Source organism: Pipistrellus hanaki, assembly GCF_964339955.1.
Source record: "Pipistrellus hanaki genome assembly, chromosome: X".
Classification (NCBI taxonomy): domain Eukaryota; kingdom Metazoa; phylum Chordata; class Mammalia; order Chiroptera; family Vespertilionidae; genus Pipistrellus; species Pipistrellus hanaki.
The window spans coordinates 12,271,949-12,344,037 of record NC_140524.1 but is presented as its reverse complement, the minus strand read 5'-3'; the positions used below and the strand labels follow the sequence as shown (position 1 = coordinate 12,344,037).

General features: G+C 42.2%; 1 protein-coding gene across 1 annotated transcript; it reads right to left on the bottom strand.

Moving 5' to 3' along the window:
* Window positions 1-40,975: 40,975 nt before the first annotated feature.
* On the bottom strand, window positions 40,976-56,935 carry GABRE (gamma-aminobutyric acid type A receptor subunit epsilon). The gene is made up of 9 exons (XM_084870180.1): window positions 56,794-56,935; window positions 52,602-52,822; window positions 52,098-52,165; window positions 50,651-50,871; window positions 49,836-49,918; window positions 48,126-48,263; window positions 43,465-43,617; window positions 43,149-43,348; window positions 40,976-42,876 (listed from the first exon to the last, which is right to left on the bottom strand). Exons 1-9 carry the CDS (start codon window positions 56,847-56,849, stop codon window positions 42,526-42,528), a joined length of 1,491 nt encoding a protein of 496 aa, XP_084726306.1. The 5' UTR covers window positions 56,850-56,935; the 3' UTR covers window positions 40,976-42,525.
* Between the last annotated feature and the right edge of the window lie 15,154 nt (window positions 56,936-72,089).

The following is a 72,089-nucleotide window of genomic DNA, read 5'->3' as shown; positions in this document are numbered from 1 at the left end:
AGAGAGAGGGATAGAGAGTTAGAAACATCGATGAGAGAGAGTCATCGATCAGCTGCCTCTTGCACACCCCCTACTGGGGATATGCCCGCAACCAAGGTACATGCCCTTGACCGGAATCGAACCCGGGACCTTTCAGTCCCCAAGCCGACGCTCTATCCATTGAGCCAAACCGGTTTTGGCCATCAAAGTAAATTTTCAATTAGAGCTTGTCATGAAACTGGCAAAATTTAAGGTGAGGCTCCATTGGCTGGTCTGGATAATTAGAAAAGTTAGGCTAGTTAGGAGAACATCAGATGAAGGGTCAAGATGGTCGGAAGTGTTGGTCACTAGACTTGTTACCATACCTTAAGTACAACCTATGTGCCTGGGTCCATGTCAGGTGCTTTATATCTGTTGTCTACTTCAACAGTCAGGGTTCTCCAGATGAATAGTGCCAACAGTATATTTATCAATGAATAAACACACACAAATAGTCATGTGCTGTATAATAACATTTCAGTCAACAATGAACTGTCTATATAATGCTGGTTCCATAAGGTTATACTGGAACTTAACTTCCTGTCAGAAATAAAAAGATATGTGGTTCAGGATGATTTTTTTTTTCTCTCTTACAGAAGCAATATCTATGGAGCTTGGTAATAGATTCCCTCTCACCCACACCTCACTTTTTTTTTTTTTATTAACCCTCACCTGAGGATATGTTTTCCATTGCTTTTTAAAAATATATATTTTTATTGATTTCACAGAGAGGAAGGTAGAGGGAGAGAAGAATAGCATCAACGATGAGGGAGAATCATTGATTGGCTGCCACTTGCATGCTCCCTACTGCATTCTCCCACAACTCCAGCACGTGCTCTGACTGGGAATCCAACTTCAACCTCCTGGTTCATGTATTGATGCTCAACTACTGAGCCACCCTGGCCAGGCTCCATTGCTTTTTATTAATATTACTAGAGGCCCAGTGCAAGAAATTCATGTATGTGGGGGGGGGCGGGGTTCCCACAGCCCTGCCTGCACCCTCTCCAATCTGGGACCACTGGCTCCTAACAGCTCACCTATCTGCCTGCCTGATCGCCCCTAACCACTCTGCGTGCTGGTCTTCTTGCCCCCAACTGCTCCACCACTACCCTGCTCACCCCCAACTGCTCCCCACTGCTGGCCTGCTTGCCCCCAACTTCCCTCCCCTCCTGGCCTGATCACCCCTAACCACCTCTGTGTTGGCCCCGCCACCATGGCTTTGTCTGGAAGGAAGTCCTGAAGGTCTCTCAGTCTAATTAGCATATTAACCTTTTATTAGTATAGATGATTTTTTTTTTTAATTCTCACCTGAGGATATTTTTTTCCTTTGATTTTCAGAGAGAGTGGAAAGAAGTGGAAGGGGAAGATAGAGAGAAGGGGGGAAGAAAGAAACATCAATGTGAGAGATACATGTTGATTGGTTGACTCCCACATGTACCCCAACTGGGGCCAGGGATCAAACCTGCAACCCAGATATGTGGCCTTGACCAGAATTGAACACATGACCCGTTGGTGTACAGGTCGAAATTCAAACCACTACGCAACTCTGACTAGGACTCCATTACTTTTTAGAGAGTAGAAAAGAGGGAGGGAAAGGGGGACAGAGAGAGAGAGAGAGAGAGAGAGAGAGAGAGAGAGAGAGAGAGAGAGAGAGAGAAGTATCAATGTGAGAAAAACATATCAATTGGTTGCCTCTCACATGAGCCATGGGCCCAGGATTGAACTTGCAACTCAGGTATGTGCCCTTGACCTTGACTGGGACCCTTTTGTGTGGGTGACTGATGCTCTCAGTGAGGGTACCAGCCATGGCCAAACCTCACTTTTGAGTGCAGATTGCCTTTTAATCAGTCGGCCACTGACATGTTTGCACACAGAAAAGCCTACTCCACCATATGACATACTCAGAGGGTGTTACAGCTCTTTCAGATCTAGCTTGATGGTCTTGAAAGTACTTAGCTGTTAATTCTTTTTTTTTTTAAATATATCTTTATTGTTGATAGTATTGCAGATGTCCCCATTTTCCCTTACTTGATCTCCTCTTTCCTGCTCCTATCCACTGAGGAAGTAAGACTCTATACAAGGACACAGTTCCACAGGAGCTAACTTAATAAGTATTACCGGTAAGTGTTGCAGCCATGTTAAGTACAAGTTTCTGTGGTAGGGTGAAGATAACCTATGTCTGTACTTTGGGAATATTTTCATGTTGATGATATAAAGCATAGATAAATTATATTTCTTCCATCAATTCAGTGCCAGAGAGAGACATTTTTGTCAGAGAGTGTCAATGGGACCAAAACCAAATTTCCAAAGTCAAATTGTTGAGTCCTCAGTTCTCACCCTCTCCATGTTAAGCAACCACTTTTCAAAATGAATACCACAAACTTCCTTAATCTAACTACTGCTCCACCATGCAGTAGCCCAAACCACACTCCCATGACAATCCTATGTTCCCTTATCTCTCTATCTTGATTTCTTATTCCTACTGGTCCTCAGGCCACCCTTCAGTCCCTCTTGACAATTATAATTACAGTGATCTACACCTTACCCAGCCAGTTTCTCCTCAATATTTCCAATTAATACAGTCCGCATCCCTGCAAATGAAGCAGCCAGCACTGACAGCTTCCATGTTCTATTTCTGACCTTATAGGAAGGAAACAGGGGGATAACTTGTGGAGCCATGTTTGTAAAATCTAAAGTAGTGGACAGTTATGTCCTAAGCCCTCACAGTCACTCAACACTCACTCACTGACTCACCCAGAGCAGCTTCCAATCCTGCAAGTTCCATTCATGGTAAATGCCCTCTAGAACTGTACCATTTTTTGAATCACTTTACTGTACTTTAACTGTACTTTTTATGTTTATATATGTTTAGATTCATAAATACTAACTGCTATATTACAATTGCCTACAGTAGGCAATATAATAAAATGTTATACAGGTTTGTAGCCTAGGAACAATAGGCTATACCATGTAGCCTAGGTGGGTAGCATTCCATGATGTTCACCCAAATAACAAAATCACTTAAGATACATTTCTCAGAATATATTATTGTTATGTTGGCTCTGTTTCTCTGGAGAACCTTAGCAGGATTGCTATTTTGCAGTTATGAAAGCATAATTCCATCTTTGGGAAACCTCAGGCTTTGCTCTTAGGGCTTTAACTGATTTCATGAGGTTCACCCACATTACAGAAGGTCATCTGCTCTACTCAAAATCTACTGATTATAAATATTTATGACATCTAAAAAACTACATTTTAGCAACATTCAGTCTGGTGTTTGACCAAACAGCTGGACACCACAGCTTAGTCAAGTTGACACATAAAATTAACCACATCTTCCTTAATTTTCACCACTCTGTGATGGTGATATCATTATCCCTACAGTGCAGATGAGAAAACTGAGGCTCAGCAAAGCTAATTAATTTGTCTTAATTCACTCAACTAGTGGGTGGCTAAACCTACGTCTCTAGGACTCCGCGAACTCTCATAAAATGAGAGAGGCCAAAAGTCTATTTCTCTAGTGGTCCTTGATTCTTATATTGTGCTGACCTGAGGAATAGAGGCCCTAGAATTATTTCCCTTTGCTCAGAGGGATGATAGGCTCTCTTTTCTCTCTTCCTTTTGTATGTGCTCCTTCCCATGGTTCTCTGGAGCTAGCTGCTCATTGCCCTTTGTTAACTTGCCTAGGAGATGATCTTTATTCCTAATCCCCATCTGCCTCTTCCACTCCCCTTCCCAGTTAGAAGTTGGCTTTTGCTAACACCTTGAGGGAATAACTTTTATTTGTGGCTGTGGGTTTTGTCTGAGAAGCAGAGAATCAGGTGTCATCCCATCTCTCATCCTTTTCCTCTGATACACTGGTATCTGGTTGGAGGATTGGACATATCTACTCTCCTTTCAAAAGGGCTTTTCCCCTCCTCCTTTTGGGAAGCCTGGGATATAAAGTTGTATCTTTACAATGACTAGACTGGTGTTCCAAGCACCAACTTGCTAGTGCAATGATAAATATTCTAAGGGATTATTGCAAAAAGAAAACAAATCTCCATTTGCAATGAATGGAATACATTTCTCTAACTTTTGCCTCTGGCATACTGGTTTTCTCAATAGATATCTTCTCAGTTATGTGGTGTGAATAATCATTTCTTCATTAGGAGAACTTATTCTCCAATAACAGCCTTTAGGCCATAAAGGATGTCTGAGAGAAGCTGGGGAAAGGTCCAGGAGGCCTGATACCCTGAGCAAGGAAGAGGATGATGGAACATGCTGTTAGAGCTGAGCTATTAATTTTGTTACTTCTCAGAGAAACTGGGGACTTCTTAATTCCTGTTCTATCTGTCCCCAGGGTTTAACTCTTCCAAGCAGTCTTACCATGACCCACAGATGCTATCGGTATCAAAGTATCTCAGCTCAATCAGAAATGTCATTTTGTTTAGCAAACATTCCTTGAATACCCACACAACACTTTGCACAGCATGACTCAGATATGAGCTCTGTCCCTAAGGAATTCATAGGAAAATGACAAATGTTTGCATAAGAGCACAGAGGAGAGGCATAGATGCAGAAAGGGGTAGAAAGGAGTAAAGAGAAAACTGCTTAGGTGGTATGTTTCCTCAACTAAATATTGAAAGAAGGGCCAGTAAAGATCTCAAAAAAGGATATTTATTCCAAGAAAGATCAGTTCAGTTGTGTTCATATAAATGTTTTAAAAAATCAGTTTTCCAGAAAAAAAAATTTCTGGAAATTTTTCTGAAAAAAATTTCTGATTTATGTTTCTTTTTCTTTTTCTTTTTTTTCTGTTTTCATGGTATAAATAATCCCATGATGGTCCATTTTAAGCTACCAGCTTGACATCACTGAAAGTTTAGTGGGGTACACACTGATGCACAGAATAGGGTGCCAGAACTGATCAGCCCCTTCAAAGGCTGAAAGTAGCCCATTTGGGCTGCTTGGTCATCCTAGAGGCTAAAGAAGTAGCTCTTGGGCTGATGGCAGATAATGTTGGAAAAGTCAGCAGGACTAGGTTATGAAGGGTTTGTGAGTTATGCTGCAGGCAGTGAAGAACCACACAAGGGTTTTAAGCAGAAGAGTAATGCAATTAAAATATTTTAGAAATATCTAGATGCTGGCTGGTTTTCATAATCAACATTTTTATTATCCAACCGATCAATAAAACATTTTCAAAAATATCTACCCACAACATATAAACATGTACAAGTTATTTGAACACATTGTGAACACAATACACTGAAATATAAAGGGACATAATAAGATAAAACCTAAAGAAAGATAGATAAAATTTCAAATATTTTCACCCTGTATCCCAATGGATCAGCCTAGAGCAGGTTCCTACAGTACTTAACAAACTAAGGCCTTACAGGAACCACTGGCAACATCAGTACCATTTTAATGGAACTAGCAGAAACTGTGGTCCATTTCTCTAATGTGCTGATTTTTCTGGGTGCTTGGGGAGTATTCCCTGCACCTTTGCCATGTGCTTTTCCAACTGCCAGCAGGCCAGGAAAGTTCCAGCATCACTTGTGTAGAGGATGAGCTTGAGTCTAGAGACTGGACAACCTGTTTGAATTTCAGGTGTGAGATAGTAGACACCTGGACTATGAAGTAGCAATGGGGATGGAGAAAAGTAAGAGCCATTTGAGAAATCTTGAGAGCTTGTTTGGAGGTTCTAGCAGGGGAGCGCAGCTACTCGTATACCCTTGACCGAAAACCGGTCCTCTCCTCTTGGGGGAAAGTCGTCCTCTTCGACCGAGCGCGCAGCTTGGGGAGGGACGCACATGGATGGGTGAGGGAGGAGGGGGACACCCGCCTAGCCAGCCAGATCAGCCGAATCAACCCTGGCGATCAATGGGGTGACAGATGTCGCAGCCAGATGGCCCTCACATCCCGATTTGAGAAATCTTAATGAAGCAGGATGCACTGGGGGTATGGAAGAGGGAGGAGATAAGGGTAACTTCCCTTGGCCAGCTTCATGGGTGAGGTCTAACCCCTGAGATGGGGAATACCAAATGGCCACCAGCGTCTGTGTTTTCGTTTTGTTTTGCAGGAGGTACATGATAATTATCACAGATTGGGTATTTATTAAGTAGACTAGTGTATGCATGGCACTGAACAAGGCACCATGGAGGATGTGGGAGTCAGCAGGTATTTGCTCTGGCAAGAAATAACAGCAGTGTTTGAGATTGGTCCCTTTGCCTCTGACCCCAAGACCTGGCCTGCTCTGTCTTTCCCTGCAGCCTATAGGCCATAAAGTCTGTGGCTGGATGGAGAAGTGAGAGAGGAGATTTAGCAGAGACTATCTTCCATAACCATTTTCAAGGACAGTGAAGACTTTTCTTTCTAGGACAGTTGTGGTGTAGGCAACTGCAACAGACTAAGGCTCCAGGCTGCCTTTTGTTCTTCTCAACTCTTATTTAATGTAACAGCAGCATTATAGCACCATTAAACAACATTACAGGTGAGTTACAAATAAAAACATAGTCCATAATTCTGCCATCCTAGTGCATAAGAGCTTATTTTCTACCCCACATTGCCTCCAAAGCTTTGGCCATGTGTGTATTATTTTTTTCATTGCTGTAATTACAGTGTATTTACAATTTGATACCACTTACCATTAAATTGTAAGTATTTTCCATGTTGCAACATTGTCTTTATATGATCATTTTTAATGGCTGCATAATATTCCTTGGAGGTGATGTATAACATTTTTTTTAACCATGCCCATATTGCCTAACATCCAAATTGTGTTTAATTCCTTGCTATTATTTATAATGAAGCATGGATTATTTGTGTTTGGGTTCTATATTTTTTTGGTAAACCTGACTTGTTTGAAGTAAAGGGCTGCCCTAGTTTTTTCCTTTTAAAAGTGAAACATATACAAGCATAATTTCTAGCTAAGAGGGTCCAGAACACTCTACAAGATCCAAATGCATCTTAGGCTTCCATTTTCTGGTGGTGGAAAATAATTTGTCTTCTTATGTCCAGTGGTGAATGGAAAGGTACTCAAGCAGATGTTGAAATCAGATGAGGTAAGGCAAGGACTAAGACCAAGGTTAGAAAGAGTGTGTGTGTGTGTGTGTGTGTGTGTGTGTGTGTGTGTGTGTGTATTTGTACTACAATGGGTTCTCTTCTCATTTTGTTGATGGTTTCCTTAGCTGTATAAAAATGTTTGTTTTATTTAGTCCCATTTGTTTATTTTTCTTTTGTTTTCTTGCCTGTGGAGATATATCATAAAAATATTGCTTTAAGAAATATCTGATATTTTCTTTTTTAAAAAATATTTTTTAGTTCTGGATGGAAGCTGAGTGGAGACCCCTGTGTAATTACACTTTCTTGCCCCTCCCATGGTCCTCCTGGATGACCAAGGTGTTTGGCATTATTGGTGGCTACATTAGGTGGGGGATCAGCCCATGTAAGGGGTCTTACCTGTGAAGTGTCAAGAGCATAACTCCAAAATACTTCTCCATTTGCCCCAGGTAATATTACCGTACATCTGATGATTGCTAGTATGGCTAGAAAGGCGTTCTCAGGCATTCTTGAGTAGAACTGAAATATCATTACTGACATGTACACATAAGGAACTATTTGACATTAAAATTGGGTCTCAAAAGAACTGGTGGCCCAGAAAGAAACTCGCTACAGACTGATTCATATGCCTTTCAGCATGACAATTATTGCTTGTCTCATTTTTTATTTTTATAAGTATATTTCCAGTAGGACATAATCTCACTCATCTAGGGGAAATGGCGAACAACATAGACTGATGAACAAGAACAGACCCAGAGATAAGGAGCCATGGGTCAGACTGTTGGACCTCAAAGGGAGGGTGGAAATAAAAGGGAGAGATCAACCAAAGGACTTATGTGCACATATATGAGCCTAACCAGTGGTAAAGGACAATAGGGGATGGGGCATGAGTAGGGGGGGGGGAGATTGGAATGGGGGATTGAGGACAAATACGTGATACTTTAATCAATAAAGAAATTAATTAAAAATATTTTTTATTTATTTCAAAGAGGAAGGTAGAGGGAGAGAGAGATAGAAACATCAATGATGAGAGAGAATCTTTGAACGGCTGCCTCCTGCATGCTCCCTACTGGGAGTTGAGCCACAACCTGGGCATGTGTCCTGACCAGGAATCAAACCTGACCTCCTGGTTCATAGGTCAATGCTCAACCATTGAGCAACACCAGCTGGGAGAAATGTCTGAGATTTTATAGCCTATGTTATATTCTCTAACTTGTATGGTTTCTAGCCTAACATTTAAGTCTTTAATCCATTTTGAGTTTATTCTTGTGTAGAGTGTAAGTTGGTGGTATAGCTTCAGTTTTTTGCATGTATTTGTCTAATTTTTCCAGCATCATTTATTGACTAGACTACCTTTACACTTTTGTATATTGTTGCTTATTTTGCCAAATATTGACAATAAAGGTGTGGGTTTATTTCTGTGCTCTCTATTCTGTTCCATGGATCTATATGTCTATTTTATGCCAGCACCAGGCTGTTTTGATTACTTTGGCCTTGTAGTAAATAAATTCCAGGCACCAGAATTAACTTGTTGCTTCTGCTCCCTTTGGTACAAATGAAGCCTAACTTATTAGGCAGATACAATATTTCTTCTTGGGGCTTTACACATCACTTTGGGAAATTACTTTCCATAAACAAAGGAGAGCAGATGACATAGCAGTCAGTCCTCATTCAGAGAATGGAGGGTCTGTGACAGACCCTCTACATTCTTGCGGGCCACTCTGATCCCAAGAAATAAGAGATATGGTGACTGATCCTTGACACAGTCTCTGTCTCTACAAAGAGCCAGAAAGGCCATTGTGATCATGAAGATGACTGGATTTGACTTTATATACCTATATTCCATTCCAGCTCTGTAACAACAACAACAATAATAATAATAATAATACAATTTATTTTTTAAATTAAAGTATTCTTGACATACAATATCATATTAGTTTCAGGTGTATAAAATAGTAATTCAACATTTATATTCCTTATGATGTGATCACCATAGTACATGTGGTAGCCATTTGTCATGATACAAAGTAATTATGATAATATTTATATTTATGATAATATTTATATACTGTGCTGTACAGTATATCCCCATGACATTTATTATAACTGAAGGTTTGTCACTCTGTTTCTCTTCATGCTGTTCACTCATCACCTCCCAATAAAATTTATTGAGCACTTACTATAATATATATCAGTCAATATGCTAAGATCTGATGATACAATAGTCAACAAAAGAGGCCAAAATTCCTGTTCCTATGGATATAGATAAAGAAATAAATTTATTTATTGTCAGATGGTGATAATTGCAATAAGGAAAAGTAAAGCAGAAGGAAGGGATGAGGGGCCATTGAAATTTTAGACAGAGTGGTCAGAGAAGGCTCCACTGAGCAAAAACCTGAAGGAAGTGAGGAAGCAAACTATAGTCAGGGTTCTTCAGAAAAACAGAACAAATATTATATATTTACTTGTTTGTTAATTATGAGGAATCATATTCCATTCTAGGGAAGCTGAGAAGTCCCTGAATCTGCCACCTGCAAACTGGAGACCAGTGGTGTAGTTCTCAAGGCCTAGGTCCCAGTCTGAGGCCAGGAGAAGATGATGTTTTAACTCAACAGTCAGGCAGAGAGAGAAAAGTCTCCCTTCCTCTGCCTTTTTGTTCTATTCATGCCCTCAGTGGATTGGATGATCCCACCAACTCAAATGCTAACCTCTTCTGAAAACATCCTCACAGACATACCCAGAAACAATGTTTAAGCAGTTATTGGCTCCCTGTGGCTCAGTCAAGTTGACAAGTAAAATGAACCATCAGAAGACTCAGGTGGCTATCTTGACAAAGAACACTGAAAATCCAGAGAGCAACATGGGACATACTATGGCTCTGCAGAAGATTAACAAATACCTCTCTATTCATTAGGGTCCTGAGTGTCTCTACTTATTTAATTCAGGTGCACATGAGGAGAAGAAACCTAAATGATTGTGTTTCCCCAATGCATGGTTTAAAGTTTCAAAGGCCCAAGGCATTGCAAATCACTGCTGGAAGAATCCACAAGTAGTTACCAAAAGTATATTATGTTATGCAGCAGTGACTTTCCCCATTCTAGCTCTGTGACCTTAAGACAGTCATTTGATCTTTTGAGGTCTCATGCTTTCATTTGGAAAATATATCATTTCTACCACTGGGGGTTGCTGGGATCCACCTCCTCATAGAATAATCACTGTCAAAGTGCTTTGCACCCAGGTTTTTGAAAATTGCAGGGGTGCAGGGGTTGTTATTACTGTCCTGAAAAATATTCTCCCTGCCAGTGGATCAAGTTAGTTATTAGCCTGTCTCAAGCACCTCAGCAACCAGAGGGCTGCACAGAGGCCTCAGCCAATGAGAGTTTTATGAGAGAAGTTTAGCTCAAGGCTGGGAAGAAGAACAGGGGCCTTGTGTAGGCTCTAAATGTTCTCTATGTCCACTTTGTTTTCATGCAGAGGGTTGAAAAGAAGGCTTGACACTTTGGAGGAACTGGTTAGATGTCCTGTATTAGTTTTCTATGCCTGTGTAACAAATTACCACAAACATAGGAGGTATAAATAACCTGCATTTATTCTCTTATAGTTTCTATGGGATCGGGAGTCTGGGCACAGCTTAACTAAATTCTCTGCTTGGGGTCTCACAAATAAAGTTGTAGGCTGAACTAATCTGTTTTCTGAGTCTCTGGGGAAGAATTTGCTACCAAGCTCATGTAAGTTGCTGGCACAGTACAGTTCTATGCAATAGTAGGATATATCTACTTTATTTTCTAGGTGACACTCAAGAGCTATTTTCAGTTCCCAGAGATCGCTCTTCGATCTTTGCACATAGGCCTCTCCATCTTCAAAGCCAACAAGAGTGCATTGAATTCTTTTTGTGCTTTGAATCCCTTTCACTTCTCCTCTGCCACCAGCCAGAGAAAACTCTGTTTTCAAAGGGCACCTGTGGTTAGATCAGACCAGCCATATATTAAAGTCAACTGACTTGGAATTTTAACTACATTTTCAAAACCCCTTTATGACACTATCTAGATTAGTGTTTAACTTAATAACTTGGGAACAGATGTCTTATGGAACCATATTTAGAATTCTGTCTATCACATCTCCATTGAGTTTTTAGAATCATGTCAACAATTTTCCTTTGAGAGTTACTTCAAGCGCCATTAAGTAACATTGCTTCTTATGAGCCTAAGCACAGAAAGAAAACGTTACTTTCCTCTTCCTATTGTATTTGTGTGTTTTTTCTCTCTACTGGTCTATCTGAGGCAGTACCCTGGGCACAGGTGCCAGGTCTGTCCAGTGGAGTTGCAGTTCCAACTGTCAATCATCATCAATAAGGAATAATCTATTTCTCAGGTAGAAAACTGAATGTACAAGATAGCTCCCAGGCAGGTGGTGAGGAAATATCTGTTGGTACAGTTGAAAAGGAACAAGGGGCAATTGGGTCATGGTCCCTCTGGCAGAATGACAGTATGAGAGTGAAAGGGAAGAGACTTCTCAAAAGTCAAGATTGGGGAGATATTGGTCTGTCTGCCTTTTCTCCATATACTCCCTCCTTTTTCCTCTGGAAGGTAATGTTAATACTACTAAGCTAAAGTGTTTCTAAATAATGATGTCACTCATGGGACAACAACCCAATGTTGGAGGATACTATATGCCCACCTAGAGTGATTACCAGTAGGCAATCCATCTGGATATCTATGGGCAAAACGGTCTGTTGGGGATGGACCATTTTCTTTTTTGGACCTTTCTACTTGGGTTTTGATTAATGATTCAGACCACTATTTCTTTTTATGAGAAGACTGCATTTCCATCTGTATAGTGCATAATGTAAGAAACTTTAATTCCAAACACTGAGACCAAGCAAAGAAAGATATGGCAGAGCCAAAGGTCAAGGAGAAACCTGGAGGGCAAGGTGGGACCTATCAGATAGTGCCACTAGAAAGCCTCAGTCATCTATCACTAACAATCCCCAAGTAATCTGAGGAAAGAAAGCGAGAAGAAACGGATTAAACATACTGGTAAATGACTTTCCGAAGAGCAATTAGAGAAGCAATCTGTGTAATTCAGAGAGAAAAACCCTGAAACTTTCACCTTAGGTCTAAGGCAGAAGGCCAGGAAAACTGGTTCTGTTCTCATGAAACAAACAAACCTGGTTCAGTTCTATTTGCAGCTCTTTTTTCACAGCTATGATTATGCCAAGAGACAAGTCACACACTTCTTCCTCCAGTATAATTACATAAAAAAAGCAAAACCCCTACCGAAACCGGTTTGGCTCAGTGGATGGAGTGTCAGCCTGCGGACTGAAAGGTCCCAGGTTCAATTCTAGTCAGGGGCATGTATCTTGGTTGCAGGCACATCCCCAGTAGGGGGTGTGCAGGAGGCAGCTGATCGATGATTCTCTCTCATTGATGTTTCTAACTCTTTATCCCTCTCTCTTCTCTGTAAAAAAAAATCAATAATATATATATATATATTATTTTTTAAAGCAAAACCTAGTAAAGTCAGCATCAAAGATGGTACAGAGGCAATATGAATGGATGGGTGAAAAAACAGGAGACTGTTAGGTAAGTGAATCTCAAGGGGAAAAGCTTCATCCTGGTAGTGTATCATTATGTGACAAGGTGATATTTTGCCTCATTGGGAAATTATGGCTCCTTTTCTACCTAAACGTGATGGAAAGGTCAGGAAGGGTTTTTTGAAAGGTCTTATTATCAGGTTTGTTCTACCTAAGTCTACAAAGTACAAGACTTAGCAGGCAGAAATCATTTGGCAGCTGTAATTCTCTCCCCTCTTGTTCTTTGTTATCCCTTTTTCATTTTATTTGAATTGAGTCAACTGCTGCTCTGAAGAGACAAGAATCTACAACTAACCTTTGTGTCAAAAGTTTACTATTAGCAAAAAAGTACCATAAGGAGTCCAGTAGCTTCATTCTCTTTAGACAGGCAGGTGGTGAGAGAAATGAGGAAGACTCCCCTAGTCTCAGTTTCATTTGTTCAAAGAATGGCAGGCTAAGGAATGGAACTGAAAACCTAGCTTTTGGTTCTTCAGGGGTGATGTTATAAGAAATCTGGTAGGGAAACAAAAGGCTTAAAATAAGGGATAATAGCCGAAACCGGTTTGGCTCAATGGATAGAGAGTCAGCTTGCAGACTAAAAGGTCCTGGGTTTGGTTCCAGTCAAGGGCATGTATCTTGGTTGCAGGCACATTCCCAGTAGGGGGTGTGCAAGAGGCAGCTGATCGATGATTCTCTCTCATTGATGTTTCTTCTTCTTCTTCTTTTTTGTTTTTTAATATATTTTATTGATTTTTTTTTTACAGAGAGGAAGAGAGAGATAGATAGAGTTAGAGAGAGAAACATCGACCAGCTGCCTCTTGCACACCCCCTACCGGGGATGTGCCTGCAACCAAGGTACATGCCCTTGACTGGAATCGAACCGGAGACCTTTCACCACTGAGCCAAACCGGTTTCGGCTCATTGATGTTTCTAACTCTCTATCCCTCTCTCTTCCTCTCTGTAAAAAATCAATAAAATATGTATTTTAAAAAAAATAAGGGGTAATAGATAAATGTCCTGATTTTTTTTTAAATGGGCTTAGGAAAACTAAATAGACCAATGACCATGTAAGATTATAGTGGTAATCAAAAGATAAACTCCTATCAAAAGGACCAGTTTCAGAAAATTGTATAGGTTGATTGTTTTATTAAACTTCACAAGGAAAGATAATACATTGTCTCTACATTTTGTTCCAGAGATCAGAAAAAGTGGGAAGAGCGCCCATTTAATTTAGAATGCTACTATAATTTTGATGTCAAATATGAATAGGGGCAACAAAAGAAAAAAATATTTACAGGAAATGTCACTTGAGAAAATAGATTGCAATTGCTAAGCCAAATATTAACTAAATATTATAGTGTATTGAAAGCAAAATAAAACATAACAAGGAAACAAAAATGATTGCATCATGCCCGGTAAAGTTTATCCCCAGGATGCAAGAATGGTTCTGCATCAGAAAATCTGTAAATATAATTTATCACATTAATACACTCTGGGAAAACAATGAAAAGATACCTTTATAGATGCATAAAACATTTTATAAAGTTTAACACCTATTTGTGATAAAAACATTAAAATTATTAGTCCATGAAGCCCCCTCACCCCTATTAAGACCACCAATTTAAAACCCACATCAAATATCATACTTAATATAGGCAAAACAGAAGCATTCCTTTTAATGTAGAAAGCAAAGAGAAAATGCTGCTATCATATTCCAAATTAACACAAAAGTCCTGGAAAGAAATAATAGTATAAGGATTATTAAGGAAGAAATAAAAATAAGTGTATTTGGAAATGATGTGAACATTTAAACAGAAAGACTGAGAGAGTAGACAAACTGTTAAAACTATTGAGAGAGTCTAGCATGTTTACCAAATTTAAAAAAAAATCAATACTCTAATAGCAATAGTATCTTTTATACCAGCAGTAACAAATTAAAAAAATATATAGAGGCACAATACAGGACTGAGTAAATGAATATGGAAGCTATAAATGATGGAGATACATAGTAGTTAAAAGGAAATAACTTAAGAACATGCATAAATCTCAAGATAGTTGAACAGGGTAGTGGAATATCTGGCCCATGAGCCATGTAAGGTCCACAAAATTATGTGGTCTGGCCCTGCCATGGTATAAGGGGTAAGTTAATTAAATGTTTGACCAAATAGAGCAGGCAACTTTTAAGTTGATAATTTTGTATGGCCTGAGAATCTATATATATAAAAGCCAATTACCGGAACGCCATAATAACCTGAATGGCTGGTCGCTATGATGCCCACTGTGGCCAGTGAACCAGTGATCAGGGGGGAGGGGCTGGCCAGTACAACAACTGGCACCCCCTGATTGGCCTCTTCCACTTTGATGGGGCCTGTGACCATCCTCTCATGGCCCCTCTCCCTGACTGGCCCTGATTGGCCTCTCCCACCCTGATCAAGGGTGGAGTGGCCGGGGGCTGACCTACCCGTGGCCCTTCCCCCTGGCCAGTCCCACCCCTGATAGGCCCACAACCCCTCCCCCCAGGTCTGCCCCACCCTTGATCACTCCCCACATTGGATATTGAACTCTGTGAAGGTAAGACAATGTCTTAGTCCTTTCAGGATCCCTAGGGTCTGGTACAGAATAAATGCTCAGGAAGAAAGCCTGCATGCAGCTTTTCTGCCAGAGTCAAGAGATGCCATTTTGGATTCCTGTAGCAAATATAGGTATTTATTAAAATGCTTATCCAAGTAGACTGCAAGCCTGTCAAGGTTTTGGTCAATATTATCGCTGTTTCTCTGCCTCCTACATAGAGAAAACTCTCAGGATCATATAATAAATAAATTAAAAGCCAGCAAATACTATAAAAGCTCATTATTTTCTTTACACATTGAGATGTATTTGGAGAAAATCTATAAAGCCCTAAGTCATCATGGTGCAATGGATATTATAGAAAATGGGAGATGGATGAAAAAGTGTGTAAGGAAGTGAGAGAGGGGAGAAGAGAAGAAAAAAAAAAGTGTGTTAACTAGCAAGTGAGGAGAAGGAAGGGAAAAATTAATCGAGCCACTGAATATAAGAAGGAGAGAATGAATGAATGATTTACTAAATTGATAAGCTAGTGAATGTGTGATTGAGTAAATAAGCAAATGGGCAAATAAATATCTTATTTTTCCTCTGTATTTGGGAGCCTCATTTAACTTTCTGGATTACCTGGTCCCTTGGCAGAAGTCTCAGGCACAATTTGGAAGGGTCATGCTTCCTCAGGTTCTAAATTGCAGTCCACTTAGGCTGTTCCCAAAGATGATGTACTCTTAAACTTATATACTTAAATTTCCATGAAAGCAGTGCCACTTGAGAGCTAGATCAATTACTAATGTTCTTCATCATTTATCAAGTGCTGGTTGTTGCCTGTACTCTTTAAAGAGAATTAAAGTTTTACAAAACAATTATATCTGGAAAAAAATCATCCTCCCCAAATCTAATCACCTTCTGATGGAGAGCTTCCTGCTGGAGGGAGGGAGAGGGGGCAAAGTGCCCACACACCACTGAAGCTCTGCAACTGGTCTGGGAGGGTGGGGAATGAGCCCTGACCTGAAAGCATGATGTAGGAGAGAGTAGTTCTTTACAAGGGCTCAGGAAGTGGGGCTGTGTCCTACTCGCCTGTCTGGTGAAGCAGAGCTATTGCTTGTGTGGTGCTCCTGTGCCTACCCATACCAGGGGGCCAAGAGTGCCAAGAGGCCCTGTGCTGCAAAGGAATTGAAGACCTCCTCCCATGAATTCCTTCCCCTTATCACTGTGGAGAGAAAGAAGTTTGGTTTGGGGCAGTTGTAAAACAGTAAAAGTTACAGGGAAAATGCCCACTGGGAAGATCACCAGTTGCAAGAGTTACTAGGTAAATATGGAGCTCCACAATTGAGCCAGTTCTCATCTTTTCAGCACACTGCAGGCATTAGATAACTAACATGTAAGATGGTGACTGCTGCCCAGCTTTACTGTCTCCTACTCCAGGACTTGGAAAAGAGGCTTGAATCTCACTATGCCTGGCCTTCACCATGGGAGACCTGTGAGGGTCTGACACCCCTTCTCCCAGGCAGATAACGCAAAGAACTCAGATTAACATAGGGCCCTAATGCTTTCACCTTAAAAAGTTGAAAAGCATTTATTTCCCCACACTTTATAGCTTAGGGGAATCTCTACCTTATTTTCTAGCTTCCACATATGCCACTCTTATTTGTAGTGCCATGAAGATGGTAAGAACTGTAATACTTATATAGTTTACTACATGCCAGTTACTGTTCTCAGTGCTTTACATTACAACATTTAATTGCCACCCTAACTTTAGGAAGTTGATGTGCTTCTATTATTATCTTCATTCTAAATATGAGGAAACTGAAGCATAGAGAGGTCAGCTCACTTTCCTAGGGTCAGAGAGCTAAGAACTTGGGACAATGGTATTCCTAGAAGTCTGGCTAGGGTCATTGCCCTGCAGGGAAAAGGAGCTCAGCAAATAGGATCAAGATCTCAAAGGCAAAAGTGACCCTGGGCTAGGTAGAGGCCTCCTATTATGAAATTTTCCACAGTTTTTTCTGAGTGTCTGTTGTGCTGTCAGTCTCCTGTCTGGGGTTCCCAGTATCTTCTTTGCATAATCACTACAGCCCCCAAATAACTAGGGCTATCTGTTAAAGGTACACCAGGCACTTAAAGTGAGATGTAGTAGTCAGTGCACGCATATAGACATGTGAGCCTGTCAGGTTGGCTGTAAAAGGCTTGATTGAATAATGGCATTTAGAAAATGGCACTTGTCTTTTATTCAAGGACCTTCAAAATGATGAATTGGGGCTCATTTAAATGGTCTTAAATCAAGGCTTCTGTGCACAAGAGCTTGCTCAGATTCATACAAAGCATAAGAATCATTTAGGTGAACTGATGGGTCATAAGCTGACAGGATTGAGGAGATAATGTGAAACAAAGATGAATTAGTGAGTCAAATCTTTGTAGTTGTTTGGTTCTGTATGGGTTAAGAGAAAGGTGGTAGTTGGAGGAATATGAAGCTCAAGATTTGTGAATTTTAAAAAATATATATTATTTATTTCATAGAGGCAAGGAGAGAGAGAGAGAAAAAAAAATCAATGATGAGAGAGAATCACTGATCAGCTGCCTTCTGCATGCCCCCTTACTGGGGATCAAGCCCACATCCAGGACATGTGTCCTGACCTGGAATCAAGCTGTGACCTCCTGATTAATATGTCAACATTCAATCACTAAGCCACACTGGCCAGGCAAGATTTAGGTATTTTGAAGATAAGAGATAAATGGCATACTTGCATGTTGATGGAGATGATCTAATAGAGAAGAACAACTTTATGATGCAGATAGAAGAAATTACTGGGATAGTGTCCTTGAATAGGTGAAATGGCACCAGATGAAGGAAAGAATGAGTTTATGGACATGTGTGTAGGAAGGTTAATGAATACATGTGCAAAGGAAGGGAAGCAAGACATTGTTTTGAAAACGATTCATATTTTGGGAGGTGCTCTATATTGAAGTCTTTAGTAAGTATCTAGAAGCCAGGAGATACAATAAAGGTCAAGGTTACAGATGCACTTGAAGGTTACTGGTGAAACCTCTGCTGAGTAAAGGGAAGGAACTTATGTGAAGTTCTACTCAGGCCTATTTGATTCCAGAACTTGTGCTCTTTCTCTGCAATGTTCCACCTCTGGGTAGAGGTTGACTTGTGGATTTCAGTGCCCCGAAAACATTATTTATATAGTAATGTTTATAACTGCTGGCCATTTGGCTTTAACATAGAGCTGAAATGTGTGTTTGCAGAGGTGGGAGGCTGGCTAGGTGACCTCTGGCCTTTCCCCTGTCGAAGCTCCCTGGCCTGAAAGGTCAGAGCTTGATGCACGTTTTAGCCTCATAAATTGTTCATAAACTCTAATGGCAAGCTACAGATTTGTCACTCCTCAATAGCTGGCTGACTTCCAGCTCTGGGGAGCAATGCAGTAAATAATTTTCCCTTTTGTGCAAGAAGAAAAAATAGAAAATTACATTCTTTTCAGATTTCACTTTTGAATGTGCTGGTACCTCTGTCAAGAACTCCCTCTTGCAAGCCAAAAAGCAACATGACCCCAGAGAGCCTGCTTTCTAATAGGCAATATCTCGGTCATCACAGACAGAGATCAGAGTACAGTGAGCAGAGCTTTGTCACATCAACTCATGGTGTGCACCTCTTAACAGTAGAGATCTGCTTTATCATTCTGCAAGTTTGGAACTGAGACTCAGAAAGGCTGGGAGTTTACTTAAGTCATCTAACTCATTTGGTAGGAGGCAGAGCTGGGCCTCAAAAATGAGATCAAATTCACAGTCCTAAACCATTTTTAGTGCCCCATTTGACCTCGGTGTGTCAGGACTGGGGACCTGCCAAACAAAATGGGGGAAAAACTCAACTAAGTGATAAAAGAGAAAAATAATAAGTGATAATTATAATGATCCTACCTAATAAAAGAGAAACATTAAAATTGACCTCACCTTCACTAAGCCCACAAGCTCCACACACCAGCCAATAAGGGTAAGTATGTAAATTAACCCAACCAAGCCCGAGGTTAATTTGCATATCCAGGCCAGAGTGAAGACTGAAGACAACATAGAAAGAAGCCAAGTGCTGCAGAAGGGAGTGAAGCTGAGGAGAAGCAAGCAAGCAGGGCAGCGGAGAAGGAAGGGAAGCAGGCAGCGTGGGAAGAAGAGAGGAAAGCAGGCGGGGCAGGGAGAAGAGGGAGGAAAGCAGTTGGGGCAGCAACCACAGTAGGAAGCCCTATTGTAGGAATCTTGCTGCAACGGGCCACTAGTATAATAATATTCACTTATTCACCGACTCCTCTAGAAATCAGAGAAGGAAGTTATAGATTCAGGGAAACTCCAGTTACACTCATACTTCATAACCTGTGGTCAAGGCCAGATCGAGTAGTCTGGATTCCACTAAATATCACCTTTTCCAGTCCAGCACCTCTTCTCTTCACCTTTTCCTGACCTTTAAGCAGCAGCAGGAAATCCATTCTCCTCCTTTCTTCCGCTTTTCTTCCTGAATGGCTGTGTGGGATCCTTAGGGCACATACCCTCTCTGGGCCTTAGTGTCTCCAATTGAGACAAAGGAGTTGAATCAAATGGCCTCTGAGGCCTCAGGGGTCCTCAAACTTTTTAAAGTGGGGGCCAGATCACGGTCCCTCAGAGAGCTGGAGGGCTGGACTATATGAACTACTAATTCCTACTGTAACACCTTGGCTGCGCTCACTGCCCAAAAAACCTGGCGGGCCGGATCAGACTCCCCTGGGGGCTGCATGTGGCCTGCGGGCCGTAGTTTGAAGACCCCTGCAAGTTATATTGTCTAGGATTCATTCACACACTGTCTCTTTATTACTCTCTCTGTTTATCTCTCTCTTGCTCTCTTTTGCACATTCTCTCTCTCTCTCTCTCTCTCTCTCTCTCTCTCTCTCTCTCACACACACACACACACACACACACACACACACACACACACACACTCCTTACTCTCTGTCATTTGGGTTGTCTGCCAAACTCCCTTTGGCTTACTATAAAAGTATAACTGGTTTTGTAAAAAGTATTATACACTGTATCCAGCCAGTGTTTGCTTCATATGACTCCCCTATAGTGGCAAGGGCTTATTACAACAATGCAGAATCATGGCCTTTGTCAGCATTTATTTTTCTAGTCACAGCCACTAGAATCAGTTAACAAAGTACAAGATGAGCCACATTTCTTATTTAACAAAAATGAGCTTTTTAACATGAGGACTTGTGTAGGGCACTGGTAGGTCAATGGATTTTGATTTGGACTTGGAGTTGGTGTCCAGAATCAGGGCAAAAAAATCAACAGCCTCACATTCTCATAAAAATGTGTGAGAGAAAAGAATGGAATTATGCTCTGGCCATCAAAAGTCAGAGCCCATTTTCAAGCACATGATGAGTAGAAAATCTGGGAATAGTCCTTCAGGTTTCCAGTCTCAAGTCTAATCAATCCCCATGGCCTTATTCATCTCCCTCAATGAGGGACCCTGTAATACTGGGAGAAAAATTAAATTTCTGTTTTTGTTAACTTCTAATTGACATTTCTCATTTCATTCCATTTTGTGGGCAATGAACCACAACAACATTGGTAATGCATTAATCTTTGTCTCCAAGAGAAGTCACAGATATTTTTATATCACATCATGGTATGTACCTCTGGATAGCCTTTGTAGCTGACCTTACTTTGGAATTCCAGTAGTTTTTATACTCACCACTAAGTATTTTATTCCATACATCATTAAGGAAGCATTTATGTTAGTATATCATACAAGTTTTGATATAATAATTTTCCCTTTGTAATGTTATGCATTGAAAGTATTATTATGACAAGGGGTCAACACCATAAATGTTAACACAGCTGTCTAAGGCAAACTGGTGTCTGTAATGTATGAAGTTTAGAGTCTGATGCAGCTTGTATTCTCACTAAATTCTACTCCAGAAACCTACTCTCTCCCCATGTAGGACACAAGCCTGGAAAATACCTATTCACTATCCAACATCAAGGCAGCTTGTTTTCACAAGGGCTGATCTGAGGTCTTATTTTGATCTCACTGTAGTTTGTTTGCCCTCAATATCCACTATTCAATCTAGGCTCTGCTAAAATGCCTGCATCTCATGACCTCTTCCCTCTCCTTTCCTCATTTTTCTTTGCCTTGGGTTTATTATTATCTTCTCTCACACCTGTTTCCCCTGGCTGCTACCAGCACTTTTATATCCCCTTTTATTTTCCCCAAGTCTCACAGCATACTAGTAGCCCAAGATGGTTCACAATGCCACATATGCTCTGCCTCTTTTGACAGGACTCCAAGAGTGCTCAAACAGAGCAAGCTGGCTTGGGGCTCCCAGAAGGTGCTAGGGTTGTTGTTGCTGTGACTACTGCTGATACGGTGGGACAGCAATGATGATGGCAAGTGGGGAAATTGAAGCAGGCTGGCTCTGAATCAGGGCTTTTTACTCCATGACTTTCCTACCTATTCTAATTAATCCCTCTAGTCATACCACATCTGTTCAGAATTTTGGCTCCCTTAATAGTCCCTTGAATCCAGGGCTGTTATGGACATCGCATGAGACACTTCTTATTGGGATTCCATGGTGAATGTGGCCAGAAGGCAGCATTGGAGTAAGGCCGGCAGGAGGGTTGGCTGCTTTGACAGGCTACCTGATGTGGAATCACTTATCAGTCATATGACCTTGGATAAATTGCTTAAACTGTCTGCCTCAGTTTCCTTTTTTGTAAAATAGAGGTAATAACATCACCACTCACCTCATGTGATTATTGTGAGGATAAAATGAATTAATTTCCTTAAAGTACATAGTATGGTGTAGACACTTGATAAGATCAATGATAGTATTATTGTTTTTGCTAAGCAGGTGCGTGTTTGCGAGAAGTGAACAAAAAGAAATTCTGGGTGTAAGATGTTTCTGGATTGTAAGAAGCACAGGTTGATATCTGCTACCTCTGCTCCTTCCCAAAGTGCTTGCATTGGAATAGAAGGGAGATGGCTGTCCAAACTACTCTGATATCCCCACTCAGCCTATGTCTGTTTGGATTCTGTTTTTTTATTTTATTTTATTTTATTTTATTTTATTTTATTTTATTTTATTTTATTTTATTTTATTGTTTAAAGTTTTACAAATAGTAGTACATATGTCTCCTTTTTCCTCCCATTGCCCTGTCCCCATCCTCCCCTATCCCCCCCCCCCTGCACATGCCATCTCCCCCCCTCATTGTCTTGAGTCCATTGGTTATGCTTATATGAATGCATACAAATCTTATAATACCTTCCTCCTAGGGATGTCACAGGAATTGAATGAGACATTGCCTATACAAAGATGGGAACTCCTTGAAAGATAGAGCTGTGCTTCAGACTCTCAGGAATTCACCTTTGAAAATGAATTTTTATGGAGTCTATATTAATCTGTCCACAGCTGCTATTTAGTTTCTGAAAAGCCTAATAGATCAGAGACATTGAACCTGGATTCTATGGCTCCTCTCCCCAGTAGCCAGCTATATGAGAACCCTGATTCACTATACAACCCATCCCACTCTTGTTAGAGCCAAATCTCCTGCTCTTGGTTCTAATTCCAATCTGCCTCCTTGCTTTTGTTCCACCATTTCCTGTGCCTTGATCCATAGCTCCCTCCCCTCCACAAAGTCCAGTCAACAAACCCACCCTCTGAGGTCCAGTGGCAGTCCCATCTTCTCCAGGAAATCTGTGCTGACTAGAACAATAGATTCTCAGACATCAGAACTCCAGCTGCCCACTCATTACTCAGCCTTCATTGACTACACCTGCTTTAGCTTCCTGCAGCACTTAAGACTCATGCCAGACAATTTAGCACTTAATTATAGACTGTCATCAATCGTGCCTCAATTTTTTCCTGTGAATTACAGACATATCTCCAACTCTATCAACAGCTTTCAGAGGACAGATAGAAGTAGGACCAATATTTCTTCCTGACACTGATACAGAAAGATAACTGTTGTGGCATCTATAGAGTTAAAAATGATACATAATTCTTATCCTAGATATTCTTTCTGTTCCCAAATCTGGTTGGGAGCCTCCTCTTATGGCACAGGGCAGTGGAAATGAACAACTTGCCCAGCTTGCCAAGGAAAGGTTTTGTGTGCCAATATACTCAGCAACTCCACCTCCAGGACATCCCCATCCCATCTGAGCTGTGGCCAGAGTATTTAAACATTTGAATTCTCCTCCTAAGAGCCAGCTAACTCAGGCTAGTGCCACTTAATACTAAGACCAGTGGTGGAGCCAAGTGTCCTGGGTGAATGGTTGTTACACATGGGAACATGACTCTTCAGGTTGTCTGCAGAAATATTTGCTGTGATAAGGTAGTGCTTGTTCCAATCTGCCTGGAGCAGAAAATTGTGATATGAGAGAAAGTCTGCCTGGTGGGCTCTTTACACATACAAATTTGGGCACAGACTATCTCTATGTTACTCATACATAGGGCTTGTTCTGCAGTGATACCTCAGCATGCTTTCCCAAACTACCTTGACTGAGCCAGTAATGTGAGGCAACAAAGAAAGGCAAGGGCAGTAGCTAGACAGTTTTTCACGTGCTTATTCAAACGTATTTATTGAACAGTTATTATGTATCATGTCTGTGTTGAATGCTGGGGTCACAAAGAGAACAAAGAGAAAATCCTTGTGCTCCAGAAGCTCATAGTGTGGTGGTAAAGGCAATTTATACAGCCAACTAAATTTTGTGGTAGGGGAGCCACAGAAGCTGTGGGGGCTTCTACAACCAATCCAGTTTCCCAAATTAAAACAAAACTAGGTCTTCCCAAGTTCCATACTGATGGTGTCCCCTCCCAACTACTTATCCATTGCCCCACATAAATTACACTCCTTCCTCCACTGAAGCTGCCAGGGTAGCTCTATACTAAGATTAGTTAATGTGACAGGCAGAGAGGAAGTTTCCTGTAAGAGGATGGAGGATGGGGATGTTGTGGGTCATAATTTTGCTAAGAGAGTCCCACTGGCTGCATCACTTAAACTCCGAAGTCCCATTGTGTAAGTCCCTAGGTACTTACACAATGGGAGCTATAATTATTATCCTAGTGTGTTTCTTGACTTTATATAGTTTCCACTGATACTACATGGGGCAAATATGTCAAATAGAAAAAAAGCCGGCACTTGGGGGTCAGGGATTTATTTGCCTTCTAATTCCCAATGAGCTATTTATAAGCTTTGTAACCTTGGGTAATTTACATGACCTCTTTGCCTCAGTTTCCTTATCTGTCAAATGAGGTTAATGGTATTTTAGTCCAAATAAAATGATTTCTTTGTTTGTTTTATACTTTTTATCTTTCCAGCCTGCCCCTGCCCCTCACCCCTGGCCTTCATCCCCCTCATTGTATGTGTCCATTGGTTGTGCTTATATGTATACAAGCCCTTTGATTGATCTCTTATCCCCCAGCCTCCTCCCATTATCCCTTGTCTTCCCTCTGAGGTTTGATGGTCTGTTCAATGGAGATTATATGTTTTAAAATTCCTTCATGAAGGTGGACATAAGAGTACTATGTAATCCACAACTGGTGACTAGTTATTGTTATTAAGAACCATGATCCTCTGCTTCAGCAATTGCAACAGAAGCAGCAGTCAGTCAGTAGCATGTTTGTACCAATTTATCTCCCCCCGCCCTCCCACCCCACCCCCACCCACACCCACACCTCCACCCCCACCCCCGTTTCTGGTCTTTCGCTTTCTCAGCTAGCTGAATCCTTGAGCAAGTGGGCAGCAAAGAACCTGACAGTATGAACTGAAATGTCCTCAGGTAAATCCAGGCAGCTTCCTAGCAAAGAATTAACTGTTGCTGCCAGATGGTTTTTAGGATAGAGGTAGAGGAGAAGGCTGAGTTCATGTACTCTGATTACTGTCTCCCTCTGAGGAAGTTAACTTGCTCATTTCATCTGATGGGTGTATTAAAGCAGTAATCACGTTCATGCGGTCCTTTTTTCTTTCTTTCTTTCTTTCTGGGAATTAATGACTGGGGAAACAGTATGATCCTTTTTGCAGCCATTAGTGCTGGGTTATTACTAATTCCAAGAAGGACCACATTAGTGCTCTAATGAGAGTGTGGGGCCAATGTTGTTTTAGATTGGCTGATTGTCTGTGGGGATGCACTTGGCACTCTGAGCCTTAATGTCAACCCCATTAGCAATTCATCTGCCTATACCATTTCATATCTGTGCCATGCTTGTACTATAATGTTTGTATGTTTGGGAAGATTTTAAACAATGAGATGGCCAATGTAATTGTCAGCCGCCAAATTAAAGAGTACCTTGCAAGTGGAAGGCACTTAGCTTGGATATAAAACATCATTTTAGAGAGAATAGATGATGGTTTTAATTGCCTTTGGTTACCTCTCTCCAACCTAAAAGGTTGTGAATCACTACGTCTGGGTTTTGTTCTCTCTCTCTCTCTCTCTCTCTCTCTCTCTCTCTCTCTCTCTCTCAAAAGACATTGAACAGTAGATATATTCTCTCAACAAGTTTTTAAGTGCACAACACCATATTGTTGACTAGATACTTTTTCATATAGCAAATCTCTAGACATTATCTTGTAGAACTGTAACTTTAACAGTATATATTTTATTGATTTTAGAGAGAGAGAAAGGGAGAGGGAGATAGAGAAACATTAATATGAAAGACATTGATTGGTAGCTTCTTGTGTGCACCCCAACTGGGGATTGATAGAATTCACAATCTGGGTATGTGCCATGACCTGAAATCAAACTGGCAACCTTTCAGTGCACAGGACAACCAATGCTCAACCAACTGAGCCACACCAGCCAGGGAAGAACTGTAACTTTATACTCATTGAGCAACAACCCCCTATTGCCCCTAATACCAATCCTGGCAACCACCATTTGACTTCTTCTTTTATGAATTTGACTATTTTTAGATTCCTCATATAAGTGAAATCATGATGTATTTGTCCTTCTATAACTACCTTATTTTACTTAGCATAATGTCCTAAAGGTTCATCCATGTTGTCACAAATGACAGAATTTCCTTATTTTTTTAAGGCTGGAAAACATATATACATATACATATTTTCTTCTATTAATTCATCTGTTGATGAAAATTATTTCCATAAATGGCTATTGTGAATAGTGCTTCTAAAAGTATTGAAGTGCAGGCATCTCTTTGATTTCCTAATTTCAATTCTTTTGGATAATGCCAAGAAATGGGATTGCTAGTTCATAGAGTAGTACTATCACAGATGTATGCATATTTCCAAACTCATCAAGATGTGTATATTAAATGTATACAATTTTTTTGTATCAATTATAACTCAATGAAGTTTTTTTTAATATATTTTATTGATTTTTTACAGAGAGGAAGGGAGAGGGATAGAGAGCTAGAAACATCGATGAGAGAGAAACATCGACCAGCTGCCTCCTGCACACCTCCTACTGGGGATGTGCCCGCAACCAATGTACATGCCCTTGACCGGAATCAGACCTGGGACCTTTCAGTCCGCAGACCGACGCTCTATCCACTGAACCAAATCGGTTTTGGCTCAATGGAGTTTTTAAAACAGATTTTTCCTTCTCAAATTTGCTGCAGCCATAAAAAGCTGCCAACCTTACCTGTCCCCAGAGGCTGCTTTGCCTTACTCCCCCATGCAGGGCCATTAAAGTACCTCCTGGCATTGTTGTTAGCCTCAAGAGCACATGAAACTCATGGAGGAGGAAGGAAGGAGCCACAGGCAATTGTTTCCATTGTACGGTAAAGAAATAGAGTTTAAGTGACTGATGCATGGTTACCTTGCAAGTCAGTGGCAGAACTAAAATGAATATTAGTTTCTGTCTTAAAGCTCAGAGCCATTTCCTCTCTCTAGTTACACTAGGGAGGTCTATTAGTGTTCGGAAGAAGTGCTACTGAAAGTACTCATTGGATATAAAATGAGAAGTTTGCTGCAGGATGTAAATCAATGCACTACTTCATTCATTGAGGAAATCTTGTGAGGAAATAAATGTCAATTGTATGAAACTGTGTTTAGTTTACATTCTGGTACAACTTCCATCAAGGATGGGTCTGGGGACTGAGAGGGCAGGGCTGGGTGAGAGGGCAGGGCAGGGTGAGAAGGCAGCGCGGGGCGGGGCCAGCTCCCGGTAACTGGATCCTAATCTTAACCCAACCAATCAGGTCAGCCAAGGTAGTGGCACCACCCTCCCTATAAAACCCATTGATATGTTAAGTTCTTTCTCTTTCTCGCCATGCCCTGGCTGGTGTAAGTGGGACTGAGCTCCGACTAGTCCGAAATAAATACAGGCTTTCTGCAATTGCATCAGATTCGGCTCCCTGGTAGTCTTTGGGGTTTATGACACTTGGGCATTACAGGGACCACACTTTGAGTAGTACTGGCCTAGATTATCAGAATTTACAGTTCTGCAGATGGAAGAGACCATTTATGTCTTAATAAGCATAATAACTAGCCACCATTAATGTATCTGAGCTTTCTTGGTGTCAGATATTGCACCAAGCTATAAATCTTCTCTATAATTTTATAAGGTTGGCACTATTGTCATTACCTTTTTATACATGAGGAAATTGAGGAATAGAAAAGTTAGCTTTCTATGGTCATACATTTTATCAGTAGTGGAGCTGAGTTTCTAAGTCAGTCCACTTGGCTTAAGAGAATACACTACTTGCAACATTATTTCATATCTCCCATGCCACTGTGGTATTTCAAGAGTGAAGTTTAGAAATACTATACATTCCTTGTGGGGATATAAAATCATACACACAGCAACTTTGGAAAATAGTTTGGCAAGTTTTTAACCAAAAACTAAATGTGACTACCATATGATCCATACATTCCTGGGCATTTTCCCTGAGAAATTAAAAAAAACACACCTTATTTTCATCCAGAACCTGTACATGAACATTCAGAAGTTTCATTACAAACTACCAAAATTCACAATTAAAAAAATACCAGAAACAATTTAGATGTCCTTCAATAAAGCAATGGTCAAACAAATTGTGGTGTATATATATAGCATGAAATACTGCTCAGCAACAAAACGTGAACTATTAATATATACAATAATGACCTGGATGAATCTGTAGAGAATAATGTTTAGTAGAAAAAAGCCAATCCCAAATACTTACATACTGTACAAGTCAATTTATATAATATTCTTGAAGTGACAACAGTATATAAATGGAGAACAGATGAATGGTTACCAGAGGTTAAGAGGGGGGAGGTAGAGAAGGAAGGAAAGAGGAAGTGTCCCTAAAAGGGACACTGAGAGATTCTTGAAATGATGAAGTTGGTCTATATCTCCAATATGTCCATATTAATATACCAGTTGTGATATTACACTACTATAGTTTTATAGTATTATTACCATTAAGGGGAGCTGGCTAAAGGGCACAAGTCTCTTTGAATTATATCTTACCACTGCATGTGATTCTACACTTATTCCAAAGTTAAAAGTTTAATAATAAAACAATTAAAACCTGCCCTGGTCGAGTGACTCAGTTGGTTGGAACATTGTTGCATAAACCAAAAAATCCAGCAATCTAGGTATGTGTCCCATGCAGGATACATAGCTAGATTGCTGGATCTATCCACACAATCAGGACACATACTAGTACTTAAGGCAACAAATTGATGTTTCTTTCTCACCTCTCTCTCTCTCTCCCTTCTTCTCCTAAAATCAATAAAAATATTGTCTTTGAGTGAGGATTAAACATTTTTTAAAATTAAAATCTGAAACAATATATGCATGCCTATATTACTTCCAATGCTATTTATAATAGCCAACATTTGGAAGCAGTCCAAGTGCCCACCATTATATGGATGGATCCAGAAAGTGTGGCACAATGGAAGACTACTCATCCATAAAAAAAGAAAAAATCTTGCCTTTGTGGCAGGATGGATGGATCTAGAAGGTATTAAACTAAGTTAAATAAGCCAGAGAAATACAACTACCATATGCTTTCACTTATGAAATCTAATGAACAAAATATACAAAAACAAAATAGAAACAGAGAACAGATTGACACCTCTCAGAATGGAGGGCTTTCAGGTGCTGAGTAGTGATTAAGGACAAAAAAAAAAATCATATAACCACAGACAACAATATGGTGATTACCAGAGGAATAGGGGGGAGGAGACATGTAGAGGAGGATAAAGGGGGGATAGTTACTGAAGGTGAATACACAATACAGTACCAGAGTCAAGGTGAAAACCCCGAGGAAACAATAATGGGACTCTGGACGCCACAACAGAGGGGACCCCACCAAAGCCCTCCCCCTCTGTAAGCCCTGGGAGTCCCCAGGGTGGGATGACCAAACAGAATTTCCTGACTTCCACATCCTGTTCTGAGAGACTCTGAGAATTCATTTTAAGGAATATGGCCTCAGGTCAGCAGAGGGAAGGCCCAGTACTTGCCAAAGTTATCATGAGGATGTAGCGACCCTGGATCCCATAACAGAGGGAACCCCACATCAACCCAGCCTTGCTGTCAGCCCTGGGAGTCCCCAGCACATGATGACCATACGCAATGTTTTCTGACTTCCACATATGAGTCTGAGAGATCCTGGGAATATGATATCAGGAAAAGGATCTCAAGTCCACAGAGGAGAGGGCCCAGGTCCTGCTGGAGTCAAGGTGAGTATGCAGAGGGAGGACAGAGGAACCCTGGACCCCAGAAGAGAATCAGGCCTGAAAGTCCCAGAGGGCAGAATTACTATACACAGCTTGTCCTGGCTTTTATATCCTAGTCTGAGAGATACTAGGGAATTACGTATAAAGGAAAGGGCCTAAGTCTGAGAGATACTGGGAAATTGGTATAAAGAAAAGGGCCTATCACTAGCCAGTTTGGCTCAGTGGATAGAACGTCCACCTGCAGACTGAAGGGCTTTGGGTTTGATTCTGGTCAAGATCACATACCTAGGCTGCAGGCTCAATCCCTGGCCCTGGTCAGCACGCAAGCAGGAGGCAGCCAATTGATGTGTCTCTCACACATCAATGTTTCTCTGTTTCTGTCCCTCCCTATCCCTTCCACACTCTCTAAAAATCAATGGAAAAATATCCTCAGGTGAAGTTTAACTAAAATAAATAAATGAAAATTAAAATAATTTTAAAAGGGCCTAAAAAGAAGAAGAAAAGGGCCTCATGTTCACAGAGGGGAGGCTCAGGTCTAGCAGGAAGTGAAAGTGTGGATGCAGAGGGAGGATTAAGTCCCCTTGGATCCAAGAACACTTACTCCTAGGAGCCCATGGTTGGGGAGGAACACAGTTTCCTGACTTTCCCTTTGGGGTCTGAGAGATTTTGGAAGCTTCATGTAAAGAAAAAAAACAGGGCCCCTGTATGGCAGTGGAAAGACTTAGGTTGTGCCAGAACAGAAAGAGAGAATGGAGGGAACCTGGACTCTGGAGTAGAGTAAGCCTGGGATGCTGCAGTGCAGGATGACCATAGGGGAATTTCTCAACTTTTGCATCTTGGGCTAAATGAGATTGAGGGTTTGGTATGACCAGAGAATCTCAGGTCAGCAGAAAAGGGGCCAAGGTCCTGCTGTGAGTCATGGTGAGAACACAGAGGGAGGACTCTGGACCCCAGAACAAAGGGGATCCCACAGAAACAGTCCCCTGCTGTCAATGCAGGGCCATTTCAACTGCAGGTGGGAGAGGGGCTGAGAATGTGATGTTTCATGACTTCCTGCTTGAGTATCTAAGAAAAGTGAGGTTTAACTATAGAGGGCTGTACTCAGGGAGGCAGAGGGAAGAGGCCCAGGCCTTTTGAGGAGTCAAAGGTAAGGATTGTGAGAGAAGACTGAGTGAACCTACAAGAGAATGCATAAAAGCCTAGCTCTTCCTGTTCCTTCTGTCAGCCATGAGAGGACCTCCTCTTCCTCTTCCTCCTCCTATTCTTCTCCCCTTTCCTGCAGTCCTCAGACAACAAGAATCATGAAGGTACATGATGCTGCTGCTTGGGCAACATGTCCCCTCCAGCTTTCTCAGAAAGCCTACTTCTTTCCAACTGTCATGGCTGTCACTTCATCAATCATATCATATCAGGGTTCCAGCAGCCAGGAAAAGGAGGGGCCAAGCACTCCTCAGGCTCTGCTAGACACCGCGTCTTTGTTTAGAGATGCCATAGAAGATAAGGTGGCTGATCTGATGGAGATCCTGCTCCTCAAGTATAGAACAAAGGACAAATCACAAAAGCAGAAATGTTGAGTAGTGTCATTAAAGAGTACAAGGACCACTTCCCTGTGATCTTTGACCAAGTATCAGAGTGCATGCAGCTGGTCTTTGGCATTGATGTGAAGGAAGTAATCCTACTAGCTACTCCTATGTCCTGATCAACACTTTGGGCCTCACCTGCAATGGGATGTTGAATGATGAGCAGAGCGTGCCCAAGACTGTCTTCTTGATAAATATTCTGGGTGTGATCTTCATGAATGGCAACTGTGCTCCTGAGGAGGTTACCTGAGAAATTCTGAGTTATAGGGGTGTATGATGGGATGGAGCACTCTATCTGTGGGGAGCCCAGGGAGCTCCTCACAAAAGTTTGGGTGCAGGAATAGTACCTGGTGTTCCAACAGGTGCCTAATAGCCATCCAGCATAGTACAGGTTCCTGTGGGGTCCTAGGGCCCATGCTGAGACCACCAAGTTGAAAGTCCTCAAGCTTTTTGAGCAAGATCAATGATACTATCCCCATGACCTTCCCTCATTTCTATGAGGAGGCTTTAAAAGATGAGGAAGAGAGATCCCAAGCCAGAGTAGTTGTCAGTGAGATTGGGGCAGTCAAGAACAGGGTCTGGGCCTATTCTAGAGCCACATCCAGCAGCTTCTCTTGCCCTAAGTGAAATTTGAGACATATTTTTCACTCTGGTTTTGAAGTGAGCAGTCAAAATGTTCTAAGTAATGGATAGGCTGAATAGGGGTTGGGGGACTCAGTATATGACAGCTTTGTGTTCTTGTTCTATAAGGGTGGTTTGGAAATATTTTGTTTGGGGAATTTTTCTGATGTTGTTCTTATTAATGGAAAGTTTAATTAACACAAAGTTCTAAGTTTACAAATGATATAGGTCCACAAATGTGTTGCAGTTTATCCAGTTTAAGAAGTGTTTTGCACTCTGGGGAGGGAGGGGATGTGTGGGAGGGAGGGAGGGAGGCAAAAAAAAAAAATCAATAAAATATATTTTTTAAAAAAAGAAGTGTTTTGCCTATTTTGTATTTATAGTCATTCACTACTGTTATCTTTTAACTTTCATACTAGCTTTATAAGTGATTAATCTGCTACATTTACTGTATATTTACCTTTACTACTGAAAATTTATACTTTCATATGTTTTCTTGTCACTAATGAACACAATTTCTTTTCAGTTTAAAATAAGTAATTTTATTTTCTCTTGTAAAGCCAGTTTAGTGGTAATGGACTAGTTTAGCTTTTGCTTGGCTTGAAAACATGCTCTCTCCACAAATTCTGAATAACTTTTCTTGGAAGAGTATTCAAGGTTTAATCTTTCATTACTTTAAATATATTGTGTCATGCCCTTCTGGCCTGAAAAGATTCTGTTGAAAAATCTGCTGATAGTCTTATGGGACTGGGTGGAGGTTCATTTGTATATGGTAAGTTATTTTTCTCTTGCTGCTTTTAAGGTTTCCTGCATTTTAGTATTTTGTAAAACAAATTGGGAAACATTCCATCTTATTTTGTGATCTGGAACAAGATAGCATGGCTTTGAAAACAAAAAGTTTCTTTGGAAATGTGAAAGAAGTCAGCAGTAAAATTGATGGGGTCAAGAAATACAGGAGAAGTTTTAAAATATTAGGATTTAAAAGGGGATTCTGGCTAATCCCTTTTATCATATCCTATATAATAAAGTTGTAATATGCAAATTGACCCTCACACCCTCACACAAGATGGCCACCCCCATGTGGTCAAAGATGGCTACCACAAGATGGCCAGCAGGGGAGGGCAATTGAGTGTGACTGGGCCGGCAGGGGAGAACAGTTAGGGGAGACCAGACTGGCAGAGGACGGCCATTGTGGGGAACTAGGCCTGTAGGGGAGGGAAGTTGGGGGGGACCAGGCTGGCAGGGGAGGGCAGTTGGGGGCAACCAGGCATGTAGGGGAGGGCAGTTAGGGGCAATTGGGCTGGCAGGGGAGCAGTTAGGCATTGATCAGGCTGGAAGAGGAGTGGTTAGGGAGTGATCAGGGTGGCAGGCAGGCGAGTGGTTAGGATCCAGCAGTTTCCAGATTATGAAAGGGATGTCTGACCACCATTTAGGCCCTATCCCACAGGAGTCCCATATTGGAAATAATATAGGTGGGGCTGAGGGACACCCTCCCAGTGCACAAATTTTGAACACTGGGCCTCTAGTTGTTCTATAAATTAAAAGATGTGTGGCTTATTTAAAAATGTAGAAGAAATTAAATATCCTATATGATATGCAAATTAGCCACCACTCTGCTACACCTACAAGCCACGCCCATAAGCTAATCAGGAGCGAATATGCAAATAAACCAACCAAGATGGCTACAGCCACTGATAGCAGGAGGGAGGCTTGGGTTTCCCTGGCAATGGAGGAAGCCAAGCTTTCCTCATGCTCTTGCCAGCCTAGGCCTCCACTCAAGGCTGCAAAGTTTCAATGATGGAAGATACATAAATCCAAACAGAAATAGCTGCTGCCATGGATCAAGCAGAAGGTTTGGCTCCACTCCAGGCTACAAAGTTTCAATTATAAAAGATAAATAAACCCCAGATACCAGGGCCTCCACTTGGGTTGCCAAGGGGTATGGCCTGCTTGCAAACCACCACAGGCCCCCTCTCCCAGGCAGCCCCAAGCCCCAAGGAAACCCCCACCCTGACCCTGGACACCCTTCAGGGCAAATCAGCTGGTCTCCACCCATGCACCAGGTCTCTATCCTATCTAATAAAAAAGTAATATGCAGATTGACCATCACTCCAACACACAAGATGGCTGCCCCCATGTGGTCAAAGATCCTGACTCTGTGTGGACACAAGATGTCACCACAAGATGGCCAGCAGGGGAGGACAGTTGGGAGGGACCAGGCCTGCAAGGGAGGGAAGTTGGGGGCGATCAAGCCTGCAGGGGAGGGAAGTTAGGGGTGACCAAGCCTGCAGAGGAGGGAAGTTGGGGGCGACCAGGCCTGCAAGAGAGGGCAATTAGGGGCAAACAGGCTGGCAGGGGCGTGGTTAGGGGGTGATCAGGTTGGCAGGCAGAAGCAGTTAGGAGCAATCAGAAAGGCAGGCAGGCAAGCAGTTAGGAGCCAGCAGTCCTGATTTGTGAGAGTAATCTCAGATTGGAGAGGGTGCAGGCTGGGCTGAGGGACACCTCTTCTCTACCCACCCTCCCCTGTGCATGAATTTTGTGTACTGGGCCTCTAGTGATTAAATAAGATCCCTACTCACTGGTTGATTTTTTCAACAATCATTAATTAAACATTGGCTCTCAGGAAGGCCCTGTGTTAGTAGTGAGACATTCATATAAGCAGGACACACCCACCCACAAAATGATAGTCTAGAAACCATAGTCATATAAGGAAGCGGTTGAGGTATCTCATGAGACCTACAGAACAAGTAAAAGAAGGGGAGAAGTGATGGGGTTCCAGGGAACAACACTCAAGTGTAAATAGCCAAATCCAGGACATTTTGGGTTTTGGGGAACTGTGATTCCCTCAGTAGGAGTTGACTGTAAGGAAGCCACTGCCAGACTCCCAGACAGCATGTATTGGGGGATGAGAGAAAAAGCCAGAATGAAAAACTGCACTTAGCAATTATTTTTGGGATAGTGGATAATCCAGAGCTGTCTGCACTTCGGACAGGTAGAGGTGTCCTACACTCTTGTCCCAATACACTTGAATACATTATACAAAGTATATGTTTTATATCCATCATCCACAAGGATTTCTGGATAATCTAGTGATATTCCTTTGAAGGGGTATCCAGAAGCCTCTAAGACTGACACTCTTTTCTCTGGCCATGGTATATCAGATCCACTCTATTAAATATTTTAATTAGATGATCTTGAGTGTAATTTGTACAGCTCTAAGCAAAGACTTGATAGTTGGTAAGTTTGAAATAAATGAAAATTATGGTTTGGTTGTCAGAGCAGCTGGGAGGGAGGGAACAAATTGCTCTTTGACTCATATTCTAGGAGGTTTTAGTTGCTTCTAGGGAAAGCTGGAGAAGACCCTCCACCCCAAATTAAATAATTCATCCTTGCCCAGCCAAGGTGGTTCTGTGATATAGCATTGACCCATGAAGCAGAAGGTCGTGGTTCCATTCCTGGTCAGGGTATATGCCAGGATGTGGGCACAATCCCCAGTAGGGGATCTGTAGGAGTCAACCAATCAATTACTCTCTCTCATCATTGATGTTACTATCCCTCTCTCCATTTCCTTTTCTCTATCTGAAATAAATAAAAACCAATTTATAATAATAATTGACCCTCTAGGAAGAAAACTGTACTGAGTTTTATGTATAAGGCAGTATTTTAGGCTAACTTAATATTCTCTGTCCTGTTGTATTTCATATTCACATATAAAAAGCAAGTATATAAAGAACTCAACAAAAGAAAAACAATCCATTTAAAAAATGGGCGAAAGACCTGAATATACACTTCTCCAAAGAGGGCATAAAGATGGTCAAGAAACATATGAAAAAATGCTCAATGTCACTAATCATGAGAGAGATGCAAATTAAAATGACAATAAGGTATCCCCTCACATCTGCCAGAATTGCAATCATCTATAAATCAACAAACAGCATGTGCTGGTGAGGATGTGGGGAAAAGAGAACCCTAGTACACTGCTGGTGGGAATTCAGACTGGTGCAGACACTATGAAAAACAGTATGTAATTTCCTCAAAATATTAAAAATAGAACTGTCATTTGACTCTACAACCCCTTATAGAATGTATCCTAAGAATCCTGAACACTAATCAGAAAGAACATATGTAAGGTAGATGGGGTCAAAATGGGGGGAAATGGGTTCATCTGTAATACCCTCAACAATAAAAATAAATTTAAAAAAAAACCACAAATTTTCCAGAATGTAGAGTGGTGGGGCTTGGAGATAATATAATAAAAATAACTGGCATTCATCATAGTCTCAATCTCTGTCAGGCACTGCGGGAGGTGCTTTACAAACACTCAGTACTTTCCTGCAGTCCTATGAGGGCTTATCAAACCCACCTACTTCACAGATGAAGAACCTGAGGCTCTCAGGGCCAGCTAATATCACCAGGATCACATAGCTAGAAAGTGACAGGCAGAGATTGGATCCCTGGTCTGAATTCCATCTAAAGTCCATGCTGTTCACACCCATCCCAGACTGTGCCTAACCCTCTGACTCATAAGTCATTTTTCTTCTCAATACTGCATGATGTCTCTAGGGAAATAAAAAGAGCGACCTGGGGCCAAGGCACTAAAAGCAGGCCTAAGGAAGGAAGGTGACAGTGCGAGTCAAACACAGTTTGGGTTCTGTCTGTGGCCTATATTTACCAAGGTTCCGCCTGCCCAAGTCCCAAGGTCCCTTGAGAGCTGATATGTTGGCATTTCTGTCCAGTCCATGCATTTTTCCACATGACAGCACCCTTCCCCTGGGCTTCCCCTGTGTGCCCTCTTGTCCACCCTGGATCCTTGCCCGCTGACCAGCTGCTCACTGCTGCCTCCTCTGAAGGCTGTGGCCACTCACAGTGGAACAGCCCAGAATCTCCTATCCTCCCTACACCCCCACACCACCCCGCCCCCAGCTTAGAACATTTCTACTCCCTGCTGAAGTACTGGTCATCCATCCCTCACCCTGGAACCACTCTGATGGAAAAATATCTTTGAATTTGAACAGTGATCTTTAGATACTTGAACATCCTGGGGATGTATTCAGCACATTCTTAAAATGCTTTCCAAATGAATCAATGAGTACATTATGATTGGGCCCATAATCTACCAATTTGGGGGTGTAGCCCTGAAGTTAGAGGGAAGGTTTGTTAGAATACCTACTGATTACAGCAGGAGTTTAATGGGGTGTCTTATTTGAAGCTGGCCACCCAACACATACACGGATGAATCAGCTTACCTAGCTTGTCACATCCAAGTTCCTCCTTCCTAAGTGGTAGATTTAGAAATACCATGGAAATCACTGTGGAGCAAACATCTACAGAGGCTAAATTCCCCCAAACTTGGATCCCCCTTGTAGGTGAAAAATGGTTTCTTTGTAGACATGCTCATCCTAATTACAAATGAAAAAAATTACCTTTTCCCCCCACTGTTTCATGTCTGTGTGTCTGTACCCCAGGAAAAGAATCATTTTCAGTGTACCTGATGGCACCTGTATAGCTGTTCAGGTATGTAGAGGGTAGCAGAAACTCACAAGATTCTGGTCATGCATCAAAAGGAAAGAGAAAATTCTCAGCCAAATGAGACTATATTGGTTGTCTCAAAAGGGGGGGGGGGTGTACAAAAGTGTTATTGAGTGAAGATGGCAAACCCACTCAACTGATATTTACAGGATCTGATGAAATTTTCATGTGATCCTGTATTTTAAATTAGCTGTCACATATTAGTCACCTGTCACATATTAGTTATTGAAAAAGTTGGAGAACTTAAGGCAAATTTGACTTTTTCAGAAATTCCTCCAAAAAATGAGGGTTATTGATATTGGCATAAAAGCTCTTGTTTTTCCAGGTGCTATGATTGTTGGAGAATGATAGTTGAGGGATTCTCCACACATACACAAGTTTTTGTCCATTCCAAGTTCACACTGGCATTCAGTGACTGGTCAGTGCAAGAGAATACCAGCCCAGCCCCTTTTCCATGATTTATAAAACTCAGATGGCCCAACCCAACCTCACAACTCCCTATGTGTTCAGATGAGGCCCTTATTCTGAATGCATTGCAAGCCAATCTCTTCTCCCATGGCATTGACCCTAAGAGAACTCCCCAGTCAATCCTCTGAATGCTAATCTCAGTCTCAGATACTGCTGCAGAGAAAAACTAACCAGTGACAGTATGTTTTTCTATACATTATTATTATTATTATTTGCTTTTATTATTCATTCTTAAAAGGGACACAATTGCCGAAACCGGTTTGGCTCAGTGGATAGAGCATCGGCCTGCGGACTGAAAGGTCCCAGATTCGATTCAGGTCAAGGGCATGTACCTTGGTTGTGGGCACGTCCCCAGTAGGAGGTGTGCAGGAGGCAGCTGATTGATGTTTCTAACTCTGTTTCTCTCCCTTCCTCTCTGTAAAAAATCAATAAAATATTTTTTAAAAGAGGACACAATTTTCAATATTTGTATAGCTTCTGGTGTTTTATTTTCCATCCCCAAAATATAAACATTTTCATCTATATTGTCTTATGGTTTTCTTTAGAAGTTTGTAAGTTGTTAATTGATCTGTAATTCTGATGTAAAGAGAGTAGAGATAATCTTTATTTATTTTTTTTACATGATTAACTAGCTCTCTCTACACTATTTATTTTTAAAATTAATTTTCCTCAAAACTTTTCTAAGGTATAATCTGCTTTTATCATTTTTTCCAGTTTCTACTTAACTCCAAGTTAATACTTAACTCATTTTCCCCATTGTGTTTAGTAACTGAAATGCTTAAATTATTAATTTTATCTAAGTGCAGTGTTAGCTGCATCTGATGTTTTAATATTTAGATTTTAAAATTAATTTTAGATATTATGCCCCCAATTATGTTTTTAATTCCTTTATTTTTTAAAATTTATCTTTATTGTTAAGAATAATACAGATGTCCCCCATCTTTTCCCTCATTGTCCCCATCCACTGGGGTCATGCCCCACCCCAGGCCTTTACCATCCTATTGTTTGTGTCCATGGGCTATGCATATAAACATACAAGTTATTTGGTTAATCTCTCCCAGCCACCCCCTTTCCTCTGTGATCTGTCCTCTGTCCCATGCTTCCATGTCTCTGGATTTATTTAATTTCTTCATTAAAAAATATTCCATTGAATTTATTGGGGTGACATTGGTTAATAATTTTTTTTCTTGAGAACTTCTTTTTTTTTCTTTATTGATTAAGGTATTACATATGTGTCCTTATCCCCCATTGTCCCCCCCTCCTACACACACACACACACACACACACACACACACACACACACACCAACTCATGCCCTCACCTCCCCTGGCATCTGTGTCCATTGGTTAGGCTTATATGCATTCATACAAGTCCTTTGGTTGATCTCTTTCCCTTAACCCCACCTCCCCTGCCTTCCCTCTGAGGTTTGAAGGTTTGATTGATGCTTCTCTGTCTCTGGATCTGTTTTTGTTTATCCATTTATGTTGTTCATTATATTCCACAAATGAGTGAGATCATGTGATATTTGTCTTTCTCCATTTCTCCATTTTTAAATAACTGTTTGCATACACTTTTTAAAATTCTACAAATGGTGGGAATTTTCTTTGTTCTTAGCTTTATTGAAGTGTGACTAAGGTATCCCATTTGTATTAATTCTTTTTTTCAAAATACATTTGAATATGAATGCTCACAAATTTGCATGTCTTCATTGCTCAAGAGCCAGGCTAACTTTTATTTTCCCCCAGCTTCATTGTAATGTAAGTACAAATGAAGAGCTATTTACCTCCTAAATTGTTACTTATAAGTTGCCATGGGTTAGGACATCCACAATAGGACATGTGGAATTCTTTTTTAAATTAATTTCTTTATTGATTAAGGTATCACATATTTGTCCTCAACCCCCCATTTCAATCCCCCCCCTACTTAATCCTCCCCTCCCTATTGTCCTTGACCACTGGTTAGGCTCATATGTGTGCACATAAGTCCTTTGGTTAATCTCTCCCTTTTATCCCCACCCTCCCTTTGAGCTCCAACAGTCTGACTCATGGCTCCTTATATCTGGATCTTATAGGGAAGGTGTTTCAGCGTTATTTCACAAACTTTATGGCAAAACTGTTGGGTGTTCAGATGCCATTTGTCTCTTCATTTCTCATTATTGGTTTTGAGTTTCTTTAGAGCTGGATGTGTCACAGGATGCTAGGTCTAACACTTCCTAACATACCTCTAGAGACATTTCATTTGAAGAATGTATCAACCAAGATCTCCAAGCTTACTCACAGGGTATTGGGATTTCTGGGGTCTCATCCGTCTCCATTACTCACTGACTATAGACACTCCTCTCTGTGTCTTGGAATCTCCCTCTTCACATGGTGGGGAAAATGTTCTGAGTTTGATTTTCTGTGGGGACATTCTAGGTGAGGCTAGAATGACGGCTGAAACAAAAATGGACATGGAGAGGTATAATGCTTCTATGCAGAGGTATAGAAGCAAGTAAGGAGATCAATAAAAGGGGCCATCTACTTAGTCTCTCTAAGTCTTGCACTGAGAGCAGGTTCATATGCATGCTTTGTAGGTCTGTAGATCATGGATGGGAGAGTGAAATAGTCAAAAGGTTGGATCATTACTTTAAGATTTAAAATCTGAGCTGAGGCCGAAACCGGTTTGGCTCAGTGGATAGAGCATCGGTCTGCGGACTGAAAGGTCCCAGGTTTGATTCCGGTCAAGGGCATGTACCTTGGTTGCGGGCACATCCCCAGTAGGGGGTGTGATGGAGACAGCTGATCGATGATTCTCTTTCATTGATGTTTCTAACTCTCTATCCCTCTCTCTTCCTCTCTGTAAAAAAATCAATAAAATATATATATAAAATTAAAAATAAATAAAACCTGAGCTGAGAACAAACTTGAATCCTTAAGAAACCAGTCACACGTTGTATGCTTTGCTGATATATTTATTGATATATTTCCCCTTTACAGGTGATGGTGACAAAAAGCAGATGGAACCCCTTCCCTATCCCACCCACAATAAAATATAGACACAGATTTCACTGAGCATATACAAGCATTGGGGCATGTCCAAATTTGACCTCACTGGGTTTTCAGAGCCAGGAGAGGTTGGATCTTGGGGGCAGTCTGAGCACCTGAGGCCCAGGAATTGAGCAGACCAAAGCTGAAGAGAAGCTGCTACTCTGGGCCCTGCCACTGGGGTGCCAGCAGAGGCTATAGAATTGAATCATGGTGAACACAGATGCCTAGCCCTGTCATGTAGTCTAGAAACTGACAGTGGGCTCCTGGGTAGTTTCCAGTGAGATCCACAGTCCCATAGAAATCTGTGCCTCAGGGTTCTCATCTGCAAAATGGGGATAAGAATCCTGCCCTGAATCTTTCATAGGGCTATAATAAGGCTATCATAGAATAATTTTTCAAAAGTGTTTTTTTTTTTTTTTTTTTTTTTTTTTTTTTTTGCAAAAGGTAAAGTTCTGTATAAATTTAAGGGAATTCAATTGATTGTGATTGTAAGCATGCCCCAGCGATAAGAGTGGACTGGCTCATGGATCCAGGGGCCAAGGAAGTGGCAGAACGTCTATGCTGTGCCTTAGAGGGCACCAATCAATGCAAACAATGCCCACTGCAAAGCAGAGTTCCCTTCATTTCTTGGCCCTAGGAAGTCACCATGGCCTAGCACCTGGGTCGGGGCTGGGAAAGTCACTGGGGTAGTTACATTAAGAGTCACAGCGGTGAAGGAGGAAGGAGAAGGAGGCATATAAAGCAGGGGGTTATTACTATTATCACACAAAAATATAAACCCACTGTATGAAAGGCATTGAATTGGTAGTGCAGATGAATGACAGAGGCGGGGGTTGGGGAGGGAGCGGAAGGCATCACAGCAGCAGAGGGGGGATACTGTCCCAAAGAAGTTCAAGTGTTGACTCTCCTTTTAAAGGGATAATGTCAATTTCTGTCTATCTGCAGGGAAAGGGTGGGCGGGGAAATAGAACCAATAATATAATAATCTCACCTAAGGATGGGAGATACACACACACCTTATTACACTGCTGCCCAGCATCTTAAGAAAGTGTCAGAAACAGGCAAGCAGGTGGTCTGTGCACTTTGAGGCTGAGGCCAGATCTGGGCCTGGAGCACCACAAAGCCAGAATTAGAATTCTTGAAAAAAGTAGTGTTTGTCAACACTGTTGGGAGATAGCTAATCTGCTTATACTTGGGCATGACATTGGGAGCTGGTTACTGACAGCCTATAATTTTTAAGGTTGAACATCAACATCTCTATTCCCCTTAAGGAATAGAGAGATGAGCCATTTTACTCTAAACGGGCTGCCATGGAGATTTAGTGAATGGGTTGGGGTGGGGGGAGAGGAAAGACGTGTTCTAATTGCTCCTGCTGCTGCTTTCCCCCAATTCCCTTGGCAAGGGGTGAGGGACCTCCTGGGGAACTTGTGGGGTTACCCCATAGGGTACCAGCTGGTACCTACAGGTTAAAGCAAATAACCCAGTAGAGCACATTGACAATGAAGAAGGTCACTGGGAAAATAACTCGTGAGTAGTTATCCAGTTGGTAAATGTGGATGAAAAGGCGTCCCTGATGCCAAATACTGCCATCACGACTGCTCACCACGCACAGGTACCTGCAGAGCCTGCAGCAGTTGCGATGGCGCTGGGTGAGATTCGGGTTGAGGGGCTGTTGAGGTGGAGAAGATGGGCCATCCTCTTCATCATTCTCCGGACCAGTTCCCTCGATGTCCAATACAAAAATACCTTCCTGCTGTTGTTGTTGGGCTTGGATGCGGGGTGGGGTAAGGTCATGGGTTCGGGTAGGAGGCTGAAATGACCGAGAAAGGGGAATAGTAAAGAAAAGATGAACCAAGCCTCAGGGATTTCTAGAGATTCTGTCCTGGGCACACTTTTTTTGCCGCCTCCCCCAATTCCCACCATCACATTAGAAAGTTTATTCAACTCTCCATAATACTTCAGGTTACCTCCCCCCCTCCCCACTCAGGGAGCTGGCTACTCATGTGCCATGAATTCTAGTGCCCTTACTTGCATGCTTCAATACTCCCAAACCATGCTACCACTCCCATACCCAGCTCATACATAGCGAAGTCTCGGAGAAGCACTGGGTCTCATGTGGTTGTGGATCAGGAACTTAAGCACAGCATACTCCACCAGAGCACATAAGCAAAAGAGGAAGCAAATAGCAGTGTAGACATCCAAGGCTGTCGAATAGGATTCACGCGGGAAATCCTTCTGGGTATAGGAACCCAATGTGGTTATGGATAGTACAGAGGTGAGGCCTGTTAAAGCACAGGAGTGGAGGTAGGCTTAGCTATGTATCCATATATCACACTGCTAAAAGGATCAGTGAGAAGGCAATTCTGTACCCAGGTGGATGCCCACCTTACCCACTTACCTATAGAGGTCCTGGCTGGAACAGATTCTTTCTTGATCCAAAAGGAAATCCAGGACAAGATCGTGGTCATAAAAGAAGGGATATAGTTTTGAATAGTACTAAAGCCAAATCGCCTGGTTACATTAAAGAAAAGCGTGAAGACCATGAAATCACCTGGAAAACATAAAAAAAAAATGCCACTTCATTACAGCATTGACATAAGAGTTTTCCCCAGGCAGGACAAGCATATTAAAGGTCCCATTGTTCAGCCCATGGGATCCCCACCACAGTCCTAAGATAGAGGCATATTATTCCAGTGCCACGTACAGAGAATCAGAAGCCCAGAAAAGAGACACCCTGCAAGACCCTTTGTCAGTTAAGAGCTAAGCCAGGAGAAGAACCTTAATTGCTTCTTTCTCAGTTCACTGTTCCACACCCTACATCTGCCTTTCCAGGATGGCAGAAGAGTCAGATGAAAGTGAAAAATCAGCTAGCTTTCTAGATATTAGGACCACACAGCTAATGTCCAGATGTCTGACTGAGGCCTTTACATCCACTTAGTTGCCACATCTACTCTGCAGAATCACAGCTTTACACATGCACCACCGGCCCTTATTATATTTATTCTCAGCAAAAGAGCCAAGGGTGGTCTGTGAGGTAGTGGGAAAAGCACAGAATCTATTAGGCCTCCTTCCCGTACATTCATATGCTGGTGAAATACCTTAGCACTGTTCTATTGATGGCCACAAGAAATCACTAGCCTAATTCCAAAACTCTGGTGGTTTCCTGTTCCAGAAGAGCTACAGAATCAAGTTTATACTATGTACCTGACACCAATGGACTGACTCTGTCATCTTACATGTATATGTACATACCACCATACCCTAAGCTAATCGTATCTATTCTCAGATTCCCTGCAATAGCTTGGAACCCTAGACTCCCTGTTCTTAATCTAGTACCATAACCCAAATTGAGAGTTTTGGAAAAACAGAAGAATTAGCTGAAAGTGAAAAAAATTTATTTAGTCCTCTAGATGTCAGGTATATAGAGTATACACCCACAGGCTGCTGGTGTCTTGACATTCAGTTGGGCATCATGTCCTTGATGTTGGCTCCCTCCCTAGATGGTTGATGACTTCAATAGGACCTAATGACAACCTACTTCTCTAATTAGTATCTTCTATTGTACCATTCATGCTGCCCTCTACTATGACACATTCATCTCAAACACTGCATGCCCACCATGACTTCAGAAATGTGAGGGCTTTTCTGAACCCAAAACATCCCTTTTCTTTGTCAACATCACATTGGATGTATAATAGGTCAAATGTTGGCTCCTTAGTGAAGCTAAGCTCCAACTCCCCCCCCCCCCCTCAGTGATACTATAGAATTCCTCGGCCTTGAAACCCCTTTCAAACCTTTTCAGAGCTCCTTTGTGGCCTGGATCCTGCCATCATCTAAGCCTAGCACAGCCTGGAACTTAGCACACACTCAGAAAGTCTTGCAGCTGCCTCACAATACCTTGTGCAGCAGACCAGAGCACTAACTTGGTCATGTGTCCTCCAATTTTGAAAAGTAGATCACCTGTCCGGTCTGACCGTGTTGGAGCTGAGTGAGAACAACAGCCTTTCCTACTCACCTTGGCAGCACTGACAATGAACAAGATTTCACAGAATATTCTGAAAAAAGGCAAGGACATGTCCTGGGGTTAGTGGAATACTTGTGTCCGGACTAATAGCTTTGGGAATAGAACTCCAGGGTTGTTGCAGGGACCACTCAGACTTGTCTCTGGCCAGAATGTATTTATTTATTTATTTATTTATTTTTAAATATATTTTATTGATTTTGTACAGAGAGGAAGGGAGAGAGATAGAGAGTTAGAAACATCGATGAGAGAGAGTCATCGATCAGCTGCCTCTTGCACACCCCCTACTGGGGATATGCCCGCAACCAAGGTACATGCCCTTGACCGGAATCGAACCCGGGACCCTTCAGTCCCCAAGCCGACGCTCTATCCATTGAGTCAAACCGGTCTTGGCCAGAATGTATTTATTAAGTTCCTAGTTCTGTTGTCCTGGGGTCTTGACTAAAATTTAGCAAAACCCTATTTAGCTATAATCACTCACACAAAAGTTTGCTGAGTGTATATATTCTTATTGCAAGAAGACTTATTATCTTACTGCCTTTTACTCTTTTTATTTTATTTATTCCAGCCAAAGACGAACCTCTACTTGTCAACAGAAATTTATCTTTGAAGGCTGATAGAAAGATACTAATACACAACACTTTGTTATTTCTGAGGAATGCCGGAGCACGAGTAAGTGAAAAACAGAATGGAAATACCTGGGGCTAAGGAGCCAAAGCAAAATAAATAAATAAATAAATAAATAAATAAATAAATAAATAAAATGTAGAGAAGTTTTCTGCTCTTATTTGCTTTGGTCAGACCCCCAGTTGGTCACTGCACTGGCAGGGGAGCAGAATTAAAAAGATGGTGTCCAGAGGACTGGGACTAGAAGGATGAGTGGACCCAAAACTTTTAGTAACAAGGGAAGAAAAAGGAACTAGTGTTCTATAGCCTATACAAGAATACGACCCAAGTCTGCAACCATAATTCTGGCCCTTTAATCTTGACCTTGTGGCAAAGTGACTGGACTTACTGTAAACTCCATAATTTTAGGGGGAAAGAACTAGATCCAATGGGTGGAAGTTCCAGAGACTCTCATTTCAGATGAACAAGGAGAGTTTTTTAATGGACAGAATTGTCTAGAGAAGGAAGAAACTCTTTTTCAAGAAAGTGAGGTCCTAAGACAGGGGTGGGTAGGTGGGTAGGAGGAGATTAACCAGAAAACTTATATGAGTATGTACCTAGTCCATGGACCCAGACAATAGTGTGGTGAAAGCCTAGGAGGGGTGGGTGCCTGGTGGAGAAAAAACAAAAACAAAAGGGACATCTGTAATACTATCAACAATAAAGACAAATTTAAAAGAAGAAAAGAAAGCAAAGTCCTAATCATAGGTAAAATTCCATCAGAGTCTCAACAGTAACTAGTGAGGGCTGGCTTACTCACTGGAGTCAAGGCTGGGATCTCTGAGAACCTTCTGGCTCTACACCAAAGGTAGCCAAAGTAGCAAGGTACCACTGCTTTCTGAACTTTTTGGAGCCTAGTACTTAAGTTTAGTACTACTTATGGAGAGACTGCCCTGGAGGCGACTGGAAGTGGAAGAGTTTAGGATCAGTCCTAAAGATAACTGTGATACTGGAGAAACCATGATTCCAGATCAACTAGTCTTTAGCAGAAGAAAAAGAAGCCCTTTTTTTTTTTCTTCTTTTTTTTTCTTTTTTTTTTCTTCGTAAGAACCCTTCTCTCTCCCAGGGAAGGCTGGTGCTTACCTATTGCCATTGCTTTAGTGATGATGTTGGCTCTGGGGCTTTGTAGTCACTAGGGTACCATTTTGAAACAATGCATAACTATCTACTAAACGGAACCACTAGTGACTTGAAAGCCCCTGGGCCTTGTCTCCTCTGCCACTTTTGATGATGGGTCCTACCTGTTTGGGGAAACTGAGATGCAAAAAGGCAAGAGGCAGGCCCATGGTTAGCTGACAGAAGATCAAGGATTCCAAGTCAAAAGTAGTAAAACTGCTTACCCAGAATTCCCAAGAAAAATGAAAGCATTTATAAGGCAGACCTCTTCCCCTACCTAGTATCGTGCAAGCAAAGCTCTAGCCAGATGAGCATGAGCTATCCCTCACCCAATGACTCAACAAGTAAAGCAAAAGCAGATTTCCTGCCTAGTCTCATGGACACAAAGCAAGATGCCTCCACGGCAAATGGTTGGTTGGTGAATGGCTTCATCCGCATTCTGAAGACGATGAGGGCAGTGCCTCCACTGCCCTGACTTCGTCAGTATGTGTGAAGAGGATTTCCAGGGCTGCTCTGGGAGCAACCCTGAGGAGGTCCCTTGGCTTCTTATTCAGATCACCTAGGAACACAAGCAAAGATGCTCACACCTCGTTGGAAGCTGAAGTATGAGACCCAGGACCCTCCCATCTGGTCCTTTTTAGGAACAAGATCAGAAAACCAGTGGTCACCACATACCCATGTTGAATTTACCATGAAGCCTTTGACAGAAATATGTGCTTGTCAGAGCTGCTCCTTTAAAATAAATGTCGATACAGCAGCCATTGTCGCTGCTGAAACTTCCTCCATACTACCCCAAACCTCACCTGGTTGACATTAGAATTCTAGCTTCTATCTCCTATTAGGAAAGTCTTTGATTCTCACTCAGCTGGCTTGGATTGGTTCTGGTTAAGGAGAACTCACAGGAGCTATATTCCCCATAGTCATTCAAGTAGGTCAGTTGTAACAAAGACTTGAAACTGAATGGTCTGCATGACAAAGCTAGTTGCAAATTCTGACAATATAACTTTACTTACTTACCCTGTGCAGAGCTTGGCAAAGCACTTACTTCTTTGCAGATGAGACTGAGATGTAGTTACAAAGTCTCAGTTTCCTCTGCAAACAGTTGTAAGTGCTTAGCATTAACAAGACAGGAGCCATATTCTACAATATTTCCATGGTATGATTACATAGCATTTATATGTCTGATGGCTACCTCCATTCATCCCTACCACCCTCCTGGGACTCTGCTTAGCCTTTGTTCCAATGGGAACACTTACCGTCCATCATTGAGATAGTTTCAGTCTTATTGCTCACTCCTGTAAAATCAAACTGTAAGAGCTTCCAGGAATTACTCTCATTGATGTCAAGCTTGAAATCTTTCCATTTGTACGTTATCTCATTCTTAGGATAGGAAACTGTAAAGCAATGTGGGAAGAAGGATCATGTGAGACTGGGAAGCCTTGTGGAGGTCCCCATCAGCATGGAGTCTGAACAATGCTTTGGAATCCTGACTCTGGCCTCACCAGTGTGGCACCTTGCCTCTCTTACCTCATTGTTGAAGTCCACTCAATAAGTGCTTTTATTGAGCATTCCTCAGTACCAGGCCTTGTTCTGGAAATGCATAGATGAATAAGGCAGGAACCGTGCCCCTCAAGCATTCTCATTTTATTGAGTCGGACAGTGAGTATACACCTGTAATTCTTAAAATTGTTCTGAGAATCCTCTGCCCTTGGACAGTAGGGAGACACAGGAGGAAAAATCACTTGGGGATAGTTTGGCTCAGTGGATAGAGCATCAGCCTGCGGACTGAAAGGTCCCAGGTTCAATTCCGGTCAAGGGCATGTACATAGTACCTTGGTTGCTGGCACATCCCCAGTAGGGGGTGTGCAAGAGGCAGCTGATCAATGATTCTCTCTCATTGATGTTTCTAACTCTCTATCCCTCTCTCTTCCTCTCTGTAAAGAATCAATAAAATATATATTTTTTTAAATCACTTGGGGATATATCCAGAAAAGACTTCTTAGAGTAGGTCACATTCCCAATAAGTCTTTAAAGTTAAATCAGTTTTTTTTTATATGTATGAGGCTGAAAGGGTGAGGAGAGTAGTCTATTCACAGAGAGATAAACATATCTGATGTATTAGGAAATGCTAAAAGTTCAGGATTGATAGCTAACAGATGTTAAATTAAGTATACAGGGGTAGGTATCAGGGGCCAATTTGTGATGGGCCTTGAGGAACATTATAATGATTTGGAATTGGTACATGAGAGATTAGGAAGTATTTGAAACTAAGAAATGACTTGTTCTAAATGATTCTTCAGCTAGGTCACTCTGGTCATAGTATGAAGATAGCTTGTTGACAGGGATACCAGTTATGGGAGGCCAGTGCAGTAATCCAAGCATAATAAAATGAATGAAGGCAGGATTCAAAGCTCTGTCAGTGAAAATGCAGAGGGACAGACAGGATCAATAGTGATTTGGAAGAGAATATCAACACAATGTAATTGATTAGATGTAACAGGTGAAGAAGAAAGAAGCTTGAACAACTTAGTTGGTGATGATGTCTTTCAATGAGATAGTTGAGAACACAGAAGCACATTTGTTTTGGGGGTAGAGGTTGGGAGTAGGCTATATATTTAGTTTTGGACATCTCCAGCTTCAAAGTGAAGATGTTGCAAAAGTCCAAGTGGAAGATGACAAATACCTATCCATGTCAGTAACAGTGGAGATGGAAAGGAACATACATACATGAGATACACTTCAGTGGTGGATAACAGACTTGAGATGGAGTGAAAGGGAGAGAAAGGAACCCAACATGAGCCACAGGTTGAGCAATGCAGTATTGTCAGCAGGGAAGGAGATGAGCATGGATTGGGTAGTTCTGGGCAATCCTGGCACCAACTTAGGAGAAATATAAAGGGAAAAGATGATAAAAAGGAGGATCCCGGTATGACTCTGGGGCCCCAGAAACCTAAGAAGGTACTCACAGCTAGAAAAAGACAGAGGGCAAGAGTGAGAATCCAGTGGATATTTGAACATATGGAATGAACATCCAGCATCAATGATCATCCTGGAAGGGAGAAAGAAACCTCATTAGGCTGGCTCTGAACACTTACATATACACTCAACTTAGGCCCGAGGACCACCACCAATGAATGGCAACAGGAAGATATGAGTCAAAAAGCTCAAAGGAAAGTCAAAAAGACAGGAAGAACAGCTTGGAAGTATCTGGCTACTCTGGTCTCCATCATCAGAAAATTAAGTACTGAGGTAGATGGGCTTTTGTTTTTTGCTCATCCCAGCTTCCAGAAACTGCCAATACTTTCCCACTCTCTATCATTGCTCCACCCCTTACACCAGCCATTCACAACCTTCCCCTACCAGGCATTCAGGTACCCAACCTGGTCTTTACTATCTTTCTGACCACTGTGTCACTGCCCAACCTAGACAATTCCACCACTATGAATGTGTCTTTACATCCAGTACCCTCTCTGGATGGAATTGTCCAGGCAATGCAGCCATACTGTTACATTCTAGTAGGAGAGCGCTGGACTTGGAGCTAGTAAATGGGTACCAGTTTCAGCTCTGCCAGACACTTGGTGTGGCCTTAAGTACCATCTTTCTATTTTGAAGCTTTAGTGTCCATTATACATGAGGGGGTTGAGTTTGTGGTATCAGAAAGTTTGGAAAGGCCCTTAGAAGTATCATCACGGATGAAACCTCTGTCCATGTTTCTTTAGCAAAAAAGTCTCAAAAGAGGAGGAAGAGTCCCAAGGGATGAGATTCCAGAGGTTTGACATACCTATCTATGAACAACACTTTGCCATCCTTGTAGATGCGGGTCACCCTGCTGTGCGTAGTGATCGAATGTTCATCGATATTCATAGAATTCTTAAAAACTATGTCTGGGATCCATAAATTTTTTGTCATGTTGCCATGCAGAACAAAGCTCTCAAAGCTGGCATTGTACCGAAGGCGTTCATCATACCAGGTCTGTTGTAAGGTGATGTCAATGGAGTACTTCTGATAGAAAAGATAAAATAAAGCCTGTGTCATCCTGTAACAAGCTTATTAAGCAGATAGAAACCCACTTAGGTTTGCATACAGCAGGGATGGGGAACCTTTTTCTTGTCTGCCAAAGGCCATTTGGATATTTATAACATCATTGACGAATCATACAAAATTATCAACTTAAAAATTAGTCTGCTCTATTTGGTCAAACATTTTTTTATTAACTCACCCCTAATGCCTTGGCAGGGCAAGAGCAAATGATTTCTCAGGCCTTTTATGGACTATGGGTTGGATGTTCCCCACCCCTGGCATTAGAGGAAAACAGCATGAGATAGTTTGTGAACACACATAGTCTACTCTGAGTAGAGGAGCTAAAAGAAACAAAACCAGAGTCCTGAGTTGGCTCCAGCCTTGAAGGACTCTAACTGATAGAGTATGGGTTTAAAAGTCATGCTTTAAGCAGGGTCAGAATTGTAGGAGATACATGACTCAGGATTAGGAGGCCAGGTTGATATGTGGATTGGGGTAGGCAGAAACCTTGGATTTTGTGTCCTTCAAGTGGGAAATAATGAAGGCTCACTGGGGACAGAACCAACACTAGAATGATAGCATTAGAAAAGGAGAGAAGGAAAACCAGGGAAAAATTAGAGAAACAATCTTAGAGTGAGAGTTGCTAACTATAGTCTTAAATCCATAAAAATCATTTTCAGCTGAAATCAGTTTGGCTCAGTGGATAGAGCGTCAGCCTGTGTACTGAAAGGTCCCGGGTTCGATTCTGGTCAAGGGCATGTACCTTGGTTGCGAGCACATCCCCAGTAAGGGGTGTGCAAGAGGCAGCTGATCGATGATTCTCTCTCATCAATGTTTCTAACTCTCTATCTCTCTCTCTTCCTCTCTGTAAAAAATCAATAAAATATATTTTAAAAAATCATTTTCAGAAGTAGAAAAAACCCATTCCATTGTGGTATTTCAAGTTGCTTTATTATTTTTATTTTGAATGAAAGACTGGAAGATGTAGTCAGGATTCTGAAGGTTCTCTTCAGGCAGTGAGGGATTTACTTACCTTTCCCAGATTCCTTTTCAAGTCAGTGTTGGTTAAAATCTCTACCTCCAAACCCCCTGCCACCCTAAACTTGCATTACAGATACAAAGAGCAGAAAAAAAGAAGTATGTGAAAGGCCTCATGGATCAACTCCCTAATTTAGGAGATACTGTATGTATTAAAGCTCAGTACTCACCGTGTCTGCAATAGAGATAGGACCAAAGTTGTTGACAAAGAGCTCAACAGTAATCTCAGTGGGTTTCTCTGCAAAGGAAGCAGAAGTAGCAGAGGTAAGTTTCCTACAGGGGTATGTGACAGGGAAGGGTGTGGTCTGAGGGGGGAAAAAAGAGAAGAAGCAGGGTTAAACTAAATGGTTTCAACATCCAATCCTTTTCTTTATTCTTTCATGGCAAGAACCAATTCATACACTGTTAAGAGTTATACATACTTCAAAGATCATATCACCTAGTTCAGTCATCTCATTTTATAGCTGGAAAAACGGGATGAGAGAAGGAAAAAGTCTAGACCAAGATAAATGGCATTGCTGAGCTATAGTTGACCTCTCTTACCTGAAAGGTGAGCAACAGATGTTCCTACCAACATTCTTGGCACCCTCACCAACACCCCAGTCTTATTCTCTATACTTATGCCCTCAAACTCACTCCCCTCTGGGAGGGAAGAACTAAGTTCTATTACTTACCACCTATGCCGGGGCGCAGTTTGAAATCAGAATTCTTCAGGATACTGTCCAGGATTTGAGTGGCTTCTGCCATTTTTCCAAGGTCATCTTGGGTATCAATAGGAGTGGCCTTTATTTTTTTAGAGGGAAGTTTCTTTTGGCGAGCCTGGGGCTTGGGGCCATAGACATTATTAAGGTAAGTACATGGTTCCACCTCTGATTCAACATGAGTTCCTTCAATCCTAGAATACACAAACAAAAAATGAAGCTTTTCCCTTCAATCTGTAGGTGCCCCAGTAGGTACCTCTCTGGACAGAAACAAACCAAAATAACCTGCAACCTAAGGCATAGTTAAAGAGTGACTAGCAATAGTAAATTATGAGCCAGTAACAGATTATACTTATTTATTTCCTCTAAATCTTGCTGCTTTTTGGAAATTTCCCATGCTATCCCTTTTTTATGATCATTATTTTTTCAAAAATCAATATCAAAACTTAGCTCAATATTTTAAAATAATTTTTCAATGTAAAATGGTGAAGGCACTGATGTATGAACTCTAGCTGCAGTTGCTAGGCTTGTCTCCAGTCTGCCTAACCAGCACCACCCAGGAGCAAATGGGCAGGCAGAGGGCCAGGACTTCTGGGGAATGCTCATGAAAGCCAGAGAAACCTCTCCCAGAGAGGGTTGGAACACTGTGGGAATAGTCCACATTTCTTTGCCTTCCTGATACTCATTGCATTGGAGTTGGAGGCTGGGAGTTGGGGGAAACTCTAAGCATTGAGAAAGGGCAGAAGTCCTTCACCCAAAGACTGTCATCCAAGAAATAGATGGCCAGAAGAAATACACCCTGAGAGCCACAACCATGCACCATAGCCAAGAAACTAAGGAGAAGAATAATTAAATTAAAACAAAAAATTTAAAAAGGCACCTGCCAATATATTTATTTTGTCAAGATTGTGCTACCTTGCTAAGGGGCAGTGAGGAAGGGGTTTCCAAGGGTCTTCACCTGATCATTTTCTAGTTCCTAATGTGGGTGTCTTGATGTCAGTGTGGCAATTTTTGAACAACTCATGGGGTGTACACTTACAATTTGAGCACTTTTGTGAATACACGTTCTAATGCAATAAGAAGTTTTGAAAAATAAAAATGCTAATAAAATTGTTAATTTGTGGACCTTATTCAGATCCTGATTTTAAAAGGCAAACTAAAAAAACAAAACAAAAAAATATGACAAGATAGAGGCTATCTGAACACTGATTAGATAGTTTCTTCAGCATGGAGAAATTCTTCTAAGGTTTTTGGTGTAATCGTGGTATTTTATTATGTTTTTGAGGGCCTCATGACTAGAAATACATACTAAAACGATTACATATAAAATGATATAATGACTTAGAAGATTTATTTTTAAAATAATTTAAGCCAAAAATGGAGTTTGTTGGGTACAGAGAAAATAAGAGTGGCCATGAGTTGATAATTAATGAGGCCGATGATGGGTACAAAGAAATTCACTCTACTGTTCCCTTACTTTTACATATCTTGGGAAAAATATATAATAAAAAGCTTTTTGATAAGCTACGAGGAAAACTGATCTGTGATACTAGAAAACAGGAGAGTGGTTTCATTTGGGAGGGGTGATCTGGTGGGGGGGGGCATGTAATGAGGGCTGTAGGGGGAGGGGGTGAAAATTACTGGAATATTCGATTCCCTGGTTTAGTGGGGGTTACAATGGCATATTTACTTTATGAATATGCCCTGAGCTGTTTGCTCAGATTTCTATATTTTCATATTTGTATATTACACCTTCAAGAAAACTTTTTTAAAACTTTAGAAAATTTGTTTCCTATAAAAAGGGGTTAACAGGGCAGACGATGTGGGCATGGCCTCTGTATTGCAGCCCAAGGGACTGCCAATTTGAACACCAAAATGCATTTTCTTATACTATTTCAAGCTCTTAAAATGGCTGAAATGGTGTACAGATGTGCCACATCTATGCCTTTTCTCATGAACAAAGTGGCTAATTCCCATTGTGGGCAAGGGGAGAACTGGGCTTAGGAAAAACAGTTTTCATTTCTAAATACCACATCCAGAGACATCCCTTTTCCCTGAGGTTTTCTCTTAGTCCTCCAAATAGATAACACCAATCACTTTGGGAGGTGAGGAGGGAGAACAGGGGCTTGAGACCCCCTAAAATAAGTGACGTGGCCAGGAATATAGCACAATCAGGATTCGCACTGCCAGCCAAGACTATCCAAGAACCCGCAGCAGCCCCTGTCTGAAGCCAAAACTCAAAGAATCTGAGGTTCAAGAAGCAAATAAGCAAAAGCCGGGGATCACCAACCCCCCCTCCCCTCTTGCTCATTCACTAGTCCAAAATGAAAATGATATCAGTGGAAGTTGATGTTGCTGTATTTTTACAATTATATTTAGCAGTAAAGAAACAAAAACACTCTGATCCTGGGATTCTTAGGGTTAAGGAGCTGCTGACAAGGCATACCTTTCCTCAGCCATTAAACTCGTTTTCAGGGCAAGAAAAAACCAAAAATTTGAAAAGCACTCATGCATTGGATTAGTGCAATCATCCCATGGTGTTTTTCACATCACCCCCCTCTTTTTTTTCCTTCAAAAATCAGCCCTCTTTTTCACCTTACAGATGGAAAAACTGAGGCTCAGATGAGGGGAGGGCTGTGCCTAAAGTCACACAATTAATTTGAGGCTTAGCCTGGACCAGAGCAAGTATTCCTGTTTTGCTGTGGCCCTTGCCAGCATACCCCTCTGCCCCCTCCCCAGCTCTTTGTTGACGTCAGGGGTTGCCATGTTGACAAGGTTTGGACGTCAGTTACTACAGCCCTTCCCCCAGGATAGAAAGGTAGTTTCCATCTCAATAGCTCACCCTCCTGCTTGTTTCCCTCTCTATGTCCCCTCCATCCCTCCATCTTCCTTCCGTGCTCCCACCCCTCTTTTGCCCTAGCCAGTCATCACATCAGCTCTCCCACCCAGTCTATTTCACATTTGGATGGATGTGGATAACTGGAAATTCCTAGCACAAATTCAGAAATATTTTCCAAGCCTCTGCTGCCCTCACCCCCAAGTGAGGGCACCAGTGAGCCATACAGTCAGCCCCTCCCTCGAGGAACCAACGCATTCTAAGGTGAGAAAAGAAGCCATCTTCAATCTCCCCAACACAGACAATCAAGACACAAGCCCAGTGCCATGGAGAATTCGAGAATGCTAGGCAGATCGGAAAGCTTAGGGAAACTTGATAGTACGAAGTCAGCAAGAAACCCTCTAAAAAATATAAAGCACTTATCTTTTACCCTAAAAAGCCAGCAATTCAGGGAACATTCCTAGCAAAGTCCCAGGGGCAAGGCTACCTGCTGATAGCCTTTAGAAAAGTGAGGAGAGACTGAAATCCGGGACCCAAACCATACACCTCAGGGAATAGAATTCCTTGATCTCTGGCTCCAGTCTGTCCAAGGACCAGCAGGGTGTGTGTGTGTGTGTGTGTGTGTTTTGGGGGAAGAGGAAGAAGGAAGAAGGGGAAACTCGTGGTAGAAAGGGTGGAGTGGATAGCTGGGGTGGGACCTTGGAACTAAATTGCTAGTGAGTTCTCTAGCACCATGATTACCACTCTCGGGGGGGGGGGGGGGGAGGAAGATCGAGAAGGGAGACTGGCCAATAATCAACACTCAAACACTTTCTGCAACAGTTTTGCTTCCCCAGCCGCCCACCCTAGTTGTTTTTAGGAGCTATCTTCCCAAAGCTCCCCCCCCCGCCCCCGCTCCCCCGGGACTCCCAGTTCCATTGCCCCTTGTTTTTTAGAGGAGTTGTCTTCCCAAAGCCTCCCCCCCCCTCACCCCCCCCCCCCCCCCCCCGCTCTCTCAGGACTCCCAGTTCCATTGCCAAGACTGCTGTAACTGATAGCCCAATGCTCGCCTCTTCCCACGAAAGACTCTGAGAGCGAAGGCGTGCTGGCTCTCAACCACTTACACTGGTTTGGGGAGGGGGAGTCCAGCCACAGCAGATGAGTGGGGGACAAGCATCCTGCCTTCGTTCCCAGATGCGCCCTTTCAGGGGTCTAAAGCGCCTGTCCTGGAAGATGGTTGCAGAGGCTCAGGCTCAGGAGGGAGGCAAAGTGTGCGCGGCTCACCGGAGCCGGTCCCAGGGAGAGGGAGCTGGGCGCGAAAGGCTCCTGGATTTCGGGTTGGAGACTCACCTAGACGGCAGGAGTATGGGGGTGCTCAGGAGGATCAGGAGCACTTTGATCAACATCTTGCCAGAGACCGGAGCAACCACCTGTGCGGTGGTCGCTGCGCACGGTCTTGCCGCACCAAGGTCTCTCCTCTTGCCTCACTGAGCGAGCGCAGAGTGGTTATGTTGGGCTCCAACTTTCACTCCTCCCACTCGTGCCCGATTGGCTCCGCCTCGGGCCCCGGTGGAAATCTCCTACCACGAGTTCGCTGCGGCTGCAGGGAGTGGAGGGGGGCGGTCTGTGAAGGCTGCAGAAGGAGGAGGAGTGGGGGGGGGGGGCTGTCGCTTAGGGGCCCCGCTCCCTTCTGCCTTCACCACTGCGGCACAGCCAGACAGCCAGGGGCGGGGATGCTGCTGAGCTGGAGACACTGAGGAGCCCCAGGCAGAAGAAAACAGTGGTCTGAGGCTGAGGCTGCGACAAGGACAGCATGGACAGGTTCCTCGGTGGGCTTCTCCTTCTTCCATGAATCTCTCCAGCCCACTTACGCATTGCAGGCTGGAACTATGCCCTCCAGGATTTGGCTTATCCCTACCACCTGTTGCAGCACATCATGCTCAAAGGAAGCCTCTCTTCTGATATTTCATCCTCATTCCACACCTTCCAGTCTTTCAGAGCACATGTCTTGGCAGCCTAGGAGCAATTGGTTATTTTGCACCTTCCTTGACACGGGAAGGAGACTTAGGAATTTCCCTAGCAAGCTCTAGTATGAGCTACTATACACATCAGTTTCTAAGATGTCTAAGAGGTCTTTAAAACAGAAGGATCAGGCATTCACTGGAGGATTTTTGCTACACTCCACAGAGATACTGACACACTAGCTTCTGGTTTAGCCTGGGGGCCTGGGTGTGAGATGGACCACCTGGAGTGGAGGGACTTTGGGAATCCCTTCTGCAAGATCAGCTGAGAGTTGGCTCTAGGTGATGGGGCTCAAATCTTCCTGGAGAGTTGGGTCTAGGTGATGGGGGTCAATGTCGCCATTCAGGGGGCACATCTCAAGAGTCATAAGTATCATTGGGTTTATTTTTCTTGCGTAGATCCTCATGATTCACTTCAGATGGGAAAGAATTGCAGAGATTTGGGCATAAAGCTGATGTCAAATACTAGCAGCATCCTTACCTGTTGTTGCTCTAGAATGGGCTGTGTGCATCCCACTAAACCTGGTGGCTCACTGGAGAGACTTTGCTGTATTATGCTATTTTAATACACCCTTTCTACCTCCCACCTTCATCCCATCACTCTCCTTGTCGTCTTCACAACACTGCTCACTCACTAATAATTTTCTTGGGCAATTCTTTGTGGGCTTGTTTACCCTGGATTTCCCCTATTGGAACAAGCTCAGTAACAAATACAAAACAAAACAAATGTGACTAATTTTCTTCCACATATCTGAAACTTAGATGATTTCTGGGTACACAGTAGGCAGTCGACAAATATTTGGTATGTCCTTTGTGCAGCTGTGCATCGTAGTGCCACTAAGTTCACTGTGATCTGGACTCCCTTCAGACTCTGCAAGAGAGAAGACTTCAGGAAACATTCAGACCTTATGTGTGTATGCTTCCTAGCCTTGTGACAGGTCCAGTTTCATGGGTGTGAGACCTGTGCAATTCCACAGGCTCTTCACACAGAAGGGGCGTATACTTTGTTTAATGCCTTTCTGTTACCCTTTCAAAATTCTTAATATTTTTTGAACAAGTGGTCTTGCATTTTTATTTTTCCCTGTGCCCTGTAAATTCCGTATCCACTCTTGCCCTAGGGAGACATGCTGCAGATCAAAGAACAGGCAAACACAGAACATTCCTGAGTCTCCAAACAAAGAAAACTGTCTGGCCATCTGCCTGCCTTTCTGTCCAGCACCAGACTGCTGCAGAGAGGTACTTACTATAGCTAACCTTGCACTTGAAGTGTCCTATATACATGTCTGTTCTTCCACACATTGGAGCTACAGAAGATGGTTGTTCATCTAATTTACCTGTCTTCTCCTGGGTTGAGTTCAAAACCAGTGTTAGGTATATTTGCTGAATGAGTGACTGAATCACAGGCAGCCAAGAGGCAAGTGGTTACAACTTCTTAATCAGAGGACCCACCCAGGATACTTTTCTCTTAAGGGTTGAGATCATTCATGCTTTCCAGTTCTCCAAGTATTTCACATGTTCTTGTCTGTGCTAGGCCCTGGAATTGGTGATGGAAGAATATACAGCAAGGACTCAGACATGGAATTGGCTCCCACATTTGTGGTACGAGAGGAGAGTGAGCTTCTTTCAGAAAGTATTAACACAAAATAGAAAGTTACTAATGCCCTGCTATTCCCAGAAAGATAGGATTGCCTCTAGCTGGCCAGTCCTGGAATCTGCATACAGGCTGAAGAAGGTTGTACTTCACATGGACTTGAGCTTGGCAGCAATAAGTAGGTTTCACAGGCAGAGTTTCAGAGATGGACATTCCATTCCAAACAGAAAGCCAGCCAAGGTGTTGAAATCAGAAATGTGTGCTGCTTGATAGAGAGCAAGGAGGGGTTTGCAGGGAGCACTTGTGTGAAGAAGTACTATCTTTATATATATATATATATATATATATATATATATATATATATATATATATATATGCCTAATATGTGAAGCGTCCCTCTGAGCATTTGACTGACCAGTTGCTATGATGCACACTTACCACCAGGGGGCAGATGTTCCAACCAGTAGGTTAACTTTCTGCTGGGGTCTGGCCAATTGGGACTGGGCGAGATGGGCAGGACATACTCTGGAGCCCTCCCACAGTCCTTCCCTGGCCCTGATCATGCACTGGTGGGGTCCCTTGGTCTGGCCTGCACCCTCTCATAATCTGTGATTCCTCTGGGGATGTCAGAGAGCCAGTTTTGGCCCAATCCCTGGAAACCAGGCTGAGGGACTCCATCGATTCATGAATCCATGCACTGGGCTCTAGTGGGAAATAAAGCTGGAAATAATCCATCTAGTGGGAGGATGGAAAGGCTAGTGCTGGGCCTTCAATGGCAGTCAAGAACTTGCACTTTATTCTGTAAGCAAAGGGGAAGTCACATAAGAGTGTTTAGCAAGTCAGAACTTATTTTTTTAGAAGACCCCTCTAGTGGAGGCAGGGAAGAATGCTTGCAGGAAAGAAAGACTACAACCTCTTTTCTCCCGAAGAAGTTATACCAATCTGAATTAGAGCAGAGCCACAGGATAGTTGGAAAGGAGGGAGCAATCTGGAGGTGGTTTAATTGATGGCTCATTACATAGAGTGGGGAAGGAGGCAAAGGAAAGAGGTTTGCTGGAGAAGAGGTAACCAGGGTGGCAGAACAAAAATATGGAAGGCAGGATGAGAGGGGAGAGTTTTAGTCACAGCTTATAGAATGATATCCTGCATTTTAGACTTCACTTCTTAATGTTCCAAGAACTTTCACATTTATTGTCTAGGTGTGAGTGTGTGTGTGTGTGTGTGTGTGTGCGCGCGCGTGTGTGTATGTCCACTTCTCAATCCTAGGCTATTTGTACTTCAAATATGTCTTTCTTCAATGTGATATTCAAACTGGATATAAGGGTAAGCCAGAGCTGAAGTGAATGGGGACAGTTAGGTTTCAGGACAGACAGACACACAGTGGAGGCTGAGGCAGCCAGCACAGTAAAGTGATGGGACCTTTGTGCTCCACTACAGGCAAGGCTGAGTTTGAATTACAGATACTCCACTAGATACTGGCAAAATGGTCATGAGAAAACCAGTTAAAGCCCCCCTGAGCACCATGTTTTTCGTGTGTAGAATGGGAGTTATAATGCTTTTCACATGACATTTGTGATTATTCAATGGCATAGTATATGTAAAGCATTTTGCACAATGTCTAGCACATGCTCAATATGTAACAAAACCTATATGCCCTTCTAAGCATTACTTTTATTCAATAACTGATAAATAGCAGTGCTTGCACATCTGACATCCCTGAGATCTTGAATAGCACCTAGGAAGTATCTGACCAAGGAGCAAGAGCCCAGCTCCAGATTTAAACTGTAGAGCAAGGTTTTTATCCCAGAGAAGAATCCATCCAGAAGGTGGAAATGGAGTGGACAAAACAGGACTCTTGACCACAGCGAACTAACCACTAAGCAAGCACCCCAGGCTTGTGGTATTCAGGTCCAGTCTACAAGTGAGAAGAGAGTCATGGCTAGGGATGGAGATTGAGAATCACCAGCACATGGGTGCTACTCAAATCCATGAAACTGGATATGGTCACCTAGGGAGAAAGAAGATTCCTGAGAGGGCTGTCACAGCAACCAATAGAAGAGAGAGACTTTTCTATTAGGATAGCAGGATTAATCAACAACATTCCAGTGAGATGAGAATTAAATGGTGCCCACTGAGCTTATCAACAAGGAAGTCATTGATGAGGTTGGTACCAGCTGTTACAGTGGAGAAGGTGGTTTGGGGGACCAGTTCACAGAAGACTGAGGAGTGCAAGTGTTGGACATTGGGTGCCATTTAGCACCAGAGGTCTTGATCTGGCACCTAGAAGGGTTCTGGAAACCTGGAGAAGGGGCTGTGGGTAAATTAATAAAGAGTCCAGAGATGAAACATAATTTTGAAAGGCATATTGGGAGGAGGGGACAGAGGAGCTTGACTGAAGAAACCAAATTTCCCTTGTCTCAGGACCCCTTGCTTTTTATTAACATAATTTGTCCTAAGGCAAGGTAGAGATATACACATCAAAGGCCAGGGTTAGTCTACAGAGTCCATTGTCTGATTGGGGAATTGCCTTTGGCTGTTCAGATGTTTGGCCAAAAGGAGGCAATAACATGTAGATTGTTTGGCCAAAAGGAGGCAATAACATGTAGATTAAGATGCCCTAAACTGTCTGGCAGCAATCAATCATCCTTTTCAGGTTTGGGGAAATGCTTTAAGCCATTCCCAGCAGGGAATAACATATGTGACTAAGCCCTTGTTGAGTCCCCAAATTCCATCAACCTTTTGATGAAACTCTTGCAATTATGACATGCTGGAGCTGGCTTCCGGCATACAAAAGAAGAGCTGTGAGAGAAAGGAGACTCTGGATATAGACAGCTTATCTGAGAAGTCTGGCTGGAAAGCAGGAAGAACTGTCATTGTCTCCCAGACCAAGTGTGGAGATGGGGGCTTAATTCAGGGGCCATGTCTGATTCTTCTCTGGGAAGTTGGAGGTAGTATATAACAAGAGGTGGGAAGGTGGAGGAATCTGTCTCATAGAGCAATGTGCCAGTGGGTGAGTGGAAGGTTTTGAAGATGTGAAGGCAATGCCAGAGTGGTGGGATTCAATGGAAGTTGCAGAAGCACTGAGTAGTGCAGGGATGGGTGTTCTAGAGAGCAATGAACACAAAAGCTTATAGAACAGGACTGGGGTTTGGGGTATGGTGGGTTTTGTTGGGGTTTGAGGGAAATAATTACATGCAACCTGAGAGGGCAGGGCATGGTGAGGATAAACTCTGGACTCCACTGTGGGGCAGAGTGGAGTTATCCTCCATTTTGTGTAACTGGACCCTAGCCCTCACCCAACCAATCAGGGTCAGCCAAAGCAATGACATCACCACCAGTGTAAAACCCCTGGGCTGGGCAAAGTTCTCGCTCTCTTCCGCCATGCGGTTGGCGTGTGTGGGACAGAGCCCATGTTAACATGGAAGAGGCTCTCTTGTTGATTGCATCGAACTTGGCTCCCTGCTGGTCTTTGGGGATCATGGAATCTCACGGAATCTCAGTGCAACACAACCCTATCTTCTCTCCTCAAAGTTCAGAGTAATATAAAAATAAGATCCAGGGGTCAGCTACTTTCCCACATCCCCTAACAAAGGGACAGAGGATCCAAATTGGTGTCCAGAAATGCTACTCCATCCCTCACTCCTGTCTCAAATTAAACTGAGAACAGGCAGCTGCCAAAGGTAGATGACCCTCTTGGGTACCACAGAAGCCTGGCACAGATAAAACAAGAAACCAGGATCACTGCATTTTCTTTGCTCTGTCTTACCAAATGGGCAAGCCACCACTTCTTTCTCAGGGAGGAGTAAGACAAGGAGCATAAATGTTTCTCTCATAGGGCAAGCAACAGATGTTTCCTATTATATGGGCAAATTTGAGACATTAAATAGAAGAATTTATCTTACAATCTCTAGGTTTCTATTCATTTTAACTCCTTAATCTATTAATTAAATCTGAGATTAACCAGTGATGAAACTGTTATACTCATGTGTATAGCAAGGGTTGGTGGAAATGAGTCAGTATATCTGAAAGTCCCTGGTTACAGATATCTGTTCTCTACTTCATGAGACCCATCTGCATTACTACCCTTTACCCACTTAGTGTACAGAAGGGATAACACTTCCAGCTTTCCATTTTCTTTCTCACAAATGCTGTTCTGGGTTCTAGGAATACAGTGACAAGTGATACTAAGTCCCTGCCTATATGCAACTTGTATTCTTATACAAGGAAATAGACAATAAACAGATAAAAAATTTAAATCTGATGTTTTCCAGTGTGAAGTGCCATGAAACAGTTAAATCTGATATTTTCCAGTATGAAATGCCATGAAACAGTTAAAATTGGTAATGTAGCTAAGAATGACAATAGGAGAAGGACAGGACTGCTAATCTGACCAGGATAGAGATAATGTCTTGGGTTCCTCCTGGGCTTTCTGATCAGCTTGAAAACTCAGAGCAATCAGCTCTAAAAACATTTTTGCTATTTCTAATTCTAATGTGGAATAAAGGGAGCAGGATGTAGGTAAAGTGACAAGGCTATTAATATACAAGAGGCTGCCAAGCCATTATCATTTATTTCAAGTGGTAGTAAAAGAAGATGATTCATCCTTCAGAACTACATAACTTTGCACCAAATAATCTGGTTTGCCTATTTTCCTGAGCCTGAAGTTCAGGACACAGGGTTTCTGAGCATGAATAACCCAGAGGACCTATATTTCTTCACCCAATCTCTAAGAAAGACTTTACCAACTGTCAAAGGCCCCAAGGGAACAAACACAGGCTTCAATAATGACTGTGAGCAGGGTGGTTTCCTGGTAGAAATGGAGCAAAGCAGCTAGATTGAAGAGTCTGTGTTTTCTTTGCACTCCTTCAGTGGACACACTCTTCTTTACCTTGTGTAAGTTAAGAAAAAAAAGAGGGAGTCTCTTGTTGGAATTTTCAGGAGGAACATCTTTTCCCTGGTGCTCTGGGCAAGTTTAATAGCCTATATAATGAAACACATTACTCCTCCCTAGGTTGTGGAAAACCAATTGGCAAGTTCATAATGCTTTATGGGCTCATTTGCCAATCATTTGTAACAATTGGGATATTGAACTTGGTCAAGTGTTCCAAGAAGTACCTTGAATGGAAGCTCTGCAATTGACTCTGCATTGCGAAGCAACTTATTCTACAAAATACATTTGTTCTAAAAGATTTGTAGATTAATTGATCAAGGAAATAGGTAATCTCAAAGTGAAAGTCTTTGTAAAGAACAGGTGTTCACTTTTTTGTCTGATGCATCATCAATAATATCATTGCTTGGGCTTAAGTTCCAAATTTTTAGGACTAGAGCTTGTGTATGAAACATAAAGGGCTTTGTTATGGACTAAATAAATTTGAGACATCCTATTTCTATAGACAACCTTGATAGGAAAAAATAGAATATGTGTTCATGTCTAAGAGCCTAGTATGATGGGCTATAGGAGGAATCAGGACTTAAATGGGACTGTAAAGGATTCTATGTAACTGATCCTAACTTTCTCCTGAAATAGGAATCTCTTCTATACTCTCCCTCACAAATGGGATGTTCAGCCTTATATTGAACCAGGGATGGGGAATCCGGGGCAGCCTGTGTCACTTTTAGCCTAGTTTTACAGCAAAGAAGTCCTTTGACATGGTAAGTAAAGAATTTCTTTAGAAAAGGTACAATAGATAGGCCAATTTGACTCCTGTTGCTTTTCGACTCTAAGTTGTCCAGGAAAAACATTTAAACTAAAACTTAAAGAGCCTGTTGTAGAGGGCCCCTTAGGAATGCACATGGATGACCTTTAAATTAAGTCAGCTGAGTCTGAGGTGACTGGCATGGCTGTCTCCTGGAAACAGCCTCCCAAAATGTCAGAGACTGTTATCAGTACTGATTTCTTATCTTTATCCACGTGCTTGGAATGAGGAAGGAATAGCACTTTGACTTACCCAGGTCTTGATATGCTAAATCCCAGGAATGAGGGAGTGAATAGGACCTGGGCACACCCAAAACTTCTTTGACCTTAAACCCCCCTTTGGAAATAAATGTGCTGTGTTGTCTGTGGTGTGTGGTTGACTGTCTCTCCATCAGAGAGACAACCCCCCACCTGGATCCCAGCTGGAATCTATTTCTGTGTCTTGGTCTTCTTTTTTCTTTAATTTCTTAATCTACAGCTCCTCCACTTAGGAACCTGTCGTTTTCCATGCGGGTCGCGGAAAACAGAAAAACAGCCCCCCACAGCCTGTCCCTACCACTCTTTTGCCCTGCCCACATAGGCAGGCATGGTATGGCTTCCCCTCTATAGGCATCCACTCTGTGACATTCAGATGATTTGACTTTTGGTGGTGGGCACAGAATACAATTGCAGATGTTTTATCAAAGAAATGTACACTTGAAATCTATATAACAATATTAAATAATGTCATTCCTATAAATTAAAAAATAAATAAGTGGTGCATTATCTTAATATTTTTGGTATTGTATGGATAAAAGATTAGCCCAAAATATAAGACATTACACTCATCTTGACATCTTAAAGTCAACACTAAGGATTCTGCTATTTCTTCATAGACAAGCCCTTATGACTTTCACTCAGAACCTGTTTATACTTAGTCTACATATAGTTCTAATATCATGCTGAAGTCTGGGTACCCATTCCACAACAATTTAATAATTACTAGAAGGGAACAGGGCTTATTTACCTGATAATCAAGGCTGCAAATAGTTTTATGTATTGCCATAATAATGCAATTAGCCATAGCATTTTCAGTGTGTTCTTGAGAACATTACTTTTCTTCTCTGAACCTCAGTTTCTATTTTTGTTTGTTTGTTTGATTGATGTGAGAAAGATGATAGCTCCCTGTCCATACTTCACAGACCTGTGTTTTTCCTCAAGTCAGATATTGTGCTGGATCACTTACAGTGCTTTTACCTGAAAGTAATGAAAAATCTTACTTAGATTGACTCAGACAACAAAAACATTTATAACAGCAAGTCCAAAGGTATGTGCGCTGCTGGATTGCTTAGTGCAGCTGCTCAACAATGTCATTGAGGACCATCTCAAGGACAACAAAATATAGTTGGCTTTTTTCTTTAGTGGCAGAACTAAAACAAGAACTGGACTTAAAGTCATCTAATAGTTAATTCAATTGTCTACTGCCTGTGCTCTCTTAGAACTGTGAATATTCCAAACACAGCAGGTGCTTTATGTATGAGGCCATATTGGGGGAAAAAGCAAACATCACTGAAACTTGAAGAAAGCTATGTTAGGGGAGTTCTTGCTGTTCAACTGACTTTGAAGTCCCCAAAATCCAGGAAGGAACTAATTCCATGATACGGTTCAAAGTATATCAGAATGAAAAAGGGTCAAGAAAGTTGAATAAGACATAGTCTGTTTAGTATGCTTCTGGTTAGGAATGCTATTGCATACTTACAGGGATAGGATGGGAAATGAAACTGGTATGTATCCATAGTGCCAAGGTTCTAAGATTGGGCTTTCTCTTTTAGAGGACATTACATGATTTAAGTAGGGGAGTTTGAGATAGTAAGATTTATGTTTTTGAAAGACTAGTATGACCATTATGCCAATCATGGATTTGAGAAGGTAGGGTGTGAGACCAGAGGTAGCTGGTTTCTTAAGATACTGTTACAATATTCCAGGAAATAAATACTGAGAATATGACCTAGGTCTTGGCAGAGGAGATAAGAAAAGGGGGTTGGTGTCCTTCAGATATTAATCTTATCCTGGTAATTAGTGACAGATTGGATGTGGATGGTCAGGGAGTGTTCAGTCTGTGGGGATATTCAAGTTTCAAGTGTGGCTTCCTAGTGCCTCTAGTGCCCTTCACTGAGATAGACTCCACAGGAGAAACAGGATGCTGTGATAGAAGTTAAGATTTTCATAGTTTGAGATGTGCTGACTCAGAATTACCTGTGGCTATGCAAGTGGAAAATTCCAGGAGCAAGTTAACTATATTAGGATGGAGCTTAGGACAGAATTTTAGGTTAGAGATGGACTTTTTAAAAAAATATATTTTATTTATTTTTTACAGAGAGGAAAGGAGAGCGATAGCAAGTTAGAAACATCGATGAGAATCATTGATCAGCTGTCTCCTGCACACCCCCTACTGGGGATGTGCCTGCAACCCAGGTATATGCCCTTGACTGGAATCAAACCGGGGACCTTTCAGTCCGCAGGCTGACGCTCTATCTACTGAGCCAAACCGGTTTCAGCCAGAGAGATGGACTTTTTAATTTATGAATGATACTAGAGGCCCGGTGCATGGGATTCATGTACTGGTGGGGGCATGGCCTGTGGGGATTGGCCCACTGTGGGAGTAACGCTCATCCCAGTCAGTTGAGCAGCTGTGAACCACCCCCCCAACTCTGAGTGGCTGCTCCCTGGTCCAGCATCTTCTGTGGAGCCAGAGCACTCACTTCTCCAGGGGACCTGGTCGGGTTGGGGCCAGGGCTAGGCCCAGGGACAAAAGCCCATCAATCAAACAAACATACAAAAATAGAAACTGAATATATCCTAAAAACCCCAAAACACAAATCAGGAAGAATATGTGTACCTCTATGTTCATGGGAGCATTATTCACAATAGCTAAAATTTGGAAACAGTACAAGTACCCATTAGAGCAGGGGTCCTCAAACTTTTTAAAGTGGGGGCCAGATCACAGTCCCTCAGAGAGCTGGAGGGCCGGACTATATGAACTACTAATTCCTACTGTAACACTTTGGCTGTGCTCACTGCCCAAAAAACCTGGCGGGCAGGATCAGACTCCCCTGGGGGCTGCATGTGGCCCGCGGGCCGTAGTTTGAAGACCCCTGCATTAGAGGATGAATAGATAAAAAAGCTGTGCTACATCTACACAATGGAATACAATGCTGCTGTAAAAAAGGAAGAATTCTTAGAATTTGAAACAGCATGAATGGATCTGGAGAGCATTATGCTAAGTGAAATAAGCCAGTTAGAGAAAGATAATTATCACATGATCACACTCATTTATGGAATATAATGAACAAAATAAACTGATGAACAAAAATAGATCCAGAGACATAGAAGCATAGAAAAGACTTTCAAGTCTCAGAGGGAAGGCAGGGGAGAGTAGCGGGGGCAGGGTAAAAGAGATCAACCAAAGGACTTGTATTCATGCATATGAGAATAACCAATGGACAAAGACAATAGGCGGATAGAGGCATTGCTGGGTGGCTGGAGTGGGCAGGGAGAGGTCAATGGGTTGGGGGGAAGGAGACTTATGTAAAACTTTCTACAATAAAGAATTTTTTAAAAAGCTGTGGGACATTTATACAATGGAATACTATGCAGCTGTAAAAAATAGGGATCTTTCACCTTTTGAAAAAGTATGGACCTGGAGAATATTATACTAAATGAAATAAGCCAATCTGAGAAAGAAAAATATCACATGATCTCATTTATTTGTGGAATTTAATGAACAAAATGAATTGACCAACAAAATAAGGCCTAAAGCATGGAGGCATGGAACAGACTGACATACTGCAATGTGGAAATGGAGGGACGAGAAGAGATAAATCAAAGAACTCATATACTTATATACATATCCCATGGACACAAGCAATAGGATTGTGAAGAACTGGGGTGGGTGGGTAAGGGCTGGAAGGTAAGGAATAAAGGGGGGGGAGATTGGAGACATCTGTAATACTATCAACAATATATATATATATATATATATATATATATATATATATATATATGTCAGAGGGATGTAGGGAATATAGGGAATAGAGTCAATAATATTGTAATAACTATATATGGTGCAATGTGGGTACTGTATTAGGAGGAATACTCTGTAAAGTATATGATTATCTAACCACTATGCTGTACACCTGAAAATAATAATCTATAATAATAAAAGAGTAATATGCAAATTGACCAAACAACCAAATAGCAGAATGACTGTCTAGGCGACCTTCCGGACAACCACACTATAACACCCACTGGCACCAGGCCAGCCAAGGCGGGTGCGATGAGATTGGTCGGGGCCTGGCCATCACCTCATGATCGCCCTGCAAAGGGAGGCCCAGGGCACTGATAGGCAGCTGTGGTGGGTGGGAGGTGTCTCCCTCTGTGGGGGTGATGGATTGCAGGGCTCCAGGACTGGGAGAGAGCACAGGCCAGGCTGAGGGAAACCCCCCCACCCCCCGCCAGAGTGCATGAATTTCCTGCACTGAACCTCTAGCACAAAATAATACAGAATTTAAACTATAATTGAAAAATAAAATTCACACTTATTTTGCTTATAAAAAAAAGAAGAAATTTGGGAAGAAGATAGAACTTTGGAGTTTTCCTGGAAATAGACATCAGCTTCCTGCAGCTGGACCTGCAGAATTCTGATCAATGGGACATTATGATTCCACTTGCTTTTGGACCTTGCCTGGGTTCTCTGCCTTAGAGATGCTGCCATTTTGCCTTCTCAGCTTCCCTCCCATACGCACTCTAGCCCACTCCTCCCTGTGCTTCTACTAAAGTTACTCAGTTTGCAGTTTGGATCTTGGCTCTGATAACAATGCCTTGAGATTCTGAACCCTGGCTGGATCCCTAGATTGTTGACTCATGGGACATACCCCAGGCCTCACTCCTTGGTCTTGGACTTTGTCCAGGGCTTATGCTGGCTGGGTTTCAGGTTCTAGCTGCCAAGACTCAGCAAGTGTTATGGGGGAGGAATGAATTCAAATATGTTTCTTCATCCCCTCTCAGACTTGTTTCTTTCTCTTTTTTCCCCCAGTAGGTCATAGAGGAATGCTGTGATTAGCTTGATTGGCAAAGAATCTCCAGTGAAGGTTTACATGGCATGTTAGTCAGCAATGAGACCTTTGTAAACTGGAGGGCAAGCATTAACTTGGGAGTGAGTTGGGGGAGTAGGGGTGGCAAGGAAAGACAAGGCAAGCTCTCATTCCTGTCTACAGGGAAACTGGAGACATTTTATTTCTGTCCTCGGATCAGGAGAAACTAAACAGCAAAAGAGTTATTTTAAACCACATATTAGGAGGGACCCCTCCCCCCCCCCCCACACACACACACAAAATTACCTGGAGAATGGCACATTTCTCTACTTTAGCAAAATGAAGCACACCAAGTATATATAACCTCTTCCTAATGACTCCTGGTTCTTATTGTGAACTTAACATACTGTACTTAACATCGTGTTCTTGGTTGCTATTTGGGTGTAGTCACTTTACTTCTATGGAAAATGGCTCCAGATGGATGTGTTTTTTGAGTCAGTGCATCTCTCTCTCTGTCATCCTCACTCAAATATGTTTTTATTGATTTTTGAGAGAGGGAGAGAGAGAGAGAGAGAGAGAGAGAGAGAGAGAGAGAGAGAGAGAGAGAGAAAAGAGAGAAACATCAATCAGTTGCCTTCTGTATGTACCCTGACCAGGGATCAAACCTGCAACCTAGATATGTGCCCTGATCTGGAATTGAACCCACAACCTTTTGGTGTATGGGATAATACTCCAATCAATTTAGCCACCTGACCAGGGCCAGTGTATCTCATTTTACAGCGTTTATTTTCTTTCTTCACTGTCAATATGTCAACTGCCACTTTTCATGATCGTCAGCAAACCTATTTATTGCATGAAATCACTTTTTCCTACTATTCTCATTTGCTTGACATTAGAATTTAGATTCATATGCTTCATAGAAATTTATTTAAACTAAAGTTTCTGGGCTCTGACTACATTTCTGAGCCTTTCAACACCCCTTCCCTAGTAAATTATGACACTTGGGCTTTGTGATGGCCATTTCAATTGCTCTGAGTCTCCTTTTACCATTCTCTCAGTTGTGATCTTATTAAGCAAAGCTTATTCATTCTTTTAGATAATATTTCATGTAATATTTCTGACATATCTCTATCATATGTCAGAGACTATTTTAGAGGCTTGGGATATAGAAGTAAGCAAAATATAAAAGGTCCCTGGTCTCATGAGGCTTTCCTTTTATGGACTAAGTGCATTACATAATATTAGAAGATTCAGAACACTATGAGGAGAAATCAAGCAGGGGTGGGGAAATGATGGAAATGATGTAGTGCTGATGATACAGTTCATTATTTTAAACTAGGGGCCCAGTGCACCTTGGAAGGAACTGTGGGCCGTGAGGCTGCTGTGGGTACAGGGGTGGATCTCAGCCCATCCTCCAAATCCCTGCCCAGCCCCTCCCACCATGGCTCCCAGTCCCCGCTCTGCTGGCAGCCCCACTCCTGCTGCTGCCACTGACAGCACCATAACTGCTGTTCGCACCCATTACCGGCACACTACACTGGTCCCAATTGCTTGGTGGCATCAGCAGGTGTGGGCAGTGGCTGCTTCCCCCATAGCCCTTCAGGAGCAGGGGGAGGTGGAGAATCCCTCAAGGGTGATTGGGACTGGCAGCTGCTGCTCACACCTGCTGACAGCACCAAACAATTGAGACTGATGCCGGGTGCTGGCAGCGGATGCTAGCAGCAGTTCCAGCACCAGCTGCAGGTGTGAGTGAGGCCAGTGCCAGCAGTGGGTGTGAGTGGGGCCATTGCTGACAGCTGGTGGGAGAGGCGATTATTGGCCCTGATTGCCCCTCAGGAGCAGAGGAAGGTGGAGAAGCCCTGAGGGGTAATTTGGGCCAGCAGACACCACTTGCAACTGCTGATGGTGCAGAGTGATTGGGACCAGCACCGCACCGGCAGTAAGGGACAAGCAGTGACTCTGCCTTGGTCAGGTGCCCCTGCTCACCTGCTCCACCATCCAGCCCCTGGTGGTCAGTGCATGTTATAGTAACCAGTTGTTTGGTTGTTCCACCATTTGGTGTATTTGAATATTAGCCTTTTATTATATAGGATAGGATGCTGTGATTGAGAAGGGGGTTGAATGGAGGGACTGAACCATGTGAATGTCTAAGAGGAAAGCATTCCAGATAGAGGGAGACCTGCCCCTGTGCCCACTGCAGCCTCGCCACACACAGTTCCTTTCAAGTTGCACATAAGTGGAATCATACTACATGGATTCTTTTAAGA

Bases quoted from the DNA above. Each gene is read 5' to 3' on its own strand.
- GABRE (XM_084870180.1), bottom strand. From the start codon at position 56,849: ATGTTGATCAAAGTGCTCCTGATCCTCCTGAGCACCCCCATACTCCTG. The intron at 52,823-56,793 runs GTGAGTCTCCAA...TGTGTATTCTAG, and splicing joins CCCATACTCCTGCCGTCTAG to GATTGAAGGAACTCATGTTG. The intron at 52,166-52,601 runs GTAAGTAATAGA...CTTCCTTTGCAG, and splicing joins ACTGCGCCCCGGCATAGGTG to AGAAACCCACTGAGATTACT.